The sequence below is a fragment of the Mirounga leonina genome, unplaced genomic scaffold (genome assembly GCF_011800145.1).
Source record: "Mirounga leonina isolate KUSES-001 unplaced genomic scaffold, KU_Mleo_1.0 Mir_82, whole genome shotgun sequence".
Lineage (NCBI taxonomy): Eukaryota > Metazoa > Chordata > Mammalia > Carnivora > Phocidae > Mirounga > Mirounga leonina.
The window spans coordinates 10,793,661-10,864,348 of record NW_023270825.1 but is presented as its reverse complement, the minus strand read 5'-3'; the positions used below and the strand labels follow the sequence as shown (position 1 = coordinate 10,864,348).

The 70,688-nt window shown below is 45.4% G+C and overlaps 3 protein-coding genes and 1 long non-coding RNA gene across 4 annotated transcripts in view; 2 read left to right on the top strand and 2 right to left on the bottom strand.

Moving 5' to 3' along the window:
• Positions 1-42,413: 42,413 nt before the first annotated feature.
• LOC118002241 lies at positions 42,414-44,591 on the bottom strand. The gene is made up of 2 exons (XR_004676997.1): positions 44,393-44,591; positions 42,414-44,277 (listed from the first exon to the last, which is right to left on the bottom strand). It is a non-coding gene; the product is annotated as an uncharacterized LOC118002241 (long non-coding RNA).
• Positions 44,592-44,890: 299 nt separating this feature from the next.
• On the top strand, positions 44,891-46,337 carry TMEM251 (transmembrane protein 251). Its single transcript, XM_034992567.1, has 2 exons — positions 44,891-45,187; positions 45,600-46,337. Exons 1-2 carry the CDS (start codon positions 45,090-45,092, stop codon positions 46,009-46,011), a joined length of 510 nt encoding a protein of 169 aa, XP_034848458.1. The 5' UTR covers positions 44,891-45,089; the 3' UTR covers positions 46,012-46,337.
• Positions 46,338-57,245: 10,908 nt separating this feature from the next.
• GON7 (GON7 subunit of KEOPS complex) lies at positions 57,246-60,434 on the bottom strand. The gene is made up of 2 exons (XM_034992575.1): positions 60,174-60,434; positions 57,246-57,458 (listed from the first exon to the last, which is right to left on the bottom strand). Exons 1-2 carry the CDS (start codon positions 60,379-60,381, stop codon positions 57,364-57,366), a joined length of 303 nt encoding a protein of 100 aa, XP_034848466.1. The 5' UTR covers positions 60,382-60,434; the 3' UTR covers positions 57,246-57,363.
• Positions 60,435-60,653: 219 nt separating this feature from the next.
• UBR7 (ubiquitin protein ligase E3 component n-recognin 7) overlaps positions 60,654-70,688 on the top strand; it is a 17,515-nt gene continuing 7,480 nt past the window's right edge. Inside the window, exons 1-8 of the mRNA XM_034992388.1 lie at positions 60,654-60,803; positions 63,078-63,211; positions 63,663-63,723; positions 65,222-65,317; positions 67,414-67,467; positions 67,686-67,791; positions 69,855-70,063; positions 70,241-70,390. Coding sequence (XP_034848279.1) covers positions 60,654-60,803; positions 63,078-63,211; positions 63,663-63,723; positions 65,222-65,317; positions 67,414-67,467; positions 67,686-67,791; positions 69,855-70,063; positions 70,241-70,390 — 960 coding nt within the window. The remainder of the gene's footprint in view (positions 60,804-63,077; positions 63,212-63,662; positions 63,724-65,221; positions 65,318-67,413; positions 67,468-67,685; positions 67,792-69,854; positions 70,064-70,240; positions 70,391-70,688) is intronic.

Below are 70,688 nucleotides of genomic sequence, written 5' to 3'. Positions count from 1 at the left end.
TGGACCTCTGGGCAGGCGCTGGCCTCAATCCTCCTCTCCATTAAGAATGGGAACTTCTGTGGTTTTTATCTGTTTTAAGTTCTTGGTCATCCCATGGAAGTGTGGGGCTCTAGGGCTAGAACCATCCTGCAGAGCTGTCCCACTTGGACCAAAGGAGTGAACCATTTCGCCTATCCCATTCCAGCCCAATCGATCAGTCTTTGGATGTGAGCTGACCCCAGGGAGGGGCATGACCTTGGGGCAAATATTTCTCAATTTACTACTTCCTCCACCCCTTTGAGTAACCACAAAGCCTATCAAACCTTCCCTCCTTGTCTGTCTCCTGTAGTCCCAGCTAGTCCGTTCTCCACTCTTCAGCCAGAGCAGGATTCAGAAAGCAAATCCACTGTACTTGGAATAAAGCCAAAAGTCCTTGACAAGACTACTGCCTCCCAGCCTCATCTCCCACCGAGTGCCCCTCACCCTGCCCCCACCAGCCTAGCCTCTGTGATGCCTGCTGTCCCTAGGGCCCATTTTCAGTCCATTTTTCTGGTATGTTCTTCCCTCTTTTTGCTTATTAACTCATCCACCAGCTCCCAGCCCAGGGGTCCCTTGCTGGCATCTCAACCATCTAGTTCCCTACACCTTCAATGACCAGGATGCTAATCACACTTGGACTCACTTGACTAATGTTTGTCCACCACTAACTGTGAGCCCCTCGAGGGCAGGAACTGTGTTTTTGTCTTCTCGCCACTGTATGCATCTGATAACACAATAGTATATCCTACTGGCTGAGAGTCTGGGTTCTGTTTGGATTCAGATGAAGACAAATTGCTTCTAACAGTGCCCTGCGCAGAAGTGCTCACAAAAGTGATCAGATAGGGGCGCCTGGGTGTCTCAGTCAGTTAAGCGGCTGATCCAAAGCTCCAGTCATGATCCCAGGGTCCTGGGATCGAACCCCACGTGGGGCTCCCCGCTCAGTGTCTGCTTCTCCCTCTGCCTCTCGCCCTGTTCATGTGCACACTCTTTCTCTCAGATTAAAAAAAAAAAAAAAAAGTGATAGGATAAATTAACATCAGGTTAGTCCCCCCAGGCGGTCCCTGACCTCTCTTGAGGTAAGAGGCAAAAGTGGGAAAACTCCAGAACCGGAACCTAGAGACATCTACATTCTCCCTGGTAGGCAGATGGACCATTAAGGGATTAAATGGTCTATTGTGTGTCCATGGCCTGCGGCCATCTGGGAGAGGATTATTCCAGAGCTCAAAGACGAGCTGCAGTAGAGGGAGGGCCTTGGGGAGGAAGGGCACTGCCAAGGGGTAGAAGTTGGCCATCTGAGAAGCCCCCCTCATCCCAGTCCTTTCTCCTGGGGGAGACGCAGGCTTTGGGAAGTGAGACAATGAAGTGATTTGAGACTTCAGATCTAGGATATGGCTGATGCATTGAGCAATCTTCTTAACCTCTCTGAGCCTGGTGTACCTCACCTGAGAACCATACGATGGTATCTATTAGTAGGAGAGTGGTTAAAGTCCTGCTCATACCCATTCTGCACCGGTTTGGCACAAGTAATTAAATACGCTAGTTCAAGACACAGCCAGCGTGGTGTGATCATTTATTATCTATGACTGTGGGCAAATTAATAAATCTGAGCCTCAGTTTTATAATCTATTAAATGGGAAACCAAAGATAAATAATTTAAAAATTAAAAAAAGGGTGCCTGGGTGGCTCAGTTGGTTAAGCGTTGACTGGGTTCAGGTCAGGATCTCAGTGTTGTGAGATCAAGCCCCCTCTCTGGCTCGGTGCTCAGCGGGGAGTCTGCTTGAGATTCTCTCCCTCTGCCCCTCCGCCCCATACATGCGTGCTGGAGCTCTCTCTTTCTCTCTCATAAATAAAATCTTTAAAAATAAAATAAATGGGAGTGACGAGTTCGACCCCCACCTTGGGTGTGGAGCCTACTTAATTAAAATCATCATCGTCATGAAATAGAATTATATCAGTTCATTCATTCATTCACTAAATATTTATTAAGCACCTACTGTGTGTCAGGTGCTATTCTAGACACTAGGGACACCAGAGTGATAAAAACTGCAAAATCTCTATCCTCACAGAGCTTATATTCTCCTGAGGTGGACAAAGAATATACAAAATAAGTAAATACATTGTGTAGTACATTGCGTAAGTGATGCATGCTACAGACAAACAATAAGGCATGCTCAGGGAGACAGGAAGTGGTGGGTTCTGATCTTAATTGAGTGGCCATGCCGCTGGAAGGCAATCCTTGAGCAAAAATGTGACAAAGGTGAGCAGCCACATGGTGCAGATGTCTGGGGTAAGGGCTCTCAGGTAGAGGAACAGCAAATGCCCTAACATAGGCTCAGGCCTGGGTGTTGACAAGGGACAGTCGGGAGGCCAGTCTGGCTGGAGCAAAATGAGCAAAGGAGGGGGTAAGAGGAAAACCCAGAGAGAGACCAGCCAGATCATGCAGGGCTCCCGGGCCATACCGTGTGGGCCATCTACTCCAAACAAGACAGGATTCCTTGAAGGAGCACAGGACCTTGTCTGGTTCCCCCAGGACGCTGCTGTGTGGGGCAGTAAGGATGGCAGGGAGAGAGACCAGTTAAGATTCATTTGCCGGGGGCGCCTGGGTGGCTCAGATGGTTAAGCGTCTGCCTTCGGCTCAGGTCATGATCCCAGGGTCCTGGGATCGAGTCCCACATCGGGCTCCCGGCTCAGCGGGGAGCCTGCTTCTCCCTCTGACCCTTGCCCCTCTCATGCTGTTTCTCTCTCGCTCTCTAAAAAATGAATAAAATCTTTAAAAAAAAAAAAAAAAGATTCATTTGCCGGGCGCTTGGGTGGCTCAGTCGTTAAGCGTCTGACTTCAGCTCAGGTCGTGATCCCAGGGTCCTGGGATCGAGTCCCACACTGGGCTCCCTGCTCAGCGAGGAGCCTGCTTCTCCCTCTCCCTCTGCTGCTCCCCCCTGCTTGTGCTCGCTCTCTGTCAAATAAATAAATAAAATCTTAAAAAAAAAAAAATTTCATTTGCAATACTCTGGGCAGGGAAGGATGGTGGCTCAGACCCGGGTGGTAGCAGTGGAGGTGGTAAGGAGTGGTCACTTTCCAGATATCGCTTGAAGGAAGAGTCAGTGGGATTTGCTGGGAAGTGGGATATGGGGTTGAGCACAAGAGAGAAATTAAGGATGTCTGCGGTTTCTGGCCTGGGCACCTGGAAAACAAATGGAGCTGCCAACAATTGAAATGGGGAAGACAGCAAGAGGCGAGGGTTTGGGGATTACGTCAGGAGTCCTGTTTTGAACAGCTTAGGTTTGAGACATCTGTCTGACATCTGAGGGACGTCAAGTAGGCCAGTTGATAAGGTTCAGGGGCATGACTCAAGCTAGAGATATAAAATCAGGAGTTGTCAGCACAGAAATGGTACTGAAAACCATGAGCCTGGGTGAGGTCAGCAAGGGTGTGAGTGTAGGTAGAGAAAAGTTCAAGGGTGGGCCTCAGGGGTATGACAGTGTTCGGAGGTCAGGGAGGAGCCAGCAAAAAAGCTGAAGAGACAGGAGGAAAACCAGGAGAGTCCTGGCCCCTGGGAGCCACGTGAGAGATGTGCCCCAGGAGGAAAGAGCATCAGCAGGTGGCACAATGGAAAGACGGTTGGTGGCCTTGGACCTGACAGTGGGAGATCACTGGTGGCCTTCATACAACTAAGTATGGAAGAGTCTCTCAGATATGTTAAGTCAAAAACAAAACGAAACAAGCATAATTCAGTATAGATGGTAGACCACCACCGAGTACAACACTATGGGACCATATGTTTGTTTGTGTGGACAGAGAATGTCTTGCTTCTGGAGGTGCACAAGAAACCATTAACGGTGGTTGCCTTTGGGGAGAGGGTTAGGGTTAGGAGAGGAACTGGGAGAACGAGGTCCCTGCCGTGAGAGAGGTCTCGTATGACATTGCATATTTGTTCGGCAGTCAAAGTATTTTTCATCAAACATGTATTACTTTTCCAATTAAAAAATAGTTACAGGGGCGCCTGGGTGGCTCAGTTGGTTAAGTGACTGCCTTCAGCTCAGGTCATGGTTCCAGGGTCCTCGGCAGGAAGCCTGCTTCTCCCTCTCCCACTCCCCCTGCTTGTGTTCCCTCTCTCACTGTCTCTCTCTCTCTCTCTCTCTCGCTGTTAAGTAAATAAATAAAATCTCTTAAAAAATAAATAAAAAATAGTTACAAAAAGGAAAATCACATGACTATGATGAAATGAGAAAATATATAAAGGGCTGGCACACAGCAGATTTCCAATAAATCTCCATTCCCTGTTGAAAATAAATGTCCTCCTGTGGGTTGGCTTGACCTTCACCAAGCTGAAAATGAATCAGAATTATCTTCCAGTATGCCTCTTTTTTAAAATAACATTTTATAATAGAACCACATTAGCATTAGCATACTTTAAAACATAAAATATGGGGCGCCTGGGTGGCTCAGTCAGTTAAGTGACTCGACCTCAGCTCAGGTCTTGATCTCAGGGTTGTGAGTTCAAGCCCCGCATTGGGCTCCACGCTGGGTGGGAAGCCTACTTTAAAAAAAATTGGAAAATAAATTAAAAATAAATAAATAAAATTTTACATTTTTAAAAATAAATAAAACATGAAAAACAATTCCTTACAGTCATCTAAAACTGGATCCATGTTTAAATGCCCCTAATTGTCTCTCAAAGTTTCCTTTACAACTGGTTTGTCCAAACCAGGATCCAAACTGAGACCTCACATCGCCTTTGGTTGTGATGTCTCCTGATCTCTTCTGACCTTGACCGGTTCACCTTGTGAGAGAGACTAGGTTGATTGTCCTGTGGGAAGGGCCAACCTTCTGGATTTGTCTGCATCTTCCCTCACGGTGTCCTATTCTCTGTGAGATGTATACATACTGTTGTGTGTATCAAGAATTTCCCCCGGGGCCCCTGGGTGGCTCAGTCAGTTAAGCGTCTGCCTTTGGCTCAGGTCATGAACCCAGGGTCCTGGGATCGAGCCCCGCATCAGGCTCCCTGCTCAGTGGGGAGTCTGCTTCTCCCTCTCCCTCTACCGGCAGCTCCCGGGCTTGTGTGCTCTCTCTCTCTCTGTCAAATAAATAAATAAAAATCTTAAAAAAAAAAAAAAGAATTTCCCCCCTTATTGTCTTATTTCGTTGGGTGAATATGCCACAATTTTGCTGTCCATTCCCTTGCTGACACACTTTTTTTTTTAGGGAGAGAGCGTGTGCGCGCACACCCACGGGGTGGTGGTGACAGGGCAGATGGAGAGGGTGAAGGAGAATCTCAAGCAGACTCCACACCTAGCACAGAACCCGACACGGGGCTCGAGCTCACGACCCTGAGATCAGGACCTGAGTCGAAATCAAGTCTTACCCTTAACTGACTGCGCCACCCAGGCACCCCAATGACACACCTCCTTTGATTTGAACACCAACTGATAATTTTGCCTGAATCCATGATTTCCTCAGAGGTTGCAAAACAGATCAAACTCTTCAGTCAGTTTGTCATCCCCCAGAAAAGTGGGGTAGGAGAGACGGAAAGTGGCATTGCAGGTCTAGTGGGAGGGAGCCGATGCAAGTCAAGAGATGGTCGTTGAGAGGAGACGCAGCAACTGAGCCCCTGAGCGTGGTCTGCAGAGAGCTCCTCGGTACTTTGCATGCAGGACTTCTGCACCCCTCCTGCAAGGAAGGGAGTGTGGGTTTCCCCTTACAGCGAAGGAGGGCGTCAAGGGCGAAATGCCCCGCTGAGGTCACACGATGATGGCGGAGGGGCGGCCTGAACCCCACGCTGGGCTTTTCCTGCCCTTCTCTGTTACTGTGGCAAGTGGCAAAAGAAGGGTGGAGGGCAGGAAACTTCTTTTCAAGACCTCCAGAGGAAAGAAGGAAGGAAATACAGAAACAAGGCTGTGTAATCCCATTTCGAAATGCAGCTAGCTGCGACCACGCGCCATTAATCCAGGCGCATACACCGAGGCCTCGGGAGAAAAGCTAGCAGGCGGCTCTGCAGGCCAAGCAAAGCCAAGCTCCGAGGACAGCCAGGCCAGAGCCTCCTTGGCCCATGCTAGCTCTCGGTGCAAACCATTAGATTCGGACCCAAAGCCAAAGTGGTAAAAAAAAAAAAAAAAAAAAAAAGCAGTGACCCCAGGCCTATGCGTGGGGATTTATCTCCATGAAAGCCCCCTAATATGATATCTGTTCTCCTTCCAAGGCCTGGGAAATGTCCCTCTGCAAACCATCAGTCCCGTCCACGCCAGGCGTTCAGTGACATTCCTTTAGTCCTCTGTGGCACTTAGAAAACATAGCTATTGACTAACTATATTAAGAAATGCCATCCACAGCCCACCCTTGGCAGCCCCGTGAGCCCCAGTGACGTCCACTCTCTGGGGTCATGGGGAAAGAGGCCCCTGGTGGCCTCTCGAGTCCTAAATTGCTTTTCCTGGCACAGTCCCGCGCTCTGGGCTCTGCCAGACAGGGAACTGCAGAGGGACCTTGCTTTACCAGAAACCTAAATTAAAAAAGAGAAAAAGGAAAAAAAGAGAGAGAGAGAAAAACAAGGTCACAGCCCATGTACCTCAACGGTTGGTGCTTTACCAGCACCCCATCCATCTGCATTAAAAATGGGATTCTATCTCCAGTGTTATTTCTCAAACATCACTTTCAAGCACACGTCAGTTGCAGAAAAGGAAGCATTACCCACACATGACACAAGAGCCGCATGCTTCTCCAGCTTGAATGAGCACAAGAATCCCTTGGAATCTCCTGGAAGCTCCAGTGGTCCTTGAAGATCCAGTGGGCCTGGGGGTGGGGGCTGGGACCCTGCCTTTCTAGCAAGCGCTCAGCTGCTGCTGCAGCTGATCCATGGGTAAACTTGACCAGTGAGATACTAGCAACTGCAATAGAACACGAATTCCGTGGTTCCCTGGCTGCACATTGGAATGACTGAGGAGCTTCCGAAAACACATACCTCTGTCTGCGCCCCACCCCAGACCAACGGGTCAGAATTCTTCTGCGGCAGGAGAGTTGGACTCAAAAAATAAACGAGAGCGGCCTCTTGCATGTACCAGTGATGATTATGTGCAATGAAATGAAGACTGCAATTCTCAAGATCGTCTGCTCCTGAGATCAACGTAAAGAAATACAAGAAACGAAACAGCTCACAGATACTTGGACGCATGTGGGGATTGAGAACTATTGCACTCTACCAGCACATGGGGAGAAATGAGTCATAAAACCATCATTGTCATCATCATTTATAATCAGCTACCCAGTATTCTTTACAGTTAAAAAAAAATAAGTGCACTTATCATGACGCATACTGAGTAATGTAGAGAATTGTTCAATCACTGTATTGTATACCTGAAACTGGTGTATTAAACGCTGGAATTAAAATAAAAAACTTGTTCTTAAAAGATTTTATTTACTTGAGAGATAGCTTGAGAAACGGAGAACACAAGAGGAGTGAGGGGCAGAGAGAGAAGCAGACTCCCCACGAACCAGGGAGCCCGATGCGGGGCTCAATCCTGGGACTCCGGGATCATGACCTGAGCCGAAGGCAGACACCTAACCGACTGAGCCACCCAGGCGCCCCAAAATAAAAAGCCTAATAAAAATTTTTTTTTTCTAATTTTAAATAGACAAAGTGCTGGAAGGAAAAAAATAAAAGTAAAAAAAAGAAATAGCTGCCAAGTATGAATTTATAAGGCTCTGACCGAATACAGGCAACGTCACGTTCAGTCCTCCTAAGGATCATTCTGTAGGAGCGTGGCTGAGGCCACAGCCAAGTCCTCCCATTTGACACCTGAGGACACAGGGGCTGAGAGGCTAAACGATAAGGACAGAATAAGTGGCTGGGGAGGCTAGAACTGACTCCTGAGTCCACACTATATACTGGGAGCCAGGAAGCTAGAGCCTGGCCAAACCCTTCTCACCGCTGGTCTTGGTATAGCCCAGCAGCTAAGAATGGTTCTCCCCCTACCTTTTTTTTTTAAGATTTTATTTACCGGGGCCCCTGAGTGGCTCAGTCATTAGGCGTCTGCCTTCGGCTCAGGTCGTGATCCCAGGGTCCTGGGATCGAGCCCCACGTCTGGCTCCCTGCTCCGCGGGAAGCCTGCTTCTCCCTCTCCCACTCCCCTTGCTTGTGTTCCCTCTCTCACTTTCTCTCTGTCAAAAAATAAATAAAATCTTTAAAAAAAAAAGATTTTATTTATTTATTTATTTGAGAGAGAAAGAGTGAGCAGGGGGAGGGGCAGAGGGTGAGAATCCCAAGCGGACTCCACGCTCAGCACTGAGCCTGATGTGGGGCTTGATCGCACGGCTCTGAGATGGTGACCTGAGCCAAAATCAAGAGCCGGATGTTTAACCGACTGAGCCACCCGGGCACCCCTGGTTCTCCCATTTTTAAACAGTTAGGGGAGGGAAAAATCCAAAGAAGAAGAATTCGTGACATGTGAAAACTATGCAAAATCGGGATTTCAGTGTCCACAAATCAAGTTTTCTTGGCACACAGCGCCCATTCTTTTCTGTCTTGTCTACGGCCGCGGTTCCTGCTGTAATTACAGAGCTGAGTCATTGCCACGGACCCGGACAGCCTGCAGCGCCGAAAATGTTTACATCTGCCCCTTGCCAGAAAAGGTTTGCCGACCCCTGCTCTAAATGGTCACGTTGTTTGTCAATTCTCCACTTTTCTTTTTTTTTACACTTAAATGACTCCTGTTTTTCCCCTCAAACTATGCGACATCGGACCGTGTATAAAGTCGCTTTTATAGAGTTGTTGAACAGTAAATCAGCCGGTTGCTTGTCCAAGATTTCTGGTGGCTCGACGCAAGTCCATGAATGAACACGAACGTGCTGACGGGAGAGGCAAAAGGAAGCCTCACCTTTCTCGTGTCTCTCTATGGGGCAAATGTGAGTCCTCCGGAGGCTACGTTAGGCCAGGTCTGAAGAAAGCAAGCTACTGACTAAGAAAAGTAAAATGACAAACTAAAGAGGGCGAGGAACCCTCCGCTAACTCCACGGGATATAGGAAACATTCATGTAGCAAACAAACATCTCTTGAGGCCAATCACACTCTCTGGAGAATCAGAGGGAAGAGACACAGCCTTTGGCCTCAAGAAGCTCATGATCTACTGTGAAAATCGGGTAAGGACGTAGGGAGCTTTATGGGCACATGAGGAGAGGGTATCCTGGAAAGCATCCTGAGGAGGTGAGTCTAGCTTGGCTAATTAGCAGGTGCTACATTGAAGCGCTGGGCTGTAACACCCCCCAGGGTAGGCTTTGTGTGTTTCTCAACTCCAGATTCCAACTGCTCTGTTGCAGGCCTGGGCCTGGTACCTAAGAGGCATTTATTAAATATTATTTTGAGTTTAGCAGAAAGGAGGGAGGATAGGTGAGAGAAAGACAGTGTAGGCCTCTGTGGGATGACCTTGGGTAGATTCTGGATTCCACGTGGCTACCTGGGAAGAAAGGAAGGACTGGAGAAGACTTTCCAGTGTGGTTTTGTTTGTTAATAATAAAATTAATACACACTCCCAGTAAAGGATTTTGAAAAAAAGAGACCATGGGAGCAAAACCAGTCACAGTTAGCATGGATTTCCCCTGCAGCATCTTCTCTAGAAACAAGTAACAAGTTTTATTTTAATGGTTTATCTCGTGTTCTCCCCATTCATTAAGCATCCTCTTTGTTGGGGGGCGCCTGGGTGGTGCAGTCGGTTAAGCTTTGGACTCTCGGTTTTGGCTCAGGTCCTGATCTCAGGGTCATGAGATCGAGCCCAGCATCAGCTCTGGGATGAGTGTGGATCCTGCTTGCGTTTCTCTCGCCCCCTCCCCCTGCTCGTGCTTGCTCTCCCTCTCTCTCTCAAATAAATAAATAAATCTTCCAAAAAACAATCCTTTTTGTTGGAACAGCCTTAATAATCACTAGTTTTAATGACCTACCATTCTGCCTAGTGATTAGGCCACCAACTCACTTAACTAGTCCCCTGATATTGGACACCAGAGTTATCCCCCAGTTTCCAGTCTTATTGCAGGGGCTAAGCAAGCAATTCGCTTAAGGACAGCACCACCACGAATGCGTTAGCAATGCTTAGAGATCATGCTGGGTGTCTCCATCCCTAAAGCGCTGTCCTTGGAAATGACTCCTCAGAGGGGAATAACGGGTCAAACTCCTTCAGCAGCAAAAAGTCAAAGGAATTTCCAAAGGCTAATGCTGACTTGGGCTTCCCGGGAAGCTTTTAAAATGGTGATTCTTGTTCAGAGCGGCCATTTCAGGGTCTGTTTTTTTCTAGTGCAAATGCGGCCGCGTCTTCATATGTAAATGAACCGTGTACAGAAGCCCTGAATTACCAGGAAGGTCCTTTTTGACAAGTGCTCACGTGCTTTAAAGACACTGGTTAGCCCCTGGTTGTTTACCGTATTTATTTACAGGCAGCCCCCAAGGTTATCAGATTGAACAAATTAAGATACAGGAAGCCCAGGAGCGCCTGGATGGCTCAATCGGTTAAGCATCTGCTTTCGGCTCAGGTCATGATCCCAGGGTTCTGGGATTGAGCCCCATATCGGGCTCCCTGCTCAGCAGGAAGCCTGCTTCTCCCTCTCCCATTCCCCCTCTTTGTGTTCCCTCTCTCGCCGTCTTTCTGTCAAAAAAATAAATAAAAATCACTAAAAGAAAAAAATACAGGAAGCCCAGTTACATTTGAATCTCCAATACACAGTGAATAAATTTTTTTAGTATAAGTATGTCCCAAATAGGTTGCAGGATATACTTATACTTTTATTTCATTTATTTATGTTTGAATGTATGCATGCATGTATGTGTGTATATAGGCTCCACGCCCAGCATGAAGCTCAGTGTGGGGCTTGAACTCATGACCCTAAGACCAAGATCTGAGCTGAAATCAAGAGTCAGATGCTTACCCGACTGAGCCACCCAGGCATCCCAGGATATACTTACACTTTTTTTAAATTTGGTTTTTGTAGAAGATTCCAATTTTCCTGGGCCTCCTGTAGTTTATCTAGCAACCCTACCCTGAAGCGCCCCCATTCAATCTTTGAAGGCACCTCAGTGTGAATGTGACCTTTATCTGCCACCTGTTGTTAGTCCCTCCTCTGCTCCTGGGAGTGGGACTGTCCGTGCAGATTGGATTCCAAGGGCATAATCCCTGCTGTCATATTCGCGAAGCTGGGCAAGCAAGGCCTAGAAGAGCTGGTTTGTTTGTTTTGTTGGGTAAAGATTTTGCCAGCTTACATTAGTGGGTAAAGATTTGTTTTCTCTCAGGAGAGTCAGAAATATCCAGACAGTGCTGGGTCCAGAGGGGTTGGTGGGAGAGGGTCAGAGCAGCTTCTTTCCTGTCATCCCTGAGGAAAAGCCCCTCAAGGATTTTCAAGGCCCAGCGGAGAGAGAGGAAAAGCACTTAGCCTTAAGACGCAGACCATGGGGCCCCTGGGGAGAGGTCGATCTGAGAGAGATGTCAGGGACCATCTCCCCAAAGTGTTGGAGTGGAAGGCCCCTAAGGACCTTCCCTGCTGGAAGCCCTCTGGACATGTCTCCTCCTCACCCAGAACGCTCTCCTCCAGCAGGGCAGCCCATTTTTACATCCACACCCTGGCTTCCAGAAAGCGCTTGTGTCTCTCATGCCCAACCTCCCGCTCCCTCGGGTGGACTCAGCAGTTTTTATCTTCTAACCTAAGACTGGGAACACTCTGAGGAGCCTCCTCTCTGCCTTCCGCAATGTGAACCTTGACCTTTCTCCCAGACTCTGACTGTTGGTCAGGAGCTCAAGGTATCTGTGGGACTCGTGGAAACCCAGCCCATCTCCACTGCCCTCTGAGCCACCGTAAAGAGAGAAGCCAGCCATCCCGCCCGCAGCCCACCTCCCCTCTGGTCTTCCATCTCGAGGCCAGAAGAGCCCCATTGCCTCCCACGGGGTGCTGCCTCCTGAGCCAGTTCCAGACCCCCTGAGCCCCGCTAGGCTCCCCTGGACGCCTCAGGGCAGAGTTGAATTCCCTTTTCTTCAAGTAGACAGCAACACGTCTGTGTATGTGGCCGCCGGTCCGTAGCTTCCATGATTGGCTCTACACTCACTACCCAGATAAGGAGGCTGAGGCCAAGTGGCCTGCCCAGCGTCACATGGCAAGTTGGTGGCAAGTTGACGCTTTGAACCCGGGTCTCTGGGTCCTGAGCCAGACTTTCTACTCTGCCGCCCCCAGTGTTTCAAGAGGGGCGGATATAGCCCTTTGACTCCACGTGTGGACAGGGAGTGCCTGGCATTCAAAGCCCAGGCCTCACGCTTGGTTGGGGGAGGGGCACTGAGAACATGTGCCAGCCTCTCTACTGAGTCTCAGTTTCCCCGTCTGTAAGATGGGGATAACTATAGCACCTCATTCAAGGGATTTCCTGGAAGATTAAAAGAGATGATCCTTACCTTGACCAATGCCAGGTATGTGATTAGCATCTACTGAATATCACTAACTGTTGTTATTATTCTAAGACTTGCTTAAAATACGATTTGAGCCAAGAAAGGGATGGTGGTGGTCACTTGGTTAAAAATCTCAATGTTGGGGTACCTGGGTGGCACAGCCAGTTAAGCGTCTGCCTCTTGGTTTCAGCTCAGGTCATGATCTCAGGGTCGTGAGATTGAGCCTCAAGGCAGGCTCCACGCTCAGCAGGGAGTCTGCTTAAGACTGTCTCTCCCTCTGCCCCTCCCCTACCGCTCTCTAAATTAATCAATTAGTTAAATCTTTAAAAACAAAAACAAAAAATCTCAATGTTGTACAAAGTTGGGGGTTGGATGTGAGTCAACTTTTAACTTTCAAATCTTGTATCCTCTTTTTTTTTTTTTTTTTTAAGATTTTATTTATGGGGCGCCTGGGTGGCTCAGTTGGTTAAGCGACTGCCTTCGGCTCAGGTCATGATCCTGGAGTCCCTGGATCGAGTCCCTGGATCGAGTCCCGCATCGGGCTCCCTGCTCGGCGGGGAGTCTGCTTCTCCCTCTGACCCTCCTCCCTCTCATGCTCTCTGTCTCATTGTCTCTCTCGCAAATAAATAAAATCTTAAAAAAAAAAAAAAAGATTTTATTTATTTATTTGACAGAGACAGAGACAGCGAGAGCAGGAACACAACACACACACACACACACACACACACACACAGTAGTCTACAAGATCAGGGAAGGGTGGATGCCAAGAAAAATAAAACGGAGGCCCAGCGACGGTTCTCTCTGGACAATAGCGACACCTAGTGGACATATTGAAATGTCCGGGGTTGTCCCATTGGGGAAACTCAATAGGCGTTTAGGGGCCTGTGTCGGGGACATCAGACGTTCTAGGATGCACAAGACAGATCAAAGGATGAAGCGTTGAAGACTAACCCCCTTCGTGCAACTCTAGAATGTCCCAACAGACATCCATGTAGGTGAAAAGCCTTCTTAAAATATACCTATAATATGAGCCTGGACCTAACTTGGTTTTATAATTAAGCACAAAGTATTTTGTACACAGAGTTATCACTCACTGCATCTTCAGGAATTCAAGAACTATGTATACAGAGGGAAAGTTATACTTTGTTTTGCTTGGGACTCCACCAAGAGTTGGTTACTGTTTTAGGAAATCACATCCCTGTGGAATTTGAGTCAACATATCACCTCTGTCACTGCCATATTTATAATACCTCTAGGTATAAAAGCAGACTGCTGCCAGAACATTTCTGTGTTAAAATACATATGAAATTATTAAATACTAACTTTCTTTTATTTCTCTTTTAAATTATGTATAAGTATAAATTAAATATATCTTATTGATTTTGTTTAAAAGTATGGTCTTTAAGGAGATTTCATTATCTGTGAATTTATTTCATGCTGTGAATGTTATAAAAGGAGCGTTTGGGGGGGTGCCTGGGTGGCTCAGTCGTTAAGCGTCTGCCTTCGGCTCAGGTCATGGTCCCAGGGTCCTGGGATCGAGCCCCGCATAGGGCTTCCTGCTCTGCGGGAAGCCTGCTTCTCCCTCTCCCACTCCCCCTGCTTGTGTTCCTGCTCTCGCTGTCTCTCTCTCTGTCAAATATATAAATAAAATCTTAAAAAAAAAAAAAAAGGAGCATTTGGGCAAATGAGCAAATGAGCAGAGGGCCTGCCGGAGGAAGAAAGGAACCACAAGCATATCTGGGGAACAGTGTTCCGGGCAGAAGGAATAGTAAGTGTGAAGACACCAGAGTTGAAGGAGAGAGGAACACCCATCGAAGGGTCCCTGGAAAGGGAACCTGGATGTCTCAGTTGGAAGAGTGTGCAACTCTTGATCTCAGGGTTGTGAGTTCAAGTCCCACACTGGGTATAGAGATGACTTAGAAATAAAATCTTGAAAAAAAAAAAAAGAAAAGAGAGGGAAAGAAGGTAAGTAAGGAGGCCTGGAAGACCTTGTCAACCATGGCAGAGACCAAAGAGTCTGGTCCTGCCCATTGGTCAGCACTGAGGATTCAGGATTGAGTTGGCACGACCGCATGTCCCAGGCGCCAGGACCACGCAGGGGAGAGATATAATCTGATTCCCACCCACCCTTCTTATTTAAGCTCACTGCAGTTGCCCAATGGGGAGAAGGTAGGAAGGTTCTGTTTGGTCCAGCCATGACAGTACTTTGGGTTAGAGGAGGAGGAGGTGAGAGGTGGTCAGAATTGTGATGTATTTTGACAGTAAAACCCACAGGATTTGCTGATGAAAGTGTGATTTAAGAAAACAAACAAGGGGCGCCTGGATGGCTCAGTCGGTGGAACGGCTGCCTTCGGCTCAGGGTCGTGATGCCGGGGTCCTGGGATGGGCCCTGTGTGGGGCTCCCTGTTCGGTGGGGAGTCTGCTTCTCCCTCTCCCTCTGCCCCTCCTCCCTGCTCATGCTCTCCCTCTCTCCCCCTCCCTCTCTCTCTCAAATAAATACACGAAATCTTTAAAAAAAATAATTAAAAATTTTAAAAAATAAAATAAAATAATTTTAAAAACACACAGTAGTCCAGGACTTTCCCTTCAAAGAAACTGGTTAGTGTTTTTTTTTTTTTTTAAGATTTTATTTATTTATGAGAGAGAGAGTGAGAGAGAGAAAGAGCACAAGAGGGGAGAGCGGGAGAGGGAGAAGCAGACTCCCCGCCGAGCAGGGAACCCGATGCGGGACTCGATCCCGGGACTCCAGGACCATGACCTGAGCTGAAGGCAGTCGCTTAACCAACTGAGCCACCCAGGCGCCCTGGTTAGTGTATTTTTAAGTAGCGACATAGGTTTAGGGGCATGGGAGGTGTTTTATTATTTTTTAATTATTATTTATAATAAATAAATATGTAAATATATAAATATAATATTTTATCTCCTAATTAATTATTAATTATATAATATTATATATTATTATTTTACTATAAATATTATATATATCATATGTATATAATATAACATATGAATATCCCTTGTGGGTTAACCAGCTGGTTATTATTATATTATTATATATGATAATATTATATATTATTATTATATTATTATTATGCTTTATAACTTTATAATATTACTTATAATATTATGCTTTATAACTTACATATGTATGATACTTTTTTCATGTGTTAAATATCACATAATAGCACTTTCTGTAATTTTTAAATTATTTTTTTACATTTTACATTTTTATATTTGTTTATTTATTTATAAATAAGGGCCGAAGCAGGACAGGAGAGCTGGTTGGGCAGGGTTCAAGCCTCAGTATTCTCATCTGTGAAATGGGGACCATACCAGTGCTTCCCCTAATATCGTTGTGAGGACTAAAAGACATAATATATGCATAATCCTTCAGCACAACGCTTGGTACAGAAACTTGTTTAGTTCTTGTAGTTGTAATTGAGAATGGAGTCAGAGGGTGAGAAGGGGGTTAGCTGGATACTCTCAAAGAACAGCTATTTGAGCATCAAGCTCCCTGGTAGGGAAAGAACCCCCAACCCAGGGCTAGCGCTGGAGAAGCATCCAGGTTTTGTGCCTCCAGCGTCCTCTTGCAAAGGTGCCCTTTAAAAAAAAATTATTTTATTATCTTAAAAAAATTTATTTATCTTAAAAAATAAGATTTTTATCTATTTGACAGAGAGAGAAAGAGCACACAAGCAGGGGAAGCGGCAGGCAGAGGGAGAGGGAGAAGCAGGCTCCCCCACTGAACAGGGAGCCCGATGTGGGGCTCGATCCCAGGACCTGGGGATCATGACCTGAGCTGAAGGCAGCCGCTTTACCGACTGAGCCACCCAGGCACCCAAAGGTGCCCTTTTAATTAGTGTTTTTCTCTCCAAACAGAAGGCAAATCCAATCCCAGCTTCCCATAGCGCAGGGATGAGGGGAAATGTTTTCTCCAGGAGGCCAGTTCGTTCTGTACCTGTAAGCAAACTAAATGGGAGGCCAAACTGTAACAAGGAGGCTATTTGATCAGCAGGGGGAAAGGAAAGGGAATGATATTAAAATATGCATCCAGGGGCGCCTGGGTGGCTCAGTTAGTTAAGCGACGGCCTTAGGCTCAGGTCATGATCCTGGAGTCCTGGGATCGAGTCCCGCATCGGGCTCCCTGCTCAGCTGTGCCTGCAGCTGCACCCCGATTTCATGATTAGAACTTGGGTGTCAGAACACACTTGTCATCCTCAGTCACCTGTGTAGGCATTCCTAAGACAACAGTAGGTGCTTCCTCGTGGAAACTCCTGGGATAGCAAAAGACTCAAAAATAAATAAACTGGAGAGGCGTTGAAGGTGAGGAAATCGAGCTGTGCTTGGTGGAAAGCGGGGGCACACAGGATGTGGGAGCCAGGAAGGGCCTCAGAGAAAAGGAGAGATTTGTCCATGCATCTCCTGAAACCAGATGCAAATGTATGTGTGTCTGCATGTTTGTTTCCTCTGGGGTGAAGGTTCTCGATCTTTATCAGATTCCCTGGGGCACTGACCACTCGTGGGGCAGAGACTCTGGGCTATAGGTTGAGGAGGCAGAGGGCTGGGGATGGGGTGGGGATGGGGCAGGGGTGGGGTGGGCAGGGGAGGAGAGGGCAGGAAAGAGCCTGGAGATTCAAGGAGGGCGGGGGGCCACCACTGGATGGCCAGCCTGCCATGCTAAGGAACTCGAAGGCAATAAGCACTTATCGCCTAGGTGGGGTGTCTGATCTACCCCTGGCCTGGGTCATGGAACTCTGAGTTCTGGATTGTCTCGTGATGTCTCCTAGGCACCCTGAGTATATAGAGAACTAGCTTCTCACAAACACCAGGGGAGGCTTCTCACAGGAGATGCACTGGGTCTCAGATCAGACTGGGAGCAGGAACTGGCATGCTTTTGCAACAGGGGCTAGCCTTCCTCTTGCTCTTCATTCTCCTTTCTCTGCATTCTTCTCTCCCCATGTGGCAGATTGGCTTTCTCTGCTCCCCAGTCCATGTGGCAAAGAATTGCTCTTTGCCAACAGTTTCCCGTTTTCAGGCCCCTCGTGACTGAAAGTAGCCAGACTGAAGCTTGACCTCTCCTGGTCCCAGTTTCAAAGTCCCTGGAGATGGAGTCCATTGGTCAACCTTGGGTCAGGTGCTCGGCCCTGGTCCAGTCAGCTGTGAGGAGGAGCCAGGCTGGCCTTATACCAACATGGCGACCAGCCCTCAGACGCTGCCACGGGGTGTTAGGGAAGGAGAAGTAACCAGAGAAAAAGGAAGTGAGCTCTGAGCAACCAGCTACTTAGGTGTCTTGACCAGTAGAAAATGGAGGAAATTCCTCATATAATGGTTCATGCTCTCTCCTCTGGTCTTTTGAACTAACCATCTGGATAGCCACTAATTCATTCATTTATTCATTCATTCATGCTTTCAGCATTAATTTGACATTTAAAAAACTATTTTATTTATTTATTTATTTGAGAGAGAGCATGAAGCAGAAGGAGAGGGACTCCCTGCTGAGCAAGGAGCCCCATGCAGGACTTGATCCCAGGACCCCAGGACCATGACCTGAGCTGAAAGCAGATGCTTAACCCACTGAGCCACCCAGGTGCCCTAATTTGACATTTATTGAATAAATATATCAGACCAGACCTGAGGCTAAAAATAAAAGGAAAAATGGATACAATTTAATCACTGCCCTCAAACAAACAAACAAAGTTTACAATCTGGGAGTGAGACAAAGCACCCATAACACAACATGGGAAAAGCTTGGCAAGAAGTATGTACAAAGTGTGGACCACCTGGGGACCGAGACCGGGAGCTGTGGCTGCCAGCCTGCAAGGTGGCTGAGCGGTCCTGCCTCCTGGTCCTCACACCCCTGCGTTGTTCCCTCTCTCGCCGCACCAGGCTTGGTCTGTGTGGCCAACAGAATAAAGTAGAGGTGGTGATAGGAAACATCTGAGATTAGGTTATGAAAGACCGTGCTTTCCACCCTGGGTATCCTGTGTCTTGCTCTCTTGGGTCACTTGCTCTGAAGGAAGCCACCTGCCCTGTCAGGAGCTGCCCTGCAGGAAAGGTCCACGCGGCCAAGAACTGAAGCCTACTGCCAAGAGCCATGTCGCTGAGCTTGGAAGAGGAGCCTCCTGCCCTAGTCAGTCCTTTAGAGGAGATCGCAGCCCTGGCCAACAGCTTGACCGCAGCCTCGTAAGAGACCCCGAGCCAGAACAAGCCAGCTGAGCTAATCTCAGATTCCTGACCCTCCCAAGCGAGGTGGCGGAGGCGGGGTGGAGATAACACATAGTTGTTGTCTTCAGTGCAAAATTTCAGGGTACTTTGTTGCAGAGAAATAAACCGCTGACACAGGAGGTGATATTTGAGACAGATCTTAAAGAATGAATTCACCAAGCAGAAACAAAGAAAGGCCAACAAAGCAAGTCATTCTGACAATGCCACTGGCAAAGTTATGGGCAAGACAGCGCAGGGCACCAATGGCAACTGGTGCGGCCAGAACTTGGGAAGACTGGGAGCAGCCAGTATGCAGCTGGAAGGATGGGCTGGGCGGGAGAAGGGCAGTGGCTGCCATCCTCAATGTGGGCAGTGCCTTCAAACCTTTCTTAGCGTCAGGAGCCCCTTCAAAGAAAATCTTGTGCAAGAGGCCAGCTGTAAGAAAAGATAAAACAGAGTTCCTCGGCTTGGAGGTAGGTAGGGCGGGAGGGGGAGAAGAGGGTCCTGCTCCTCCACCCCCTCCCTATTTGCTTCTGTACACGGGGGCCAGTTCTGGAAGGATATACAGGACCCTGGGTAGAGTAGCAGCCTCCAGGCAGAGGGACCAGGTGGCTGAATGGATGGGGAGGAGAATCTTTTTTTACTATCTTTTCTTTCGCATTTTTTGAATTCTCAGTTGCGCTATGACTTATTCAGAGAAGTAAAAGAGAAGTTAAATAAATAAATAAATAAATAAATAAATAAATAAATAAATAAATAAATAAATAAATAAATAAAAGCAACAACAACGGCAGCAACATGACCTTAGGTGGAAAATTCGGGAGTTTTAGGCAGGGCAGTTCCAGGGTCAGGATCACACTGCAGAAAGGTCCCTCTGGCTGCCCCGAGTGGAGACTAGGTAGGAGTGGGAGGTGCCCAGTTGATCCAGAAACCACATGAAAGGTGCTAGGGGTGTGAACCGGGGCCCAGGGGAGAGCATGCGCTCCAGGGACGCAGATGACGTGCGAACGGCCAAAACCCTTAGATCCACTGCGTCCGTGCAACAGACGCTTACTGAGCATGCGCTGGGTGTGGACCGGCAGGAGCGTGCGCAGTGGGGCTCCATCCCGGGTCCACCATTCAGGCTCTGTGACCTTGGGGAGGTAATGTGACCTCTCCAAGCCTCAGCTTTCTCATCTGTCAAACAGGATTACTAATACTACTTATATCTTATTAAGCATGTTTTGCCCTTTATTATAAAATGTTCAAATGTACAGAAAAGTAGAAAGAGCAATCTAGTGAACACCCATATACCATGACCTACATTTAACAATGTTTAACTTTTTGCCATATTTGCTTCATTTAGTTGTCATTGTTATTGAATTATCTAAAGCACAGACATTGTAGGGGCGCCTGGGTGGCTCAGTCGTTAAGCGTCTGCCTTCGGCTCAGGTCATGATCCCAGGGTCCTGGGATCGAGCCCCACATCGGGCTCCCTGCTCCGCAGGAAGCCTGCTTCTCCCTCTCCCACTCCCCCTGCTTGTGTTCCCTCTCTCGCTGTGTCTCTCTCTGTCAAATAAATAAATAAAATCTTTAAAAAATAAAATAAAATAAAGCACAGACATTGTAGAATTTCACCCCTAAATGATTCATTATGCTTAAAAAATGATATTTTCCCCCTACAGTAACCACATATTATTTTCATACCTCACAGAAGTAAAAAAATAATTCCTTTTTGCCAACTAATCCCCAGTTCACGTTCAGATTTGCCTAAAGGTCTCCAAAGTGTCTTTTACTATGACTTTTTCCAAACTGGGCTCCAGTCAAGGTCAATCCATTGTTCTCAGAGGGTGTTCGCTGTAAGGATGAAATGAATCAATAAAGCACTTAGACAGTTCCTTGGTATGGTGAGTGTTGTGTGCGCGGTAACTCCTCTTACTAGGTTATTGGGGGCTGAATGAGAACTAACCCCATTTAGGCCCAGGACTCATGGAGCTACAGATGCATGGTATCACAGTGGGATTGACGAGGCCGGCAAGAAAAGCCGGCCTGAGGCCCAGGACCCGATGGCCTAGGAGAGAGCCTCTGACCTGGGCCTCTGGGTAAGTCCTGACTGTCCTCTAGAAGGTGATTGGCTCAGGATAGTGTTTCCCCAGGGAAAGGGAGAGGGTCTACCTGGTGGAAAGCTTGTAATGAAGAAGGAACCTCCAGGCTGCTTCTACCTGGGGTCCCAGAATGCTGGGTAGACTGGGCACTTGGTGGACTCAGATGTGGAGGGTGTTTGGCCCCCTGGGAAGGCTCAGCATCCCAGAGCTATCAGGCAAACAGGCCTCCTGGTGCTGTGGAGTAGAGAGGGCCCTTCCTGCCTTGGACATTAGGGTGGGAGGGGCCTGAGCTTTGCTCCAGGGACAACCCATGACTGAAAAGGACTGGCTGGCCCCAGCTCTGGTCTCCCACACCAGTTTCCACAGAACTGGTTTTCCAAGCAGTTGGTGTGGCAGGCAAGATTTGGGGTCAGGTCTCCTCTTCTCCCCTCTGAGGGTCTGTCCTGGATGGAGGAGGGGGAGATCATAAACTCCCTGCCGTCTGTCGAAGTTTCACCTAATGGGGCCTTCACTCCCCTGCTGTCCCCCACCCCCACCCCAAGTTGCGTGGCTTATCCCATAGCGCGGGGAGTCTGGGGGGGCCTCTGGGGACGCTGAAACTTAGAATCTTTGCAGGGAAGACCGGAAGTGAACAAGTAACTGCAAGGTGGTGTTTTTGAAGAAATTGAGCAGGATATTCTGGAAGGGGATCAGGAAAGGCCATCTGAAGAGGTGGGGAATCCAGACGTAGAACCAGAACCGTAGAAGGAGGAGCAGGACTCAGCCAGGCCAAGGGGGTGCAGGTGCGAAAGGGCCGTGGGGAAAAGAGTGCGTGGGAAGCCCTGAAGCCAGAAAGAGCTCACTGTGCCTGGGGGACTAGAACAAGGCCCGCACCCTGCAGCATTTAGAGCCAGCCAGGTCACTAAGCATTTATGGAGCACCAAGTATATACCGGACATGCACTCCTATTGTTTGGGCTATTCTGCCCCTTCCCTTCTTTTCAGGCAATTGTGCCTCCTTCCTTCCTGCCCTTGCCAAGTGGTTACCATAGGAACAACCCTGTTGCCGCGATTGGACCACACCCCTCTGGCCACAGTTGATTGGACAAGAGGGGAGCACCTCATCGAGGCTGGGCCAATCAGAGTCTCCACCCCTGGAGTCAAGGGAGTGGGACGGGGTGAGTGTTGGGGCTCTGGGCTCCCTGCCGGCCAAGTTCCGGAGATGCTGGTAGCCAGGTTTTTAGCCAAGGGGTCCACGAAACCCCGAAAGACACTTTTGCACAGAGGAGGCGAGAATGAGGCAGCGGGAAGAGAGGAGGAACCGCGAGAGAGCCCGGTTCCTGTTCTTCCGAGACGTGGCCGCACCCCCCGCCCTGGGGCTCCTTGAAACAAAGCCCTCTTTTTGCTTAAATTGCATCCAGTGGGTTTCTAGCTTTCTCAAGAAAACAAGCCCTGGCCAGTGTCTTACCAAGTTCTAGGGCTTTCCAGATGCGTAAATACGGCAGGGTCTCAGCCCTGAAGGTCATAAAACAGTAGAAGAGACAGACATATACACTAAACATTAACTACAGGGCGGTAAGTGCTATAATAAAAATTTATTCGAGGCAGGGAGGTTGTGCAGAGATAAATTAAGATAACAGATGTAAAAGCATTTTGAAAACAAAAGCGTGGTGTGTACGTCCCCTATAATCATACTTAGGGAATTCAACTACATTTCAACTTTTAGTTTAATCAAGAACACAGCCAGAGCGTTGCTGTTGTACAAGGCAGATGCTGGTGTTATCTGGCAATGAGTAAGTTATCCAGGATCTCATGCTTTTACTTCCTCCTTCGTGTTTGGTTAGTGGATGGATAAATAACATTACAATGTCCCAAATTGGGACATTGGGAAGCATTTGTAGTTTCTGGCCTTCCTGCTATGTCACAGTTCTCCACCTTTTCTGTCCTGCCTACATCAACCTCTCCTTGACTTCATGAAATTACCAGGTTGCTGACTCAGCTAAAATAAAACCTTGCAAGTGAATCACCGATGGAGAAGTTTTGCTCATAGATATGCCATTGCTCTATTAACCACAGATGGTGACATTATGTCTGGAAGGAAGGTGTGACTTCTGCTTAAATAATCCTTAAAATCATCCTGTCCAAGGATGCTTCGAATGTTCTAACAGTTTATGAAAGGGCGATGACACTGTCTTGTGAAATGCCTTCCCTCCACCCTCATCACGGACAGAGACACCTCTTTATTCCTACTGAATTTCTGATGGCAGAGATAACAGCACTCGCGTAGCTTAATGGCACGGTGGTGGAGAGGAACAAAGCAGGCTTTGGTGTTAATTTGATCCAGGTTCAAATCCCACTTCCACAAACTGCCAGCTGTGGAGTCTTGGGCAAATTAATTAACCTCTCTGAGCCTCAGCTTCCTTGTCTGTTGCAGGAAGGAAAGACACTAATGAGATCAGCTCTGGGGTGTCCAGGTAGATAACCAACCCAGGTAGGACTCCTAAGGTTTACATGAGAGGCGGTTAAATATAACCCACTATGAAAGGGAACTAAAGGGGCACCTGGGTGGCTCAGTCTGTTAGGCGTCTGCCTTCGGCTCAGGTCATGGTCCCAGGGTCCTGGGATGGAGCCCCGCATTGGGCTCCCTGCTCTGCGGGAAGCTTCCTTTTCCCTCTCCCACTCCTCCTGCTTGTGTTCCCTCTCTCGCTGTGTCTTTCTTTGTCAAATAAATAAATAAAAATCTAAAAAAAAAAAAAGAAATGGAACTAAAAAACTGCTTGTTTAGAGACACCTGGCTGGCTCGGTTGGAAGAGCATGTAACTCTTGATCTCAGGATCGTGAGTTTGAGCCCCTCATTGGTGTAGATTACTTGAGTAAATAAATAAACTTAAAAAAAATGGCTTCTTTCTTTTAGGATATCCTGGAGTGAATTGGGTTTTCTGGGAGGGCAGGGCTTCCTTTCCAGCAGAGCTGATCTACTCCTAGGAATCAGAACCTGATCCATCACATTTAATGACAATGATGGGTTTTTTTTCTTTTCTTTCTTTTTTTTTTAAGATTTTATTTATTTGAGAGAGAGCGAGAGCACGTGCAACAGCATGAGGGGGAGGGTGGAGCAGAGGGTGAGGGAGAGAGAGGGACAAGTAAACTCTATGCTGAGCACAGAGCCCAAAGCAGGGCTGATCCCAGGACCCTGAGATCAGGACCTGAGCCCCTGAAATCAGAACCTGAGCCAAAACCAAGAGTCAGACGCTTAGCTGAGTGACCCACCCAGGCGCCCAGACAATGATGGGTCTCTAGAGACTTGTATCATTTGCAACTCAGTAAGTCAAGAATAATTTTCCCATGAGAGTAACTCTAAGTTGGGGGCTTGATCCTCAGAGCCCAAATTCTACAACCATTGTAGTGTCATCCTTCCACTGAACTTTTAAACAATTTTTGTCTTTTTATTTTTATTACTGAAGTATAATTGACATCATCCTTTAATTTTTTTTTTTTTAGATTTTATTTTTTTAAGTAATTTCTACACCCAAGGTGGAGCTCAAATTTACAACCCCAAGGTCAAGAGTCACACGCTCCACCCACTGAGCCCGCCAGGTGCCCAGAACATTTGCTCTCTGCACCGCCGCTATTATTTTGCAAAGCGCTCACACAGAAACGAATAGGTAGAGCTATGTCACAGTGACTGTCCTTCGTCGTAGCACTTCATCTCAACTGACCTTTCCATGAAGGTCATGACAACAATGATGTGTTTTTCAGCCTTGACACTGCCAAGAACACTTGAACTCAGAAGTTCCAGCACACCTAGGGCGCCTGGGTCGCTCAGTTGGTTAAGCGACTGCCTTCGGCTCAGGTCATGATGCTGGAGTCCCGGGATCGAGTCCCGCGTCGGGCTCCCTGCTCGGCAGGGAGTCTGCCTCTCTCTCTGACCCTCCCCCGTCTCATGGGCTCTCTCTCAAATAAATAAATAAAATCTTAAAAAAAAAAAAAAAAAAAGAAGTTCCAGCACACCTAACAACGCTGCTGCCTACTCAGGATACCTACGTATTTGGGTTTTTCTGCTAAAGCAGCACCACCCTGTGGCAACTTCATGAACGGCATACAAGCCCTGGTCCCACCAGTTCTGAAATTAAGGGATTCTTTTTTTGTTATTTATTTATTTATTTTTAAAAGATTTTATTTATTTATTTGAGAGAGAGAGAGCACATGAGAGGGGGGAGGGTCAGAGGGAGAAGCAGACTCCCTGCCGAGCAGGGAGCCGGATGCGGGACTCGATCCCGGGACTCCAGGATCATGACCTGAGCCGAAGGCAGCCGCTTAACCAACTGAGCCACCCAGGCGCCTTTTTTTTTTTTTTTAAGATTTTATTTATTTATTTGAGAGAGAGAGCACGAGAGAGGGGAGGGTCAGAGGGAGAAGCAGGGCCCCCCATCCCCCCCGCTGAGCAGGGAGCCCGATGCGGGACTTGTGTTCCTGCTCTCGCTATCTCTCTCTCTGTGTCAAATAAATAAATAAAATCTTAAAAAAAAATTGGGGTCTGTAGGTACATTCCTGGGGAGGAGGTCTATGAGTTTTACCAAAAGTTTTGAATGTTGTGTTTTCATTTTGGGGTCATCTGGATGACCACTCCAGAACCAAGGGCCACCTCACGATTTTATTTATTTTTTTATTTTTTAAAAATTTTATTTATTTATTTGACAGAGAGAGAGCACGAGGAGGGGTAGGGAGGAGGGGCAGAGGAAGAGGGAGAAGCAGACTCCTGCTGAGCAGGGATCCTTGGTTTTAACTCTGGGCTGGATCCTGGTTTAACTCTGGGCTGGATCCCAGGAGCCCGGGATCATGACCTGAACCAAAGGCAGACGCTTAACTGACTGAGCCACCCAGGTACCCCTCACCTCACAATTTTAAAACGTGATTTTCCATTCAGACAAGGTCATGTTCACGGCAGATGAATCAGTGTACAGCATCATTGAAGGCAAACATCTCACCAGAGTTCAAATAGAGAAAGATGGCAAGAGAAGCGTGTCGTTCTATGAAACAATGAATTATGCAGCTCTAATCTCCTCCCCATCCAATGTACTAGCAGTAAGGGTTATAAATAAACCATAAAGAAATTTCATTAAATATTATGAAATATTTTCTGTATTATATTTTGTGTTGGTTTGGTTTGATTTTGTTTTTAATAGTTTTTTTTAAAATATTTTATTTATTTGACAGAGAGGGAACACAAGCAGGGGGAGAGGGAGAGGGAGAAGCAGGCTTCCCGCCGAGCAGGGAGCCCAATGTGGGACTCGATCCTGGGACTCCGGGATCATGACCTGAGCCGAAGGCAGACGCTTAACGACTGAGCCACCCAGGCGCCTTGATTTTGTTTTTAAATAGGCTGTCTGCCCAACACAGGGCTAGAACTCAAAACCCTAAGATCAAGAGTTGCATGCTCTACCAACTGAGCCAGCCAGGTGCCCTCTGTATTATATTTTGGGGTTACACGATTAAATGGATTGGCTCGTTAAAATAATGACTAGGTGGTTAAAATGGAATTTATTACTTAAAACAAAACAAAAATCAACAGCGATAATGTCAGTGATTCAAATAATGGTCCATTATCCAAAACAAAACTCAAATTGAAATTACATCTTTCCGGGGCGCCTGGGTGGCTCAGTTGTTAAGCGTCTGCCTTCGGCTTGGGTCATGATCCCAAAGTCCTGGGATCGAGCCCCGCATCGGGCTCCCTGCTCAGCGGGAAGCCTGTTTCTCCCTCTCCCACTCCCCCTCCTTGTGTTCCTGCTCTTGCTATCTCTCTCTGTCAAATAAATAAATAAAATCTTTAAAAAGAAAAAAAAGAAAAAAGAAAATACATCTTTCCCCCGTTAAGCCCCGCATGGGTGATTCACAGTGATTCAGTTCTAGTAAATCAGCATCCATCACTTTGATTTAATGTTGTTCATTTAACGTTTATGACTTTTTGTTTGCAGTTTTAAGTTTATTTTAGTTTAAAGCGGAGGCAGCATATGAACGTTTTAAATATGGAAATATCAGTTTTGTTGAAAATGTCTTCATTTTCATCCCTGCCTTGGAAGGATTCAATACAATTTAAGAAGGGGGACTCCCCCTGACCTCTAAGCATATACCCCAGGGCAAATATTTCCAAATATTTCCCTCCTCTTTCCAGTGGTAGATAAAGAATGAGTTCTTCCAGCCCTCTGGGCAAGGGAAACCAGTTTTTCAATGGGTAATGATTTAGTGTCTAGTTTTATTGGCCCATCAGGGTCTACCAGGAAAGAAAAGAGAGCGGGGCTTTTGTACATAGGGATTAAGAGAGAAGGGCTGCATGTGAGGCGCTATCCAGAGCCCAGGGGCTCTGCTGGAATTTCCCCGCTTCTGCAGGAAAACTCTGGGTACAGATTCCTCTGTCATCTGCATGCAGGACAGAGTCAGGTTCTTACCAGGGACCGCCCAGCAGAGACAACACCCAGAGATGCCACAAGCTGGAGGTCCCTAACCTGGGACCGTGATCGGAGATGACCCAGGCACCAATCAGCCCCATCGGGAAAACACACCTGAAGAGGGGGCACCGCCCAGCCATTGCTGGTATATTGTGAGGACACCATAGAGCAGGTCCAGAGGGGCTGCAGGAATCCAGAGGCTGCTGCCAAGACAGCACAGACAAGAGCATCAGGCAGCAGCAAAGATGTCGCTTCTCCCTTCCTCCCTGACAGTCCTCTCGATGGGCTGGATCTGTCAGAAAGTCAGCCGGCCCAGGATACTGGAGTATGGTTTTCAGAGTCCCCGCGCCAGAGCAGGAAGATGGGGGTGGGGAGGTACTGAGAGACACGGGGCCAGTGATCACCAAGCCACACTTAAAGCCAGACAGGAGTTCATGTCCTGCATCTCATTCAAGACCCTTAGCTGCAAGCCACAGAAGCTGACTGACCAACTGAAGCTGCAGAGGAATTTACCAAAGGCTGTTGGGTATCTCAAAGAACTGGCCTGAGAAATGAGATTAGAAGTTGGCCCAGAACCAGACCAGAAAGGACACTGTTGTCATATGGCATCTGATGTTGCTGCCATAGTGTGATAGATTCTGTGATTTTTCCAGGAGGGATTCCTTCTCTCCTCTTCCATCTCAAGCCTCCCTGTCCCGATGACCACGGGCTTGGCACGTGACCTGCCCTGACCCATGGAATTTGGGGGAAATGACTGCGTGCCCTTTCTGAGCAGAGTTCCTGCCCTGCTCTCCTGCCATCTTGCATGAGGAAAGCATCCTCCAGGGGCCTGTGGCTCCTCCCGCCCCAGCTCTGCAAAGTTGTGAAGCACATTTGAACTCCACCTGTGGGAGTCCAATCGAAACCAGCCAAGCCGCAGTCTAGAACATCCTGCCCACGGAACTGTGAGGGACAAACACCTTTGCTGTTGTAAGTCACTGAGATTTTGGGGGTATTCTTTTTTACCATGGTAGAAGCTGACAAACGCACATGACCATCTAGAAGAATCTCTCCTCCCCTGCTTTTTTTTGGTAAAAAAGCTCTAGCTCTGGATAGATTCCTATGCAGGGGGGGTCCCACTGGCCAAGCCCAGGTCACACACCTGCACAGTACCTGACAGCGGGGGACAAGGACAATGCTTATGAGGAGTTTTCATTTCCTATAAAGTAGCTGGGGGGCACCTGGGTGGCTCAGTCGTTAAGCGTCTGCCTTCGGCTCAGGTCATGATCCGGCTCCCTGTTCTGTGGGAAGCCTGCTTCTCCCTCTTCCACTTCCCCTGCTTGTGTTCCCTCTCTCGCTGACTCGCTCTGTCAAATAAATAAAATATTAAAAAAAAAAAAAAAAGTAGGTGGGCTCTGTAACATCTGCATTTCTACCTGACTCAGGGTGGGCACACTGGGTTGAACAGGGTTTCCAAGAATTCATATCCCCCCCTGGACACCCAGAATGTGACCTTCTTTGGAATAGGACCTTTGCAACGTAATTGGCTAGGATAAGGTCATATTGGATTAGGGTGGGCCCTAACCCAGAGACAGGTGTTTCGATAAGAAGGGAAAACCGAGGGGCGCCTGGGCGGCTCAGTGGGTTGAACGCCCAACTCCTGGTTTCGGCTCAGGTCATGATCTCAGGGTCATGGGATTGAGTCCCGAGTTGGGCTCTGAGCTTAGTTCAGAGTCTGCTTCAGATTCTCTCTCCCTCTCCCTCTGCTTCTCCTCCCGCTTGTGCTCTCTCTATAAATAAGTATATAAATAAAATCTTAAAAAAAAAAAAAAAGGAAGAAAAATAGAAAACTGAGACCCAGAGACACACACGGGGCAGGCCGCGTGATGATGGAGGCAGAGGTTGGAGCGATACATCGATAAGCCCAGGAACACCAAGGAGCTGGAATATCTTGCTAACACCAGAAACTGGAAGAGAGGCGTGACACAGATCCTTCCCTGGAGACTTCCGAGAGGGCACGGCCCTGCTGACACCTTGATTTTGCACTTTGAGCCTACAGAATTGTGAGAGAACGCATTTCTGTTGTGTGGCACTTTGTAACAAGGGCTCCAGAAACTAATACAGTGAGCAGACCCTCAAATATCAGAAGGAGGTATGGGAGCCCCCTCTCCTACTCCAACAAAAAAAGAAACATTTCCTTTCCCCATACATGTTTCAGTCATATTCTGAAACAATCATTCAAGGGGAGGATCCCTGGATGTTTCTTCCATAGAAGCGGTTTGTATGGGAACGTAAGGAAGCACAGGGACGCCGTCCCCTGGGCACTGGAGCCCCTGCAGAAGGAATTTGGTATTTTGCGTCTCTGCCTTCTCTTGGATTGCATTTGATCCAAAAATAACTTTGCCTGGATAGGGCTACTCAAGATCCTTGGGTGAAAAACAGACGCCTCTTCAAGAAGTCTGCATGTCAGAGTAAAAGGGCTATGTGGGGACAGAAATGTCTGGGGCTGGAATTTGATATCTGAGCAAGACCTAGCTGATTATGTTAGACCCGTGAGTCACCCCCACACATCTTTCTATCAGAGAATAGTGCGCTCTACTTGATTCTCTCAAAGCTATTTTGGAACAATGTAGGGAATATAAATATGTTTCTTATGTGTCTTCTCAAAACGGAGATTGAACAAGGCAATGGCATGAGGAAAAGGGAGGGGCCACGTCAGCTAAGAGACTCCAGAGACACCAAGAGTCATGTGTGGTCCTTGTTGGGATCCGATTCCCATATATCAACTGTGAGAAAAAAATTTTTTTAAAGATTTTATTTATTTATTTATTTGAGAGAGAGTGGGGGAGGGGAGAGAGGGGGAAAGAATCTCAGGCAGACTCTATGCTAAGTGTGGAGCCCAACACAGGGCTCGATCTCATGACCCTGAGATCATGGACCTGAGCTGAAACCAAGAGTCGGACGCTCAACAGACTGAGCCACCCAGGTGCCCCTGTGAGAAGATGTATTTGAGATAATCAGGGAAATTTGAAAATGAACTGGATATTAGATGATCGAATCATTATTGACAACTTTATCAGATGTGATATTGGCATTATAAGAAAACAGCTATTTTATTTAAAAAAAATTTTTTTAATGTTTTATTTATTCATGAGAGTCAGAGAGAGAGAGGCAGAGGTAGAGGGAGAAGCAGGCTCCCCGCCTAGCAGGGAGCCCGATGCGGGACTCGATCCCAGGACCCCGGGATCATGACCTGAGCCGAAGGCAGACGCCTAACCATCTGAGCCACCCAGGCGCCCCTATTTTTAAAAATTTTTTTAAAGCTTTTATTTACCTACTTGAGAGAGAGAGAGCACAGAGGGAGAGGGAGAAGCAGACTCCCTGCTGAGCAGGGAGCCCAACGCGGGGCTGGATCCCAGGACCCTGGGATCATGACCTGAGCCGAAGGCAGACGCTTAACAACTGAGCCACCCAGGCGCCCCAGAAAATAGCTGTTTTAAAAGAGGTACAAAGTGGCAAAATGGCTTAATGTTTGGGATATGCTTAAAAAGCATGAAAATGGGTAGACTCGAATTTTGACCATCAAATTTAAGTAAGAGGTGTGATTTCTAGCGTTCTGTCATCTCACCCGTAGTATGAGTCTATTTGGAAAACAAGCAAATAAATATTGTAACAAACAGAAGAAGTAATAAAGCTATCTGTAAAAATATTTAAAAACCAGTGGAGAGACATTTGGCTAAACACTGTATATTAAGCACACATGTTTATATCTATTTCCACTTGAAACCCACCCAAAATGACAGTCAAGGACTAAAACAAGTGTAAGCCTTCCAGAACAAGGAGGAGGGGGGTGCATCCACTGCCAAGAAGTGTGCCTCAGTCCACTCATGCAGTGGAGCAAAGTATCGCAGACCGGGTGCTTATAAAGAGCAGACCTTTATTTCTCACGGTCTGGAGGCTGGAAGTCCGAGGTCAGAGTTCCAGCATGGTCGGGTGAGGGCTTTCTTCCACATCGCAAACTTCTAGCTGTGTCCTCACCTGGCAGAAGGGGCCAGGGAGCTCTCTGGGGCCTCTCCTATAAGGGCCCTCATCCCATTCATGACGCTCCACCCTCCAGACCTAAATCACCTCCGCAAAGTCCCACCTCCTAACGCCATCACCCTTGGGCCTTAGCATATCAACATTCAGACCACAGCAAGATGCCAACACATTTTTGGACCATGGACAAGTTCAAGCATACCTCGCTTTTTTTTTTTTTTTATTTATTTGAGAGAGCGAGAATGAGAGAGAGAGAGAGTACATGAGAGGGGGGAGGGTTAGAGGGAGAAGCAAGCTCCCCGCCGAGCCGGGGGCCCGATGCGGGACTCGATCCCGAGACTCCAGGATCATGACCTGAGCCGAAGGCAGTCGCTTAACCAACTGAGCCACCCAGGCGCCCCAAGCATACCTCACTTTATTGCGCTTATACTTTGTCGTACTTTGCAGATACTGCCTTTTTTAATTTTAATTTTAATTTTTTTACCGACTGAAGGTCTGTGGCAACCCCGTGTCAAGCAAGTCTATTGGCGCCCTTTTCCCAACAGTATTGTCCCACTTCAGGTCTCTGTCACATCTTGGTAGTTCTTGCAGTATTTCAAACTTTCACTTATATTTTTTTGGGCAGTTGTGATGACTTGCTGAAAACTCAGATGGTGGTTAGCATTTTTTAGCAATGAAGTCTTTTTAAATTATGTGCTTTTTTTAGGCATCGTGCTTTTGCACACTTCATAGACTACAGTCTCGTGTAAACGTAACTTACATGCACTGGGAAACCAAAAATGGCACTTGGCGCGCTTGATTGCGGTACTCCCTCTATTGCAATGGTCCAGAACTGAACGTACAATGTCAATGCCGGTATTGAAGGAGTAGTACTGACCTGGGAGAGCAGTGGAAGCCTACACCATAAGGCCCTGCAGAGGGGGGCCAACTGAAAGCAAATCTTTACCCCGCATGGACCTTCCAAAAGGTATTAAACAGAAGCACACAAGGTCAGGACAGAGGACTGGAAACAAAGGGCATACTGGTTGAATAATGGCCCACAGACATGTCAAGTCCTCGTTTCCTGCACCTGTGAATGTTACCCATGAAAGGATCTTTGCAGATGCGATAAAGCTAAGGATCTTGTGATGGGGAGACTATCCTGGCTTATCCAGGTGGGCCCTAAATGCTCTGACAAGTGTCCCTTATAAAAGGAAGGGGGGCGCCTGGGTGGCTCAGTTGGTTAAGCGACTGCCTTCGGCTCATGATCCTGGAGTCCCGGGATCGAGTCCCACATCGGGCTCCCTGCTCGGCAGGGAGTCTGCTTCTCCCTCTGACCCTCCCCCCTCTCATGTGCTCTCTCTCTCAAATAAATCAATAAAATCTTTTAAAAAAATAAATAAATAAATAAAAGGAAGGGGAGGGGGTTTGACACTGACATGGAGGAAAAGACCACGTGAAGAGGGGGGCAGAGAGAGATTTAAAGATGGTGGCCTTAAAGATCGGCCCGATGTGACCACAAGCCAAGATACAAGCCGAGGAGGCAAAGTGAGGATTCTTCCTGAGATCCTGCTGACACTTTGATTTGGGAACTGTGTAACTGACTGTGGACTCCTGGCTTCCAGATTTGTGGGAGAATACATTTCTGTTGTTTTAAGTCACCATGTTTGTGGTAATTTGTTATCGGGGCACAGGAAGCTACTCAGAGTTTGCCAGATGAAAGGAATAAGACACCTGGGGCCCCATCCCACCCTGTGCTGCTCACCTTGGCAGGAGATGGGGGGTTTATTCTCTGGACGAGTTTAATTTGAACCACAGATGCTCCTGATTCAGGGATGCCAGACCCAGTGTGGGGTGCAGGTGAAGCTCCTGACTGAAAACCAGGAGAGTGACAAGGGTCTGCATTCCAAACAGGGAGACCCAGGGCCTCTGTGTCCCACCTCGTTCCTGGAAAGCAAGGAGATAAAGGATTGTTCCCCTTGAGCAGGAGGTAAAGGATGATTCCCTGGAGAAAACGAATAGCCTGAGAGAGGAGACCTCCAGGTCCTGACATTTGGGGATCCCCCAACCAAAAAGCTACCTGCTGTCCCACCACCAGCCCCAGCCATGAACACAGCACTTGCAGTTGGCTGTTTAGTGCCCTGCTCTAAGAAGAGAATTGACAGCCGAGGAGCATCACGCACTTGAGAACCCACCACACCATTTTCTCAGACTCATTTGAAAAAAGCTTTCAACATGAAAGACGGAAGAAAAAAGAAAAGGGAAATTTGGGTGCAGGGCTACCCATAGATGGGACATAAAGGTATGAAATACAGCCCTCTGTGGGCTGCCACCCAGTGAGGGCTCAGGACAGCTGGCCCAGTTGCCTCACTCAAGGGGTGGATCTCTTTGGAGGAAACAATAACATGGCAGGGAAGACTAGAAAACTAAAAAATAAACTAAAAATTGAACAACGGCAACAACAAAACTGGAATAAATATCCCAAGAGCAGTAATAAAGGACAATCAGCCATTGAAACAGAATGCATTTTCCAATTCTTTTTTTTTTAAGATTTTTTTATTTATTTGAGAGAGAGAGAGCAAGAGAGAGAGCACGAGAGGGGGGAGGGTCCGAGGGAGAAGCAGACTCCCTGCTGAGCAGGGAGCCTGATGCGGGACTCCAGGATCATGACCTGAGCTGAAGGCAGTCGCTTAACCAACTGAGCCACCCAGGTGCCCTGCATTTTCTAATTCTATATCTATCCCATTGCATGTGCACTTTGCACAGCGGGCCTGAACAGGGATTGCTGCTCTTTTATTAAATCTGGGTCGGGGAGGGGCCGTGTGCCTGCCCAACCGGTAACCGGAGAATACGGCACAAATGATGCTCTAGGACTTCTGGGGCCAGGTCATAAAAAGGATACAGCCTCTGCCTGACTCTTGGGATCCTTGCCCTTGGAACCCAGCCACAATCGTTGTGAGGAAGCCCAGGCTACATGGAAAATCCTGCGTTCTGGCAGACAGCGTCCCCCAGCTAGGTCCTGGGCTGACCCTGCCGTCTGCAGCCAGGCAAATGAAAGCCCAGACTTCAGACGATGGTAGCCCCTGCCTTTGGGGGTCTTCAAACTGAGGCTCCAGACACCATGCAATAGGGACCAGAGATCCCCACCAAGCCCTGTCTGAATTCCTGACCCGAAGAAACCGGGAGAAACAATAAGTGATTAAATGAATAGACATGAAATAATCACGCAGTATGAACGAGCTGGAGGAAAGTAAGGCTCCAACCACAAAGGCTGGAAGAGGGAGCTGAGGCCACCGGCTTCATGCTCCGGCCCTGATTCCTTCTCATGCTCTCCTGGTGCAAATGTGCCTGCACGGTTCGTTTGCATCTCGGCCATTGATGGATCTGCGCCCTAAACTGGGGCGGAGCCATGGGGAAGAGAATCCACAGTGAAACCGGGGCTAGTGCTGGAAGAAGACAGAATGGGCCCTGGAGAGAAAAGCAAGTGTCTAATTCAGACATTCTGGGGAATGTGCACATTTCTTAAAACGTTTTTTTTTAAGTTATTTATTTTAAATAACGTCTCCACCCAACATGGGGCTTGAACTCACAACCCCAAGATCAGGAGTCAGTTGCTCTTCTGACTGAGCTAGCTAGGTGCCCCGAATGTGCATGTTTCTTTAGTTGTGCTGGTCTCAGTTAAACTCAAATGGGAATCAGTCCCTTGGAGACAAAACTTGTCTTCTGAGTGTCCCAAGCTGGGCCATTCTCCTGGAGTAAGATGAATCCCCTCCAGCTGGCTAGGACTGGCGTATCTGCTCCCTGCCGAGAAGCTGCCTCACCCCTGCTTTGCCTAATGCATTATAAATTACTAATTAAAAAAGATAAGAGAATAATGTTTGCCTCTTGGAATTTATCCCATGATTTTTTTTTTTAAGATTAATTATTTATTTGACAGAGAGAGACACAGCGAGAGAGGGAACACAAGCAGAGGGAGTGGGAGAGGGAGAAGCAGGCTTCCTGCGGGGCAGGGAGCCCGATGCGGAGCTCGATGCGGAGCTCGATCCCAGGATCCCGGGATCATGACCTGAGCGGAAGGCAGACGCTTAATGACTGAGCCACCCAGGCGCCCCAAAGGAATGCACATTTAAAAGCTTTCGTTGCATCTTGAAGGCATAGTGTCTGAGAAGTCAGAAACTGGTGGGTACAAGGGAAATCTCCCCACTCCCGGGTGGATGGGAGTGTCAGGGCCCCTGTGGGTTATTGCTTCTGCTAAAAGGCCACTCAAATGGAGGGAGCCAAGATCAGAAGGGAATTGGAAACTGAGAAGCAGCTGGGCATTTACTGCTTGGAGTAGAGAGTTTGCAGAGGCAGTTACGCCTGTGCTCCAGAAAGGCCGAATGTATGCTGGTTCTAAAACCCGAGAGGGCCTGTGGCAGCCCATAGAATGGACAGGGAAGAATCCCGTGTTTATTACTCTGATTCATGACCAAGTTAAGTTAGGGACAAGGAAGGTAACGGAGGATTTTTTTCTTCTTTTAGCCTGGATCTCATAGAGGAATTTTACCATTTAAAGGTAAAATATAAAGTAGAAGTAACAAACGTATTGGGCGTTTGGGGTGGCTCAATCAGTTAAGTGTCTGCCTTAGACTCAGGTCCTAATCTTGGGAGCGTGGGATGGAGCCCCGCCTCAGGCTCCCTGCTGGGTGGGGAGTCTGCTTCTCCCTCTGCCTCTGCCTCTGCCTCTGTCTCTGCCCTGCCCCGCCCCTACCCCACGCTTACCCTCACCCCTGCTTCCCCCCACCCCAGCTCATGCTCGCTCTCTCAAAATAAAAATAAATAAATAAAATCTTTAAAAAAAAAAAAGTATAAACTTGTTCTGTGTGTCTGTAAAGAAAAATAACAAGAGCTGTTGCAGGCGCCTCCTGGAATTCACACCCTTGTGTTACCTCCTGCCCTCGAGTACCAGCTGGGATTGGGAGCTTGTTTCTAATGGACAGAATACTACGGAAGGGATGCGGTGTCCCTTTTGAGATAAGATTATAAAAAGACTGTGGCTTCCATCTTGGGGTCTTCTCTCACTCCCTTTTGGGCGGCTTGCTTCCAGTAGAAATCAGCTGCTGTGTCATGAGACGCCCCGTGGAGAGGCCCCCCTCCCCGTGAGCTTGGAAGGTCTCCCAGGAGCCAGCACAGCCCTGGCCAAGGCCAACACCTCTGCTGCAGTCAGTGAGGGGGCCAGAACCTCCCAGTGAAGTTGTTCCCGGACTCTTGATCCACAGAAACTTGGGGACAGCAACTGAGCTTTGGGGGTAGCTTTTGTGTGGAAGCAGGGAACACATACAATATAGCTGCTTATCGAGGACCTGCCCCGCAGCAGATATGGTTGCCGGCATGTTGCGTTAATAATTCATTTGGTCTTCACTGTGACCCTGTGAGTAAGTGCCATGCTTACTCTCACTTTCATCTGAAGACACTGAAGCCCCCCGCTCCCCTCCACCGGCCGAAGGATTAAGAAACTCGCCCAAAGTCACAGAGTTAGGAGATGGTGAAGCTGGTATGGGAGCCTTGTTCACATCAATAAAGTTTGAAAAACAGCTGCTCACATTTCACAGGATAGAATTGCATTATCTGGGGGCACCTGGGTGGCTCAGTCGGTTAAGTGTCTGCCTTCAGCTCAGGTCATGATCTTGGGTCCCGGGATCGAGTCCCGTGTTGGGCTCCCTGCTTCTCCCTCTTTCTCTGCCCTGCCCCCCGCACTCATGCTCTCTCTCTCTCTCAAATAAATAAAATCTTTAATAAAAAAAGTAAGGCACATCAGAGCATTGCTAATTAGTTATGAAATATTACCTTCCAAGTGTGAAACACCATGTTGGGCTTATGTGGGATATAATATACCTTGATATCAAGGGGAACATAGAATCTAGTTGGGGAGCTAGAAAGCACATTCATCAAAAGATATTCTGACAATATTTGGGAACACATGTTAAGTGACATATATTAGGGTATATTAAGAATTTAGGGTCAGTTTTTAAATTAAGGATATTCAAACACAGATAACTAGAGGACCTTTTGAGTCACACAGTTTTAGAGCTAAAGAGGACCATAGATTTTATAGGTAAGTAAACTGAAATCCAAGAGGAATTTAATGCTTATACTAGCCGGTCATAGAGAAGCCAGAAGTAGGCTCAGGTTTGGGTCCAAGTTTGGGCCCTGCCACTAACTAGCTGTGTGTGTGTTTTAATTTTAAAAAATTTTTAAAAATGTATTTATTTATTTGAGCGGGGCATGGGGGGAGGGAGAGCATGAGTGGGGGGAGGGGTAGAGGGAGAGGGAAAGAGAGAGAAGCAGACTCCCTGGACACAAAGCTCAATCCCAGCTAGGACTCTGAGATCATGACCTGAGCCAAAGTCAGACATTTAACCAACTGAGCCACCTAGGCGCCCCAGCTGTGTGTTCTTGAGCAAGTCACTTACCCCTGAGCCTCGCTTGCCTCATCTGTGATATTCTATCATCTCAGACCCCAGCTTTCTGACCCCCAACCTATCTCTCAGAATGATGCCTTACAACCCTACTTTACACTGAATTATTTAATATATTGGTCCAGTTTCTATGGTAACCGAAAATTAACATCTCTAAAAGCAGAGTTAGCTTTGCTAGCAGCAGGGGCAGGATAGTATATGGGAAACCCTCTGAAGCTAAAGAGTACTTTCGACCCACATGTCATTCTCTTTAAAATAAGTTGAATTCTAGGGGCGCCTGGGTGGCTCAGTCGGTTAAGCATCTGCCTTCGGCTCAGGTCATGATCCCAGGGTCCTGGGATGGAGCCCCGCATCAGGCTCCCTGCTCAGTGGGGAGCCTGTTTCTCCCTCTCCTTCTGCCTGCCTGTCTGCCTACTTGTGATCTCTCTCTCTCTCTCTCTCTCTGTCAAATAAATAAATAAAATCTTTAAAAAAAAAAGTTGAATTATAAAACCACCTAGTTTCCAATTTTATGAAATGTTCTGGCTGGAAGTGAAATGGAATCATTAAGGATGTTCTCAGTTACATAGACAGATCAGTCCATTTGCCTAGGCCAGGACTCTCAGGCTAATTAGAAGATTCTAGAAGTGTCATGGACTAGAGAGGAGGTCACTTCCCAGATGGGTACTTAAATATTTTTTCCACATAAAGGCTTGAGAAATTTTCCAGTCTTTGAGGGGGGCAAATGTGACGCCACTTATGTAAGAAATAATCCCTTTCTGTTTGGGCCTGTCCATAGGCTACTCTGAGTGCTTACTGCCACCTGGTGGTGTTTAAATGAATAACCATTTCTAGGAAGGGTGGGCACTCCAGTTATTCACTCCCTAGTGATTTATTTCACTGGTTGGCATGCCAGGTCATTTGTTATTTGCTTGTGCATGTATATATATATGTGTGCGTATGTAAGTATCTGTGTATGTATTTAAATCAACATTTTATTTATTTTTTAAGATTATTTAAGTAATCACTATATCAAGCGTCACATACTCTTCCAACTGAGCCAGCCAGGCGCCTCTTGATGAACACTTTATTTTAGAATAGTTGAGACTTACAGAAAAGTTACAAAGATAGTACAGAGAGCTCCTACAGAGTCACCTAGTTTCCCCTTATCGTTAACATCTTCCATTACCACGGTACATTTGTCACCTCCAAGAAACCAACATTGATAGATTACTATTAACTAAACTCCAGACTATTTTTGGATTTTACTTTTCCACTAAAGTCCTTTATCTGTTCCAAAAGCCCCTCCTGGATACCACATTCCATTTTGCTACCATGATTCCTTAGTCTCCTCTGGTCTGTGACAGTTTCTCTGTCTTTCCTTATCCTTCATGATCTTGACAGCTTTGAGGAGTGTTGGTCAGGTATTTTGTAGAATGTCCTTCAATTTGGGTTTATCTGGTATTTTTTTTTAAGATTATTTATTTATTTGACAGAGAGAGTGAGAGAGCTCAAGCAGGGGGAGTGGCAGAGGGAGGGGGGAAACAGACTCCTCACCAAGCAGAGAGCCCGATGCGGGACCCGAACCCAGGACCCTGAGGTCATGACCTGAGCTGAAGGCAGATGCTTAACCGACTGAGCCACCCAGGCGCCCCTATCTGGTATTTTTCTCATTAGACAGGGCTATGCATTCTCTGACATTAACCTTGATGTTAACTAGCCAAGCTAGTACTTGCCAGGTTTCTCTGTGGAAAAGTTATTATTTCTCCCTTTTGTTACTCTGTTCCTAAATTCAGCCCACACTTGAGGGGGAGGAAGGAATAAACTCCACCTCCAGAGGGCGAAGCACACACATGGATGATTTGAAATTCTTGCATAAGGAAAACCTGACTCTCCTCCCACATTTATTTATTCACTCATGTGTTTATATCAGCATGAACTTGTGGGTATTTATTTGATACTTTGGGTTACAAACCAATGCTATGCTATTTGTTTTGTTCAAATTGCAGCTTTCACCAGTGGGAGCTCTTTCAGGCTGGATCCTGTTTTCCCTTTGACATTTCACCTCCTTCTGTTTTTTTGAGCACTTCCTCTGTATATTTTTCATTTATTTTTTTAAAAAGATTTTATATATTTTGACAGAGACACAGCAAGAGAGGGAACACAAGCAGGGGGAGTGGAAGAGGGAGAAGCAAGCTTCCTGCAGAGCGGGGAGCCAGATGCGGGGCTTGATCCCAGGACCCCGGGATCATGACCTGAGCCGAAGGCAGATGCTTAACGGCTGAGCCACCCAGGCGCCCTATTTTTCATTTAAAGAACACTTTTAGGGGCATCTGGCGGGCTCAGTCAGCAGATCATGCGACTCTTGATCTCAGGGTCGTGAGTTCAAGCCTCACATTGGGCGTAGGGCTTACTTAAAAAAAAAGAAAAAGAAAGAAAATACTTGTAGGAAGCAAAAGAAAACGAAATACCTTTTTTTTTTTTTTTTAAGATTTTTATTTATTTGACAGAGAGAGAGTGAGTGAGAGAGAGAGAGCACAAGCAGGGGGAGAGGGAGAAGCAGGCTTCCCGCCAAGCAGGGAGCCCACATGGGGCTCGATCCCAGGACCCCTGGATCAGAACCTGAGCCGAAGGCAGACGATTAACCGACTGAGCCACCCAGGCACCCCCAAAATGAAAATATCTTTACAATCCCATTATCCTGACACAACTAGTGAGCATTTTCATGTTTTGTTGTTCACGTTTTTGAAACACAGCTTTTAAAGGACATGTTTTTACTACTTCCCATGGTTTCATAAACATAACTGCCATTTTTGACAATTATGTAGTGTTTACCGGATGTGTAAGTCAGAGCACCTTAAGAAAAGCTCTCTGAAGCCAGACTATGTGCCCTTGGCCCGGCACGGAATCTGAGCCTGAAGCTTCTCCTCTGTAAAATGGGGAAATGATGGTGTGTCTTACAGGTTTCTGTGAGACTTTAACCAGGTGGCCTAGACAAGGACTCTGGAAATAGATGGCCTGAGTATAAATCCTGACCGTGCCACTTCTTGGCTGGGAAAGTCCGGGCATGTTGCTTAACTTCTCCGTGCCTCAGTTTGATCCAGGAAATGGGGAAGCAAATGGGGGAAACAGAAGGCCTTACCTCTCAGTATTGTTTGACTAAATGTGTTCAGTGGTGCCCATGGCAAGTGTTTGGTATCAGCTGTTATTATGAACTCTGGACAGACCTCCATGGCAGGCATTATAACCTAAATGTGTGTGTGTGTGTGTGTGTGTGTGTGTACCCTCCAGCTCAGTGCTTCACACACAGGAGAGGTTCGATGTGCATGTGCACACACAGTGTCTGCTCACTAGCAAGATGCAGGTAAACCACTTCCCACTACTAAGGTAACAAAGTACCTTGTACATACCAACAAGATCAGAGTTACACCTTTGAATGTATCTATGCCATCTAGTATTTAGCTTCTTTTTCCTTGCCGTATTGAGGTATAACTGACAAGGAAAAATTACATGTATTTAAGGTGTATAATGTGATGGCTTGATCTGTATTTAGCTTCCCATGGTGGGAGGACTTCATAAAGAATGAAACCATGACATTTAGTCTTAACAGAAACACTTTACTATGCCTCTGAATCTAAACCAATGATGTATATCTTGAATTTGGTCCTTTGGGATGTTTTTATCAAAGAGGAAGACTTTATCCTACTTTTCAGCAATTTTCAAACTTTCTTCATGCTGAGTTTTTTTAGGGACCAAGTCACTAACCCATGCCCACCGTCCTGGCTGCCCCTGGGTCTTATAGGTTCTCATACTCCCCACTTCTCATGTCTAGTTGGCAGTAATGATTCAGAATAAAGTACTCTACACTAATGCATACAAGACATATATGAAATGTGGTTAACATCTGCCGTGTTTCCCTTGTGAGGCTGTTGGGTGCACATGCCCTTATGATTGTTTCTCTTTCTTGGCAATATTAAGAATATGGGCCTTGCAGTAGGGCAGAGGACAGAATTCTGGACCCGCCACTTACTAGTTGTTTTGCCTTGGGCAAGTTTTTTTATTTTTTTAAGATTTTATTTATTTATTTGCCAGAGAGAGAGCGAACTTGCACAAGCAGGGGGAGCTGCAGGCAGAGGGAGGAGCAGGCTCCCTGCTGAGCAAGGAGCCCAAAGTGGGACTCGATCCCAGGACCCTGGGGTCATGACCTGAGCGGAAGGCAGACGTTTAACTGACTGAGCCACCCAGGCGCCTGTTGGACAAGTACTTTTTAACCTTTCTGTGCCCATTTCTACAATGAGAAACTGGGTTTTCCTATATTGCAGGATTTTTATGAGGATTCAATGAGAAAATACATGGGGAAACTTTAATTTAGTCCAGTCTGTCATGGAGAAGCATACAACCTTTATTTCTTCCCTTTCACTCTCCAAATTCGACACACTGATGCATTTGGACCTACTCTTTGCACTAATTTGTGCTCCATCTTGTTTCCTTCCCTCCTACATCAGTCAAAGGTCCCTCCAGCAATCTCACTTAGAAAACTACTCCCTAGGGGCACCTGGATGGCTCAGTCAGTTGAGCATCTGACTCTTGGTTTCGGCTCAGGTCATGATTTCAGGGTTGTGGGGTCTAGCCCCACATCGGGCTCTGTGCTCAGTGCAGTGACTGCTTAAGATTCTCTTCTCTCCCTCTGCCTCTCCCCCTGCTCATGCTTGCTCTTTCTCTCAAATAAATAAATCTTAAAAAAAATAAAAAAGAAAAGAAAAGAAAAAGGAAACTACTCTCTATCCCCTGGGCACTAAGAGGAAAATATCCAAGGGACTAAGATTGTGTAACCTCAGTGTTTTTCAGATTTATGCTTTTGGAACCCTTTGTTCAAATGAAACCTTTCTTGGAATCTTGATATAAATAAAACAGATTTTAAAAAGGTCATTGTATTAGCATTCCTTTACTTTATAAGTTCACATAGATCATTTTATAACACCTATTAAAATGTGTTCTGATGGCACATATCAGAAACCCCGGGTTAGAGGTGATAGCTGCAAACTTACCAACCTCAGCATTTGATCCTGCCTCATTTTGACTGCGCAGAATCAGTAAAATTGTGATTCAGACAGAAAAAAAATAACTTAGTATCTTAACCACCGCTCCTATCTTCATAATAAATGTAGGGCAATACACACCTAAGAACTATGTATGACACATCATCACGTCCGACCTGCTACCCTTGCACCTGTTATCACATAAGCTGACATTTCTCAGAGCACCATATGTATGTAGCGATAGACCCTCTGTACAATTTTGTATGATAAGTTCACAGTAGTAAATCTAAATACATAAATACTAGTGCAGAAGAACTACATCCTTCCTAGTCTAGGACACATTTGGAAGACATTAAATAGCACAGAAATGATGACGGATTTAGACAGAAAACTGTACAGAATGAGCTCCTCGGCAGCACAAGGAAGGGACTGATTAATGTCTATCACGAGTACACTGACTGTTCTACCTTCATGCTCTGCTTCCTGGTTGCCTAAGATTCAGGAGAAATGCCCTTCTAATCCTGCCTGGAGAAGGGCCTCCTCCTCCTCCTCCGCTGCCTCTTCGTCCTTTATCAGCGCCAGTAGCTGCAATAAGCCAGGGGCTGGGCCATCCTGTGGCACAGCAAGCTTCCTGCGAAGGGTTCTGTGGACTGCTCCAGCCAAGATTTGGTCTAGGCGGGCCTGATTCACAACATCTTTCTCAACTGCTCCTCTCTCTACCAGTTTCTGTAATAAAGGCTCCAACCTCAGCACGTAAGCAGACAATTTCTCTCCATCCTTCTGATAAGTGGTCAGATACTTGATCTGCAATTCCCTAGGATTATCAATAACCCCAAATACCTGCTCAAGAGCCTGCAGGCATTCAGCGACTGTAATGAAGGGATTGTTTCTCTTGAGGACACGAATAACATCAAATGCTGGGCCTCTAAGGCTCTCTAGCAAGCGTCTTCTTTTCTCTGCATCTGGCACCTGCCATGTCTTCATCATCTGAGTAGTATGAAACAGCCAGGATTCAAATTCTTCTTCTCCTGGTTCTGGAGGGTCACTGCCTGAGAACACTCTCAGTTTTTGTATCTCAGGTACCGCAGGGCGGGCCGAAGAGCCTCCTCTAATGCCTGCGCCAACACAGGGGCCTGTATTTCTGGGATCGTGTCCTGTCCTAGGTCAAAAGGGTCGTTTCCGTATCCAAGAGCTCTGGTCAACTCCCCCAACGTTGTGCCCTCTCCCTCTAAGAATTCATTTAATCTGCTTAAAAATTCATTATTCAGGTCTGGGGGCTTAAAGATCACTCTCCGGACACCCCTTTTCCGGGTATCTCCTTAGGGACTAGAGCACGAGTCGTCTCCTCCGTCAGCCCTACTAAGGCTACATTCCTGCTCTCATCCCGCCGGCACATCCTCCCGAGCAGTCTGTACCCGCCCATCGGCGCCAAACCAGCCCGCAGAGCCTCCTCGGTTCCTGCCACAGTGCAGGTCGGGGGGATGCCGGCAACCAACAGCGCTTTCCGAGGGCTCACATCCATCCCCCCGCACCAGGCTTCTAAGAGCCTCGGCGTCATGGTGCCCCAAACAACAGATTTAAATTCTAATGCGGCCGGGGCACCGATGCCGCCGCAGTGCACGGCGTTTCTCCGCGGCACCCCGGGTGAGTGCCGTCAGCGTCCCGACCGGAGGCCTGCAGGGACAAAGCAGTCGGGTTAGCGGCAGGTGTCTGTGACCCCGGCCCCGAGAGGCCCCGCGGCGCCGGGCGACCTTCCGGCCGGCCCCACTGCGACAAGCGGCCGTCTCACCCTCTCCGCGGCCCCGCGCGCCCCTCGCCGCTATCCAGTCGTCCGCGCCCGCGTCCCTCTCCTGCACCCGGAGCCACCAGGGGATGGCGGCCCGCGCCGTCCCCGCGCTGCTGTCCGCGGCGAGGCACCGGGGCCCAGGCCGAGGGGCTCCGAGGATGCCCGGACCGCCACCCACGTGAAGGGACGCGCCGGGCCCCGCGCCGCCGCAGCCCCCGCCCCCGCCGGAGCGGTGCCGGGCGCGCGCCGGGAGACGGCCTGCCGTCACGACGGGGCGGAGCGCGCGCGCTTCCGGCTCGAGCCGGAAGTCCCGACTGTGGCAGCTTCCGGGACGGCGGGCGGGCGGGCCAAACGGGACAGGAAGGTGAGATCCGGGAGCTGCCCGTCTCTGCAGGCTCGGCCGGTGGCCGCTGCCCGGCACTGGGCTCCCGGCGCTGCGAGGCGGAGAGGCCCGGGCCCGGCGCCGCCCGCGCAGCCCTGGTCGGGCCGCCGGCGCTGCAGCGCGGCGGGGGGCGGGGCCGGCTGCCGGGGAGCCTCCCGGCCCCGCCGGGTGACACTGGCTGGGGCTCCGGCCGCAGCCACAGGGCCCGGGCCGTCGCGTGACTGGCCGCAGTCACGCTGTGCTTAATCACAATTAGCTTGTGCTCCAGGCTGGCCGCGCTCCCATTTCTCCCAGCCGGTGACCCCGGGGATTTCTCTTATGGTGGCTTTCTCTGAAATGCCCAAACCACCCGAGTATTCAGAACTGAGTGACTCTTTAACGCTTGCCGTGGGAACAGGAAGATTTTCGGGACCACTGTAAGTGTTTAAGAGTTACTGTCTTAACGTGGGGGCTCCGACATTGCTTTGACTTGTAGAATCGAGTGTTCACGTCCGAAACAGTAGTGTTAAGTCAGAAACTATTTGAACTATAAAGGTGAAGTGTTTCTTAGGAAACCAGTTTAATTCCAGTTTCTCAAGGGAAGGTGTGCTGGACCTACTTAAGCCGGATATAGTGATTTATTTATTCTGTGGGATTCACATAAAAAGCACTCTCAATATATACTGAAACTTTACTTTCTCATAACTATTACAGAAAACAAGCTGTGCGTTGTTTACATTTCTTAGTAAATGCAAATTTAATTATTTCAAGCCTGAGATGCATTAATGGGGAATCATTGCCATGACAGCATTACTAGACCCTAACTTTTTTTTTTTCCTTAATTTGAAGGCACAGAGCATGGAGAATGATGAACTTCCGTCAGAGGATGGGATGGATTGGAGTGGGATTGTATTTGTTAGCAAGTGCAGGAGCATTTTACTATGTTTTTGAAATCAATGAGACTTACAACAGGCTGGCCTTGGAACACATTCAGCAGCACCCGGAAGAGCCCCTTGAAGGAACCACATGGACACACTCCTTGAAAGCTCGTTTACTCTCCCTGCCTTTTTGGTTTTGGACAGTTATTTTTCTGATACCTTATTTACAGATGTTTTTGTTCCTTTATTCTTGTACAAGAGCTGACCCCAAAACGGTGGGCTACTGTATTATCCCCATATGCTTGGCAGTTATTTGCAATCGCCACCAGGCATTTGTCAAGGCTTCTAATCAGATCAGCAGACTACAACTGATTGACACCTAAAATCAGTCACCATTTTTTCCTTACAGTTACAAAACTGCCAGTACTATATGGAGCCTGATCACAAGACTGCAGTTTGTTCACAGATCTCAGGAAGTTGTGGTGGGGCAGAGGCTTTCTAAAAAGTGTGACTAGGGGGCTATCTTTATCTGAATAATAATGAATTTTTAAGTGAAGCCTGAGATACAGTACTACAAAATCATGTTGATGACTTCAGATTTTGGAAGTAAAATCGTGTCTGTTATTTGCATTCTTTAGAAACTTGAATAAGTACCTGAACTATTTTTATTCTACTGTGCAACATAGTGATGATTCAGAAATTTTTCCTTTGGGGAAAAAAATGAATATGAACATTTCCATTGTGCTTAATGTAAAAAGGTCCAAACATGGTCATAAAATTTAAATTTTATACAATTACTTGGCTTGCTTTAAAATTCTTCAAACTAAAACACCAGTTCAACCTGTTGTAACTAAGCCAACTATGCTTGCTTGCTTGCTATCAGTTCGTGAGAAATTGGTATAAAATTCCTGAGGTGATGGCTATCTTGATAAGCAAAGTCTGTGCTTCCTTTTGGTGATGCTGCTGGGATTATCAGCGTTATTACCGCTACTAGTTTTTAAAAAATTACTTGGGAAGAAACTAAATGTTTGAAAGTTGAGAAATCTTACACACAGACGATGGAAACGAGGTGTTCAGTGAAAATATTTAGTCTGGTCCCTGTCAGATGTGTGACACCCCTCTAAAATACTACCAAGTCGTCATCCTGATTTTCTTTTCTGGCCTAAGGTCCAGCCTTCAGGTCTTCAGGCAACAGGCGAATTGCATGAAGATGTGATCTTTGTACTTCCTCCTTTGCATTTGTACTTACTACCTCATGTCTGGTACCAATACAAATAACTAAAACATGGAAATACCAGATTTTAGGATTTTTTTTCCTTTTTTTCTGGGTGGGATCAAGATGTATTTTTATACAGTTGTGCCATTAATACCAAGGACATTACACTGATAGATTTTAATAATAACCATAACCTTTTTTGGTGCTTATTCTGTTGGGCTCTGTTCTAAGAGGTTTACATGAATTAACTCATTTAATCCTCAACAACCCTAAGAAAACAATTATCCAGATTTTACAGATAAAGCCCCTGAGATAGAGAAGTTAAATAACTTGGGGTGCCTGGGTGGCTCAGTTGGTTAAGCGACTGCCTTCGGCTCAGGTCATGATCCTGGAGTCCAGGATCGAGTCCCGCATCGGGCTCCCTGCTCGGCCGGGAGTCTGCTTCTCCCTCTGACCCTCCTCCCTCTTGGGCTCTCTGTCTCTCATTCTCTCTCGCAAATAAATAAATAAAATCTTTAAAAAAAAAAAAAAGTTAAAAAACTTGCCTGTTAAGGTCACACAGCTGGTAAGCAGCAGAGCGAGAGGTATGACCAGGCATCGGATGCCTTTGTTCCTAACCACTGACCTGTAGTGCTTCTCCCAAATGATGTGTTTCCCGGGATTGTCTGCCTAGCCATGCCACAGAATGGAAAGGGCATTATTGAAAGGTTGTTCTCAATTCGTATGAGCTATTGAAAATCTAAAAGTGTTCTAACAACCTCAGCGTTCAAGTCTGATCTGACCGGAATGGAAGGCTGAACATTCCACAGCAAGCGTTGCTTGAAAGATAGAGCTGGTACCTTTGTAACTCACAAGCAGCATGATCGGATCCTTGTCCAGGTAATCAATCTCACTTTCCCTTTGCTTCTTCCAGAGGTCTGGTGACTGAAATGATAGAGCTTTTGCTACAATACACTGACTCTCCAAAGTAGGCAGCAGTCTGAAATACCCGTTTCTGTGAGGGTCAGATAACCAAATCACTTGGCATCTCTTGAGTACTTGACTAATAGTATGCACGCTACAGTCACTGTTCTCTGAGTGATTTCCGTCTTTCTTCACAGCAGGCCTAGGAGGCAGGTACGTGTTGGTAGTAGTGCCATTTTACAGAAGAGGAAGCACAGGAATTCATAACTGGCCCGTGGTCACACAGCAAGGACGTGGAAAAGTCAGGATTTGAACTCAGGATGTCTGGCTTCAGATCTCCAGCTCTATCACCTCGTTACACTGCTTTTCAGAAGAAAGGATAATAGGAGGAAAATCATTGAGCAGTTTGATTTGATTTCGTCTTGAGGCAGTGGTAGTTTGAAAATGATTTAAGAAAAGTACTTCAATTTTCTTCATTTTATAAATGCTTGAGATAATGCAAGGTTTGTGAGTTTATCACTTGTCTTATAAAGTAGTAATTCCTTTTTATTGAAGTAGACTATCTTTTATATTTCAAATTCTAGTATTTGGGGATTTGGTAAGTATTTGGTCCATCTCTATCTTTCAAGACTAGATTGCCTTGGTAGTAGAAATACTAAAATAGAGTGGGAGTAATTCAGTACTTCCAAATGTAATTACTAAGTTTCAGATTGTAGGGTTAATGTTTTTTGATTATTTAGGAATTAATTACCCAAGTTGTGAATTATTCCTATTTGTCTATGGCTATTTAATAGTTCAAAGCACTCTTTGTAGAGGGAAAGGTGAAATTAATCTAGATCTGTTAGATTGAGGGGGAGGTTAAGCTGATGGAGAGGAAACCTGTGTATTATATCAAGTTATTTCATATTTACATCACAGTACAGTAAGCAGTGAGTACAGGATTAGATAAATGGCAAATATAGGAAGTGCTTCAGGGATTGTAGGGAAGGGACAAGTATCGTAGTATTCATAACTCGTCAATAATACCTGCTTCCAGAAATGAGAAAGACAGAGTTAATATCTCCTAATTGCTTTATTCCCCCCCCCCCCCGTTGCTTAATAAGGCACCTTATTTGCAACCACATCTGAAAGGAAGTAAAACCTGTTGTGTGTTTTTCATGGAAATATGCCAGATATTTTATTTTTTTGAAAGTGCCAGGATAGAGAATAGATAATTAAATCCGAGAAACATCTAATTCATGGAGCTTTAGTCACCATGTAACTTTTCTAGTTTTAAAGATGCTACCAGTTTTTTTTTGATGGGCCCAATCTCACCACCCTGAGATCAGGACCTGAGCTAAAATCAAGAGTCAGATGCTCCCCTGACTGAGCCCCCCACGTGCCTCTAGATGCTATCAGTTTTAAAGTAAAAAATGTGATTTCCTAAGTTTAGAATTTGAATCTATTTCAAAGCTTTTATAATTAATTAAAAAAAACCTTTTCGTTGGGGAGGTGGAATCATCAGAACATTTCTATGGCAGTAACCACACCCATAAACTAATTAGACTGGGGATGTCTGTTCACCACGGGTAGTGTTACAGTTTTTATTAAGATTATCTAGTGTTGATTTCCTTCTTGATGGATTTAACAATCTCAATCTCCAAAATAGAAAGCTTTACTACAATACTGCATGACTCATTTTGTATCAAGTGTGTGCCATCACTTAATCTTAATTCTCTAACCTACTTATAAAGTTCCAGAAAATTCTAGACCATGATTGGGAATCCTGCATTAGTATTTTTGTTTTGGTCTAAGACAGTGAATAGGTTTTGTATATTAGAGCTGTATATTAGAATCATCCAAAGAAATAAACAAGAAACAAAGCAAAACTCCTCACATAAACAATGCCGAGGTCCCTGCCCAGTTTTGTCACTCTCGGGGAGAGGAGAAGAGGCAGCTGTGTTTTTAGAGCTCTTCACATGATTGTATTGGAATCATTCGTGGAGAATCACTGGACCATGGGTTTGTACGCACCATAAAGACTCAACTGTCCGTCATCTTAGTTGTATCTGTCTTTGGAGCAGTTTCAACAAATACTTTGCAGCAAGTTCACCCCAGCTATTTGAATTGTAAATCTTTAAAGAGCTGTCTCTATTGTCTTTAAAAATTTCAAGGCTCAGATAGACTCTATTGCTACAAGTTGGGGCTATACAGAGCTGGGCCTTATAAACTGATACATGTGGTCCCGGGATGTCACCATGGAGAAATCAAGAAGTCATGATTGTAGAAGAGGTCACTGTAACTGAAGGCCATGATCCAAGGGAGGCCAGCTAGGAATTCAGCAGACATGATCAGGACAAACAGAGCATGGTCAGGTCACAAGGTGAGGGAGAGGACAGTGCCTTCACTCCTGCTTCCTGTAGCTCTCCAAATGTGACAAGACCCAGCCCCATGGCTGGAAAAACAAAGCAGGAGGTGAGTCCAAAGGTGATGTCCATGGTCCTGAGCTATTCCTATGGTAGCTTGAGATGATCTGGGCAAGCAGCACCGGGAGCCCTACACTGGGCCTATCAGGCCCTCCACTCCAGGGGCAGTGTCAGCATGGACATGACCATACAGAGTAGACTGTAGGCGGCTGCCTGCCGGAGCCCAAGTTCAGGAACAAGGTGTATTTTCTGGTCCTAGTTCCTCTCCTCCAGATTATTCTGAACACACTTGTATCAGGGTTTTTTCTCCCACTCTACCAAAACTGCTCTCTTGTCAAGAGGTCACTGGTCACTTACACATAACTAAACCCAATGGTCAAGACTCAGCCCTTAAATTACTCATTAGCAGTTTTTGACACACCCCTTGTCCTTGAGATACTTTCTTCAGCTGGTTTCTGGATCAGTACTGCCCAATAGAGCTTTAGTGATGATGGAAATATTTTGTATCTATCTTTACTGTCCAAATCAGTAGCCATTAGCCACATGAAATGAGCCCTTGAGATGTGGCTAGTGTGACAGGAACTGAATTTTAAATTTTAATTAGTTCAAATAGCCACATGTGGCTAGCAGCTACCAGATTTTACCCCAGTTCTAGACACTTCCCTGGTTTGCCTTCTTCCTCATCAACTTCTGTTTCCATTGCTGGTTCCTCCCTGGGGCTCTGCCCAGTTTCTGAATGTTGACATCCCCCAGTTCTCATTTCTATACTTTCTCCCCTTGGTCATCCTATCCTGGTTCATGGCTTTAAGTGCCCAAATTTATATTACTACCCTGCATATCTCCTGAGCTCCAGACTTGGATATTCAACTGCCTATTTGGCATTTACTAAGATGTCTTACCAGGCATCTGAGATTTAACTTGTCCAAAACCAAGTTCCTCATCTCTCTACCCACCAAAATCTGCTCAAGGCCCCTGTAAGTCTATCAAAAAGTGCCAAGAGATTGTTTTAAAATGTTACTTCTCTCAAAAACCCTCCTATAGCTTCCCTACTGAGAATAAAACTCAAAGTTCTTAACATGGCTTACAAAGTCCTAAATAAGTGCCCTTGACCATTTTCTTCATTTTCTACTATTCTCTCCACCTCTCATTCCACTCTAGCCACACTGATTTTCCTGCTGATTCTAGAATATGCCAGAAAAACCTGTTTCAGGGCTTATGCACTCAGTGTACCTTCTGTCTGGATGCTCAGACCTGGCCGGCTCTTATCACCATCTTCAGACCTTTGCTCAATTTTCAGCTTTGTAAGGCTGCCTCTGACCAGCCTATTTAAAATTTAGCATCCTCCTTCCCTGTTTTTCTCCACAGCACTCAACATCACACGACATGTTACACATTTTGTCAGAATCTAAACTCCATTGTGAGGGCAGGGATTTTGTCTGTTCACTGTTGTATACCCTGTGCCTAGAACAGTAGGTGCCTGGGCACACAGTAGGTGCTCATAATTTTTTATTGCATGAGTGATTTTTACTGCCACTGATTTTTACTACCTCCTTCATTAGACTGCAAAACAATCTAGTTTGCTCTCCAGAGAAAATAAAGGTTAAAGTTAACATTTTCTACTAAGTGCAAAGTCTAATCTGTCACATGTTCGAGATAAGTTTAGTGGTTAAGCTTTCTCAGGTTTCAGCATGTAGTGATATATTCTTTCTGAGGCCAAGATTTAAAATGAGTCCATTCATTTTTGCCAACGGTTGTGATGTTGGTTGTCTTGGGATGTTCCTTATTCATGCAGAAAAAAACATAAACCACACTCACAAACAAGGTGTGAAGGGGTGATTAGAGCCTTGAGCAATTCTCAAGTTACAGTCATTAAGATAACAGTTTCCTAAACCACCTAACATATGCATCAAGTGTCATGCCAATCTCTTAGAGCTACAGCACATAATTGCAGTACTCTGGAGTTTATTGGTCCTGTAAATCGCTCATTTAAAGTGGTAATATGGGGGCGCCTGGGCGGCTCAGTCGTTAAGCGTTTGCCTTTGGCTCAGGTCATGATCCCAGGGTCCTGGGATCGAGTCCCACATCGGGCTCCCTGCTCAGCGGGGAGCCTGCTTCTCCCTCTCCCACTCCCCCTACTTGTGTTCCCTCTCTCGCTGTCTCTCTCTTTGTTAAATAAATAAATAAATAAATAAATAAATAAATAAATAAATAAATAAATAATCTTAAAAAAAAAAAGTCGTAATGTGTTTTTAGAAGTTAGTTCTATCTTCAGCAGAATTTTTGGCACTGGAGTAAATTTCTGTTTTTCTTTTTGCATTGGAGTAAATTTCTATTTAAAACTGTACCCCAATGGCCTTGTTGCTGCCCCAATGTGAGCTGCTACTTTTTAAAAGATTTAAATAGAAGCTTACATTCTAGCATTCATTGTTCCCTGGGCCATGTCTTTAAATAGAGCAATTCTGATCCCAAAGGTCACCTGAGAACTGAATACTTACGGCAACACTGTGAAATTCATATTATGCTTTGCGAATGATGCACTGGCTAGAGGGCATCTTTTTCAAGGTTAAAGCTAGGCACGCACATCGGTTTTAGAAACACCTCCCCCTCCACTTTTTTTTTTTTTTTTTACAGCGTCCTACCTCACGTTAGCACAGTTTCCTAACCTCTTTAGAGGTCATGTTCTGCTCCCTTTTCTGACAAAGTAGTAGTCAGATGGGAAATGCGGATTTTTTAAAAAAGATTATTTATTTATTTGAGAGAGTGAGAGAGCATGTGCACAAGTGGGGGGAGGGGCAGAGGGAGTGGGAGAATCTCAAGCAGACTCTGCACTGAGCATGAAGCCCTATGCAGGGCTCATCCCACAATCCTGAGATCATGACCTGAGCCGAAATCAAGAGTCAGGTGTTCAACCGACTGAGCTACCCAGGCACCCTGATTCTTGTTTTTTTTTTAAAGATTTTATTTATTCATTTGAGGGAGAGAATGGGAGAGAGAGCACGAGAGGGGGGAGGGTCAGAGGGAGAAGCAGACTCCCTGCTCAGCAGGGAGCCCTGTGTGGGGCTTGATCCCGGGACTCCAGGATCATGACCTGAGCCGAAGGCAGTCGCTTAACCAACTGGGCCACCCAGGCGCCCCTGATTCTTGTTTTTTAAGATGGGGAGAAGAAGAGAGAAAATCTTAAGCAGGCTCCATGCCCAGCCCAGAGCCCGACTTGGGGCTCAATCTTAACGATTCTGAGATCATGACCTGAGCCAGAATCAAGAGTCAGACACTTAACTGACTGAGCCACCTAGGCACTCCCCCCCCCTTTTTTTTTTTTTTTTTAAGATTTTTATTTATTTTTTGACAGAGATAGAGACAGCAAGAGAGGGAACACAAGCAGGGGGGAGTGGGAGAGGGAGAAGCTGACTCCCGGCTGAGCAGGGAGCCTGATGTGGGACCTAGGATCATGACCCGAGCCTAAGACAGACGCTTAACAACTGAACCACCCAGGTGCCCCTAAAGCATAACTTTTTAAAATTAAAAATTGAGGCGCCTGCCTGGATCAGTCAGAGCATGTGACTCTTGATCTCCGGGTCATGAGTTTAAGCCCCATGTTGGGTATAAAGCTTACTTTATTTATTTTTAAAGATTTTATTTGACACAGAGAGACAGAGAGAGAGAGGGAACACAAGCAGGGGGAGTGGGAGAGGGAGAAGCAGGCTTCCCGCAGAGCAGGGAGCCCGATGCAGGGCTCGATACCAGGATCCTGGGATCATGACCTGAGCTGAAGGCAGATGCTTAACGACTGAGCCACCCAAGCGCCCCTAAAGCTTACTTTAAAAAAAAAAATTGAGTTTCAATAACTTTTGAGGAACAGTAACTTTGTCTGTATTTGTGTAGAAAAATATACGTTTTGGGCGCCTGGGTGGCTCAGTTGGTTAAGCGACTGCTTTCGGCTCAGGTCATGATCCTGGAGTACCGGGATCGAGTCCCGCATCGGGCTACCTGTTCAGCAGGGAGTCTGCTTCTCCCTCTCCCGCTCCCCCTTCTTGTGCTCTCTCTCTCTCACTCTCAAATAAATAAATAAAATCTTAAAAAAAAAAAGAAAAATATACGTTTTTTAAAAATGCAAAGGAGAATAAGAGTGTACAGTGAAAAATCTTATTCCCAACCCAACTCCTGCTCAGCAGCGTTCTATCCTTTTAGATACCACGTGTATCTAGCCAATATTCTCCAACAGTAGCATTCTACACACTGTTCTGTATCTTGCTAGTTTTCATTTAACAATATATCCTAGAGATTGGTCTTTAACATATAGAACTACACTTTGGTCTTTTTAAATGACTGCGTAAAATCAGTGTATTAATATTCTATTTTTATTTAATTGACTAGGGTCTTAAGAATGGACATTTAGGTTCTATTTTTATTTAATTAACTAGGGTCTGCAAATGAACATTTATGAAGGAGACAGTATTAGAGTTAGAATCAGTATTAAAATTAAGGAAAAGATCAATCAAACCTATATAACCCAGACCTCAAAACACTGGACCACAAAGCGCAAATATCTTGAAATTTCTTCTTTATAAATACATTTACTAAACAAAGAAGGAAACAAAATATTCAGGAGCAAAGCTCAGTTATTGCTTTAAAAATATGAACTATTTTAGGGGCACCTGGATGACTTAGAAGATCATGTGACTACTGAATTCAGGGTCATGAGTTTGAGCCCCCTGTTGTATGTGGAGGTTACTAAAAAAATAATAAGCTTTTTAAAAAAAAGATTTTATTTATTTTTTAAAAAGATTTATTTATTTGACAGAGAGAGACAGTGAGAGAGGGAACACAAGCAGGGGGAGGGGAGAGGGAGAAGCAGGCTTCCCGCGGAGCAGGGAGCCTGATGCAAGGCTCAATCCCAGGACTCTGGGATTATGACCTGAGCCGAGGGCAGACACTTAACGACTGAGCCACCCAGGCGCCCCTTAAGATTTTATTTATTTATTTGACAGAGTACAAGCAGGGGGCAGAGGAAAGGGAGAAGCAGGCTCCCCGCTGAGCAGGGACCCCCGACATCGGGCTCAATCCCAGGACCCTGGGATTATGACCTGAGCCGAAGGCAGACACTTAACTGACTGAGCCACCCAGGCGCCCCCAAATAATAAACTTTAAAAAAGAAAAATATTAAAAAAATATGAACTATTTTAACTATGCTGGTAAGTTGTTTTTTAAAAGACTGAAGAAAAAGATTACTATAAGTCAATAACTGAGTCGAGGTGCCAACATTAGAGACATTATCACAAACTAAACAAGGAAATTTCTGACTATTTATAAAACATTTTCTAGGGGCGCCTGGGTGGCTCAGTCGATTAAGCGTCTGCCTTCAGCTCAGGTCATGATCCTGGAGTCCCGGGATCAAGCCCCACACAGGGCTCCCTGCTGAGCAGGGAGTCTGCTTCTCCCTCTGCCCCTTACCCCCCTCGTGCTCTCTCTTGCCCTGTCTGTCTCTCAAATAAATAAAATCTTTAAAAAAACCCAAAACAACAACACCAAAAAACCAAAACATTTTCTAGTTGCTATTTTTTTTTCTATTTGGTATTGCTTTGATTACAAAAATGCACTTAAGTGGAAGGCTGATGTTCCAAGTAAAACAATACTTTAAAGATACAAAAAGGTATCTAAACTCAGTTTCCTTAATAGCACGTGCTTTGTAAGCTATAGATTTCAGGATGTAACTGGGGAAGTATTATGATAATCTTTTTTTTTTTTTGTAATTTTTTAAAGCGTATGTGTACAACCCAGCTCTGCCAATTGTTAGCTCAAATTCAGGGCAAACACCCATTTTAAGATTCATCTCAGAAATAAATCATATAATCTGTAAGGTTACTTCTAACTCTAAAATTCCGTAACTATTTGTATTTCCTTAGATGCATGCAACTTGATTTCTTTGCATTTTAGCTATGTAAATCAATCAGGAAACATGCATAGTAAATAAATGTCTTGGTCCCACTGACAAGCAGAAAGGAACACACACACATTTTAGGAATATATATGTATTTTAAAGGATTCAATAGTACTTCAGTAAGCAAAATCAAAGCATGGATACAGGATGAGAAGAAATACCTTAAGTTATAGTCAACACAGATTAAGTTACTTAAAGACTTAAGTTTGGGTTTATATACATAACATGTTACAGCATAAAAGCACACCCAACTTGTTCTCTTAAGGTACAAGTTAAATATATATTTGTTGAGTGGTATCATCTCTGGGGGTCTATATATTGGTTGTGAGTGGAGATTCCAGGTTTCCTTGGGTCTCTCTCAAGGGCTCATCTCCCTCCTTCAGTACTTCTCTTCCCGTTTTCCTTCTTACACAGAACTGCCATTCTTAAATTTAATATCCAGTTTTCACCACTTGCTCATGTCACATGGTTCCTTGAAATGTTATTGTCCAAGAACTGACATGTATTTTTTATAACAAGCAGAAGCCAAAAGATGTAGACATCACACAATTTATTTATTTATTTTATTTTAAAGATTTTACTTATTTGACAGAGAGAGACACAGCAAGAGAGGGAACACAAGCAGAGGGAGTGCGAGAGGGAGAAGCAGGCTTCCCACAGAACAGGGAGCCCAACACGGGGCTCGATCCCAGGACCCTGGGATCATGACCCGAGCCGAAGGCAGACGCTTAACCACTGAGCCACCCAGGCGCCCCGACATCACACAATTCAATGGTTATTTAAAAAGTAGAAAACAATAAAACTGAAAAAACTGAGGGTTAGCCTCAGTGGGGGGATGGGTTAGCCTGGTGATGCGTATTAAAGAGGGCACGTTCTGCATGGAGCACTGGGTGTTATGCACAAACAATTAATCATGGAACACTACATCTAAAACTAATGATGTAATGTATGGTGGTTAACATAACAATAAAAAAATTTTAAAAAAAGAAAACAATAAAAATTCAGTTGCCAACTTAGAGGATTTTATACATCAAGTGTTCTATTTTATTTCTATGGTCTGAAATTTATTTCTCACTCAAGAAAACAGATTCATTTCTAAACATTTATTTTATCTTTCTTTGCTGGAAACAGAAGAAACATCTTTTTCTTTGACAAAATTGTCCTAGAAGAACAAAACAAATACTTTTCCAAATAGAGCACAAGTCTTTCCTAAATGTCACTGTGTGATAATTCAGATATAGTAGCAGTCTTTAAAGTTTCATAAAAGCGACTGTTAAGATGGCGATTTGGGCTGTTTTGCAGATGATCCATCTGAGTTAGTTCTATCATCAGTGTTATTTTCATCTTCTGCATCATCTTCATCATCACCTTTTAAAATAAATATTTGTTGTATGACAATATGTTCAGTGGTTCAAAGAAATAAGATTGCTAAAATGGTTGATAATGAGATCATTTCAATTTTAAGGATTAATAAAATCATGCATACAACAGATTCAAAGTATGTATGGTTAAAAAGATTTCAAGAATTTTGGTGTTTAAAATCTTTTTTTTTTTTTTTAAAGATTTTATTTATTTATTTGACAGAGAGAAACACAGCGAGAGAGGGAACACAAGCAGGGGGAGTGGGAGAGGGAGAAGCAGGCTCCCCGCTGAGCAGAGAGCCCGATGTGGGGCTCGATCCCAGGACCCTGGGATCATGACCTGAGCCGAAGGCAGACGCTTAACGACTGAGCCACCCAGGCGCCCCTTGGTGTTTAAAATCTTATCACTTTTTTTGAGATATAATTCATAGACCATAAAATTCACTCTACAATTTATTGATTTGTAGTATACTCCCTAGGTTGAGCAACTGTCACTACTATTTAATTCTAGAACATTTTCATCATCCCAGAAAGAAATCTCGCACCCATTAACAATCACTTTCCATTCCCCTTAGCCCTTGGCCACCTCTAATCCACTTTCCATCTCCATAGATTCGTCTATTCTCGACATTTCATATAACTGGAATCATAATATATGTGGCCTTTTTGTCTGCCTTCCTTCACTCAACATGTTTTTAAGGTTCATTCATGTTGTAGTGTTTATTGGTACTTCATTCCTTTTTATTGTTGAATAATATTCCATTGATGGATACACCATATTTTATTTATCCACTCATCAGGTGATGGACTTCTGTGCTGTTTCCACTTTTTAGCGATTATAAAATAGTGCTGCTATGAACATTCACGAATAAGTTTTTATGTGAACATATGTTTCCAGTTCTCTTTGGAGAACTAGGAATGGAATGAGGAGATCCTAGGAGTGGAATTCCTGGGTCATACGATAACTTTATGTTTAACTTTTTGAGGAGCTGCCGAACCGTTTTCCAAAGAAGGTATATCATTTCATATTTCCACCAGCAATGTATGAGGGCTCAATTTCTTCACATTCTAGCTAACACTTGTTATTGTTCTTTCTGATTATAGTCATCCTAGTGAGCATGAAGTGGTATTTTATTGTGGTTTTCACTAGCATTTTTCTTTCTTTTTTTTTTAAAGATTTTTTTTAAAATTTATTTATTTGACAGAGAGAGACATAGCGAGAGCAGGAACACAAGCAGGGGGAGTGGGAGAGGGAGAAGCAGGCTTCCCGCTGAGCAGGGAGCCCGATGTGGGGCTCGATCCCAGGACCCTGGGATCATGACCTGAGCCGAAGGCAGACGCTTAACGACTGAGACACCCAGGCGCCCCATTAGCATTTTTCTGATGGCCAATGATGCTGAATATTTTTTCATGAGCTTACTGACCATTTCATGAGCTTACTGAGTATCTCTTCATGAGCTTACTGGAGAAATGTCTATTCAAATCCTTTGCACATTTGATAACTGGATTATTTGTAATCCAATTTCAGCACTTAGTACTTTTTAGAGTTCTATCACTTTTCTTTAGTAATTGTTGTAATTTTTAAATTTTGTACATTTGTTGAGATAGAACTCATATAACACAAAATGCACCATTTCAATCTCATTACTTTTAACAAAGGAAATTCAAACCTAAGCTTTATGGGGTCGTCATTTAATATACACAAAGATGTCCTCCAATACAAAGATACTACTGACCTGCCATTCAGAGAATAGGTGTCCGTTATTTTTCCAAAAAGTAATGATATTTTAAGAAATGGCTCTAGCTATACTCATCCTTATTCCAATGATAACACTTTCAACAGATTAGAGAAGTATTTCTGGAGCCAAGAAACAGGACTTCACTTTGAACGTATGTGGCAACACCCAATTAACATATTCATGGAACCAATCTATTGTCTGAGCTCAGAGTAATGGTCTGAGTTTACATTTTCTGGAACTATCAAGATGTAAACAAGACGGGGGGGAAAAAAAAAGGTACAGTACCATTTAAGCCCCTCTTCAAAGGAGTTAAGTCCTGACTCCAATATTTAATTCTTAGGTTCTTCAGCTCAGGGCAGAAAATGTACCTACCTCTTTTTGTATTCACTTAAGTTTCATATTTCTCCTTTCAAACTGTACCTTCTAAAATGGGATATGGGAAAGGAGTCCCTGGGAGTTAGGACTCCTTAAACTGAAATCTTCAGAACCTATTCGGCGATAGATGGCAATCTTCCTAACATGTCTGTAATGTCAACCCTGGTAATACTCCATTTTCATCCTTCAACCCCCCCAGCTCAAAAGTCATGCCCCCTCTCTGAAGCCTTCCCGGGTCCTCTGAGTTTGCAATAATTACAGAGGGCCCTGAGGTCGTACTTCCAGTTGTAATAAGTGTTGGCTTGTCTAACCCCCAACAGCCTGAGAGTTCCACAAGGCCAGGACCTGAGCGGCATTCACCTCATTCTTTCTCAAGAGCACAGCCCAGTGCCTGGCACAGAGTACTAGGCATTCAGCACGTTTTTTGTGATATAAATGGAAAGAGTCGTGAAAACGCTTAAGTAGAAGTAGCCCAGATAATACGGCGGTAAGTGCCAACAATTTTTAGCTGGATTCTTCTTCCCCCCGAGGCTTTCTCCAAGTCGGCCCCCCTACCCGGGCTCCCCTGCCCCGCCCTCCTGTCGCTCCAGCACTTTCTCAGGGCTCACCGTCCATGGCCTCTTCTGGAGTCGCCACGTCCCAGTCTTGCGCTTCCTGCTGTACCAGGGGGTCGAAGAGCTCGGTCACCAACTCTCTCATCTGGGCCACACCAGACAACAGGCCCTCGAAAGGGTCCGCGTCGCTCGGCGCCTCACAGGGCGCCCGCAGCTGCTGCTGCTGCCCATCCACCCCGAAGTACTCGGCAAACAACTCCATGACGACCGCTGAGCTTCAACGGCGAGCGACAGGGAAGGGCCACCCGGAAGCGGAAGTCAGCACGCGGCGGGCGCAGGCGCGTGCAGGCCGGCGCAGGCGGGAGGAGGGAGAGGAGTGACTTCCGTTTGTCGGAAGTCGCTCCTCCTCCTTCCTTCTTTTCCCTTCTTTGGGATTGGTTCTTAGCACTGGGCCCCGCCTCCTCCGGCCACGCCTCTCGCAGCCGCTTTTCCCGCCTCCGCCGGGCCGAGCCGCGGTCCCGCTGACAGTTGAGGATGGCTGGGGCGGAGGGGTCCGCTGGACGGCAGTCGGAGCTGGAGCCCGTGGTATCGTTGGTCGACGTTCTAGAGGAGGACGAGGAGCTGGAGAACGAGGCGTGCGCCGTACTGGGCGGCAGCGACTCCGAGAAGTGCTCCTACTCGCAGGTGGGCGCGCGGCCCGGGCCTCGCCTGCCCCGGGCTCCCGCCGAACCTCGGGTTCCCGACCTGACTTGCCCTATTCCCGCCTGCGCGGCCCGGCTCCCCCGTGGTGGTCCGGGGCCGCCGTTCGTGGTAGGCTTCCCCGTCCCAGGCCCAGCTGCCCTTAAACCTCAGCCTCCTGGGTCCTCCTTCTTAGCCTGTAGCCAGCAGGGCCCCCCTCCTTCCTCGGTCTTCCTTCGTCCGGTCTCTCAGGATTCTCCAGGCTTTGGCCCTGGGGCCCCTGCTCTTTCCTTCCTCTCCCGTCTCTCCTCGGAGCCTCGGCTGCTTTTGAGAAACTGTCCCCGTGACCTCTCAGATACCGACATCTTTGTCCTTACTTTTCCCATCCTAAGAGTGTTTATTAGGAACCTAATGGGAGAGTCAAAGCAGAGTTAAAGGAGAGAGATCTGGGTTTGAAAATCTCCCCCTGGGCTGGGTTCCTTGACAGCTAATCCTCTACAATGTAGTCTGACAAGTGCTAGCTTGTAGTTTTTTTGGCGAGACGAAGCAAGTACAGTGTCTATCTGCAGTCGTTCCCCCCCCCCGCCCCGCCCCCCGTGGGAATAGACCGGAACCACGACAGCAGGTGGCACTGGCAAAGGAAGGGAGGAGAAGAGAGGATTTGCTTGAAGGGTAAATTTGGCATTTGGAAGACGTTATGAATCAGGATTTGAGGGGGGCGTTGTAGTGTTTGGTGACTCATCCTGTATTTCTAGATACAAAAATGGAGCAAGTTGGGTAGAAGGAATACAGGATGAGAATTGGTAGGAAGAAGAAGGTCACCTAGACTCTGGGGGATGCGCGGAACACTGGGGGATGAGGCGAGAGACTTGGGGCCATTATGTGGTGCGGACTGAGCTCATAATACCAGTTGTCATCGTTGACCGGTTGAGTTTACCCTGCACAGTGGTTAGACTGTTGAATTAACCTGGTATCTGCAGATAGTCCCAGATGTTGGCCGGTATTTTAAAACCTTTGGTCACCACTAAAACAACTTTTTCTCTGCTTTCCTTTTTTAAAAAAAAAAAAGTGTGTGTAAGCTTTTCTTGAAATGTAGTTAGCTTTATAAAACGGACTTCCTAAAAATTTTCTTTTTACTGTAGTTAACTGCGTGGAAAATCACACAAGTCATGTCTATGGCTTGGCGAAAAAAGTGAACATATGTATGTACCTACTACCTGCCCCCCCATCAAGAAATTGAACATTATGGGGCGCCTGAGTGGCTCAGTTGGTTAAGCGACTGCCTTCAGCTCAGGTCATGATCCTGGAGTCCCGGGATCGAGTCCCGCATCGGGCTCCCCGCTCAGCGGGAAGTCTGCTTCTCCCTCTGACGCTCCCCCATCTCATGCTCTCTCTGTCTCTATCTCATTCTCTCTCTCAAATAAATAAATAAAATCTTAAAAAAAAAAAAAAGAAATTGAACATTATGGCATCCCAGAAGCTTCTCTGTCTCCCTCCTTTCTAGAGGAGGGTAACCACTGTCAAGATTTCTAAGTTTTGCCTGTTTTTCCTTCAACTTTTAATTTTGAAAAATTTTAAATCTACAGATAAGTTGAAAGAATAATATTGTGAACACCTGTGTACCTCTTGCAGGTATTCATTTTTTGCCACATTTGTTTTATCTCTCTTCTCTATATAATACACTTTACTCCCCTGAATCATTTGAAAATAAGTTGCAGACATCATGAAGCTCTAAATATTTCAGCATGCATCTCCTAAAATCAAAAGGATTCTTTTTTTTTTTTTTAAGATTTTATTTATTTATTTGAGAGAGACAATGAGATAGAGAGAGCATGAGAGGGGGGAAGGTCAGAGGGCGAAGCAGACCCCCCGCTGAGCAGGGAGCCCGATGCGGGACTCGATCCCGGGACTCCAGGATCATGACCTGAGCTGAAGGCAGTCGCTTAACCAACTGAGCCACCCAGGTGCCCCAAAAGGATTCTTTTAATGCATTGATTTATCTCTTTGGTGGAGTCACAAATATTTTCCAAAATTGTAAGTGTGATATTGCTAACGTAAACCTATACCCATTCTCCTATATTTTCATGTGTTAAAATGTTGATGCAGCCCAGCTTATTCTTATTTTCAGCTGACTGGGAATTTAAAACTATCATTTTAAGAAAAAATTGTATGAAAATGAGCACTACTATAGGACATATATAGTGATTTGAAGCATGCAGTGGTGTTATGGTACTCTCCTGTGTAATTATTCTCTCTTTCCCTTTTGGGGCTGTCTTTTAGGGCTCAGTAAAGAGACAAGCACTATACGCCTGTAGTACTTGCACCCCAGAGGGAGAAGAACCAGCAGGAATTTGCCTAGCTTGCAGTTATGAATGTCATGGAAGTCATAAACTATTTGAGCTATACACAAAAAGGTAAAGACAGTCAGGGATTGGCACTGAATGCTTTTTAAATGTTTGGATTCTTGCCCACCTGCACCGTTTTTCTATTTAAAGTAGTTGTGCACTGGTAAAATGTAATTGTTTTCTATAATATAATTGGAGAGAACAGTTTTTCCAGGGGCCTTTTAAAATAAAATTATTGTATAAACTCAAACTAGTCATCCTTCTCTGCCATTACTTACTTGTGTGTTTGTGTATGTGTGATATAAATATTTGTCTCTGTGCATGTTAATTTTCAGAATTAGTAAATATTTTATTGTTATGTGCTTGGAGAAATTTCAGATTGGTTACATGAATAGCAACCAAGGCCACTTTTTACATCCTAGAAACCAATTGAAAGGGAAGGGGCTGTGATACTAATTTAAAGAGTAACTCATTAGATTTAAAAGAAAAATTAAAATCGGCTCTTCCTCATTTTTTCCAGAAACTTTCGTTGTGATTGTGGAAACAGCAAGTTTAAAAATTTGGAATGCAAATTATTTCCTGTAAGTAGGCACTGTAACTAAAAATGCATTGAAAATAGCTGAGATTGATATTTGCCAGAGTGGATAAATACTATACATGTTCCAAAAAAGAAGTTCTTATGCTTATTCTTTGCAAGTAGGCAAATCAGTATTAGACTGTATTCTTTTTTTTTTTTTTAAGATTTTATTTATTTATTTGATAGAGAGAGACTCAGCGAGAGAGGGAACACAAGCAGGGGAATGGGAGAGGGAGAAGCAGGCTTGCCGCTGAGCAGGGAGCCTGATGTGGGGCTCGATCCTAAGACCCTAGGATCGTGACCTGAGCTGAAGGCAGACACTTAACAACTGAGCCACCCAGGCGCCCCTGGACTGTATTCTATTTTTTATTTTGTTGGAAAATTAACCTGTTCAGAGCCTACATTACAGATTGTAATTAATCTGAAAGATTTTGGTGGGAATGTTCTTTAAAGTAATTCAGGTTTGATTATGTTGGTTGTACTCATGGTTTAAGGCTTTTAAAGCAAATGGTATGACTTTAAAAACAATAAAAAACTTGTTAGGGGTGCCTGGGTGGCTCAGTCGTTAAGCGTCTGCCTTCGGCTCAGGGCATGATCTCAGGGTCCTGGGTTCGAGCCCTGCATCAGGCTCCCTGCTCAGCGGGAAGCCTGCTTCTCCCTCTCCCACTCCCCCTGCTTGTGTTCTCTCTCTCGCTGTGTCTTTCTCTGTCAAATAAATAAATAAAATCTTAAAAAAAATAAAAATAAAAATAAAAACAATAAAAAACTTGGTAGTGAATGTGAGCTAGATGAACACAGGAGTTTTTCACTGCTTTTTGGCTAATAACTGTACTTACACAGTAACACAGTGAAGTAACTGAAATTAAGTAGAAAGTAGGGGATTTTACATTGTTCAGTCATAATTGCTATTTCCCTCCTTTGAAGGTTATTTTTAGACAATTTCCTTGCCTGCTTTTTACCTTCTTGTAACCTGGGAGCTTTGGCAATCACAGCTGGGCATTAAGAAGTACTTCGAAATTCTAGGCCAATGTTCATTTACATAGGTCGATCATTAATATTTATAATTAACTTTTATCAGCATTTTGGTTATGGACATATTTGGTTTCCCCCAATTACTACAGAGAAGGTACAAAAAAATTAATTTTACTTATTCTCTGTATCCTAAAAAAAGTATCCTTTTAATAGGAGTGAATTCTTTTTCTTTGAACTTTGAAAGTTAAAGACCAACTTTTGGGGAGGAAGATATTTAATGTAGAAATTGAATGCATTGACTTCATGTAGAAATTGAATGCATTGACTTCATGCAACAGGAAATTTATGATATTTATATTTCATTATATTCATGTTATTTATTATATCTTACTATATTACACTGATGATGTATTATGAATATGTCATATATATGATATTTGTATGAAATTTATGATAATTTATACTTTCATGATGCCTGAGATTATAGTTAAAATTAGACCATATTATATATTGAAATTAATCTCTTTCAGGACAAAGCAAAGATAAATTCTGGCAATAAATACAATGACAACTTTTTTGGATTGTACTGCATTTGTAAGAGACCTTATCCTGATCCTGATGATGAGGTAAGAGAATTGGAGGTTGATTGGAGGTTAATACCTCTAGCCTTCACTCCTTGGCCTGTTGTCCAGTCTGGATCTCTGTAGCTGTTCAGAGGGGATTTGGGGATTATGAGAGGATTCTAGGTTTATCCTTTCTTAGGAGTCTGGGCTGGAGCTGTAACTGGTACAGATCTCGACTATTCTCAGTCTACACCATGAGAGTGAAATATTGGACAGGACTTTCTCCAGGCCAGCACCTTCTTCCTTCCTCTCTCTCGTTGCCTGCCTGCTCCACTCCTCCAAACACTGTCCAAAAAGTGACCTTCAACTTCTTGCTTCCCTGAAAGAAAAGAAATGGGGTGTACAGACTGAATCCTCTTAAAGATTTCAATATTTACAAAATTTTTAAACATTTAAAAAATTTTTTTAAAGTATACACAATTTAAAAAGAGCTTTTCTTCTTCCTCACTTCATCTTCTTCCTAGATATAACCACTGTTAACACTTTTGGGGGATATGTTTTCAGACCTCTTTCTGTGCGCATGTAAGTGGATGTGTGCTTCAGTTTGTAGTTTCCTTTTAACGAAAGTGAAAATTCAGTACTTTCACTTCTGCAGCTCTTCTCACTTATCACAGACGTCTTTGCATGCAAAACAGCACAAATCCAAATCCACCTGGTTCCGACAGCAGCCCAGTATTCATAATGTGACATGCTGTAAGTTAGTTACCTAAATGTTCTGTCGCAGATCGGTGGTGTCTCATTTTTCAGTATTGTAAAGAAAGCTGCAGTGAACATCCTTATACAGTAATATGACCGAGTATAGTCCTGCAGGTATTTATGGATACCCAGAGGTAGAACCAGTGAGACATAGGATATTTACATTTACAGTTGCGATCATGTCTGCCAAAAGAGTTCAGTCACAGACAGTAGGAGATAGTGTGTTTTTCCCCATATTCTTGTCAGGCCTGCATATTAGCTGCCTTTTTAAATTTTGCCATCTTGATAGATGAAGAGCAGTATCTTTTAAAAATTTCCTTTCCCTGATCATGAGTAAGATTATGCATCTTTCATGAGTTTATTGGACATATTTAATAACCTATCTGAATTGACCTTTCATATTCTTGGCTCATATTTTGACTGGCTTTTGTTTGTGTATTTACTGATAGGAAGGAGTGCTTTTATGTTTAGAAAAATTAGGCTTTTGCCTTCTTCCTTGCTTTCTAGTTGTCTTGGAACTGTAATTATTGAACCAAATTATGTAGAGGAACAAGTTGAAAATATCTTTGCGTTAACAAAGATAAAACCTTAAAACTGGATATTTTAAGGTATGGGCTAAGGTGTTATAACACTGTTAAAAGACAAAAATGAGATGCTGAATAAATTGATCAAGGCAGAGAAAGAATAAAACTGCTACATATATATATTTTATATGTGTGTGTGTATAGGTCTATATGTGGGCATATATAAAGATATATATGCTTTTTTCCCCTTTAAGAAGTTATAATAGGGAAAATACAGAACAATATTGGGATATTAATCAGTAGATATGAAAGCCTGGGAATGAAAGGAAAACCATGCCAAAAACAGTCTATGCCCTTTGGTATATCGTTTTCCTGGGGCCAGAATTTAAGTACTTAATTATTTAACTAATTCAAGTTAGGGAAGTTTTGCTGTCCATATTATCAAAAGGCTGTTTATGGTACTTACTTTTCAGTTTAAGTAAAACGAAGGGGTTGAAGAATGTGGGCTTGCCACATTCTACATTGGTCAATTCATCTTAACCTCCCTGGGCCTTAGTTTATGGATAAAATGAGAAGCTGTTACTTACAAAGTTTTGTGAGAGTCAGATGCCAAGTAACAGAAGTGAATGAGCTTTGATGGTTGCTTCCAAAGTGCTCACCTCAGTGTAAGCCTTCTGCAGACGGGTTCCTGGAGAGTGAGCTTCTCTGGCCCTGTGACCCGCTATTTCTCCCTGTCCCCTTGACTATTGGCACGTGGATAGCAGTCTCACAGAATTGGTAGATAATTATTTAGTATCTGGTTCTACTGTTTGCCAGATTTACTTCTGTGTCCCAGAATTCGCTGTAATCATTAACATGCCAACTGCTTTTCCGTGTTAGATTCCGGATGAGATGATCCAGTGTGTAGTCTGTGAAGACTGGTTCCACGGGAGGGTAAGGAAAGCTTTTACCTTTTAAAGCCACTGTCTTCACAAAAAGAGAAAAGATCTTTTCTTTTTGAATTGTGTTATATTTTACCTTATAATTACTCTTCCAAAAAGAAACCATAAAGATACGATCAGTGTTCTTTTGCAATATTTGTTGATTACATAATGAGCATCTTGGACAGCTTGGAGACCACAAGAAAGATACTCGGTTTCCTGTATTTGCAGCATCTTGGTGCCATTCCCCCCGAGAGTGGCGACTTCCAGGAGATGGTGTGCCAGGCGTGTATGAAGCGCTGCTCCTTCCTGTGGGCTTATGCTGCGCGGCTGGCAGGTACGGGTCCCTCGTGGTGGGGTGCTAAGACCTGGGCTCCTGACATTTCTGTGTTCAGTCCAGAATTTTTGGCAGCTGTTTTTCTTTTTAAGTTAAATTCAGTTAATTAACTTATAGTGTATTATTAGTTTCAGAGGTGGAGGTCAGTGATTCATCAGTCTTATATAACACCCAGTGCTCATTCCATCACGTGCCCTCCTTAATGCCCATCACCCGGTTACCCATCCTCCCAACCCCCTCCCCTCCAGCAACCCTCAGTTTGTTTCCTATGGTTAAGAGTCTTTTAGCGAGGGCGCCTGGGTGGCTCAGTTGGTTAAGCGACTGCCTTTGGCTCAGGTCATGATCCCAGGGTCCTGGGATCGAGCCCCGCATTGGGCTCGCTGCTCAGTGGGGAGCCTACTTCTCCCTCTGCCTGCCGCTGCCCCCTGCTTGTGCTCTCTGACAAATAAATAAAATCTTTAATTAAAAAAAGAAAAAAAAAGGGCGCCTGGGTGGCTCAGTTGGTTAAGTGACTGCCTTCGGCTCAGGTCATGATCCTGGAGTCCTGGGATCGAGTCCCGCATCGGGCTCCCTGCTCGGTGGGGAGTCTGCTTCTCCCTCTGACCCTCCTCCCTCTCGTGCTCTCTGTCTCTCATTCTCTCTCTCGCAAATAAATAAAAAAAAAATCTTAAAAAAGAAAAAGTCTTTTAGCGACTGTTTTTAACGGGACTCAGGTATAGAAAAAGTGTGAGATACCTTCCTTCTCCACAAGGTGCTTATAGATCGGTTGGGAGACAAACAAGAACAAATTTGTACTTAAATAGCATGACACAGAGCCTGGATGAGACCAGAATTAGGGAAAATGGAGGAGGAAGTTTTTGAATCGGACTTTGAAAGATAAATAGAACCAAAATAAGTTGTTCTTAAATAGTAAAATGTTCCCTAAAGGTGAGAAGGGCAAGACATTATGAGGTCAGAGCAGCAGACACTATGAGTAACTGCCACTCAAAAAATAAATTAAGTAACACATTTACATTACCAGTAAAATTTAGTTCATGACCTGAACTGAAACCAAGAGTCAGAAGCTTACCCGACTGAGCCACCCAGGCACCCCTCTTCTCTTTTTAACATTATTTCTGCCTCTATATCCATTCTTTTTCATTTCTTCCTCTCGTAAAGAAAAGCTGGTTGTTTTTTTCAAAACTACCCTACCACCTGTGTTTGCAGTTAAACCTCTTCCCACTGCTTCTTGCTTCCTGAGGTGTCCCACCTCTTTTTACCATCTGCAATGTTTTTCTTTTTCCTTTATATATAAAGTGCTTAAGTAGTGATTGACATTTTAATTTGTTATTTTAATTTATTTATTTTTAAAGATTTTATTTATTTGGGAGAGAGGGACAGAGATCGCGAGAGAGAGCACGAGTGGGAAGGAGAGGGAGAAGTAGGCTCCCCGCTGAGCAGGGAGCCAGATGAGGGGCTCAATCCCAGAACCCTGGGATCATGACCTGAGCCAAAGGTAGACAGTTAACTGACTGAGCCACCCAGGTGCCCCAAAGATGTATTTATATAAGTAATCTCTATGCCTAGTGCGGGGCTTGAACTCATGACCATAAGATCTAGTTGCATGCTCTTCCAACTGAGCCAGTCAGGTCGCCTGTGATTGACATTTTTAAATGAACTGTTCAGGGGTGCCTGGGTGGCTCAGTCATTAAGCGTCTGCCTTCGGCTCAGGTCATGATCCCGGGGTCCTGGGATCGAGCCCCACATCAGGCTCCCTGATCAGCGGGGAGCCTACTTCTCCCTCTCCCACTCCCCCTGCTTGTGTTCCCTCTCTCGCTGTGTCTCTCTGTCGAATAAATAAATAAAATCTTAAAAAAAAAAAACAAAACTGTTCAATTACTTTGAACTCGGGATTAGGCAGGCATAACCTAAAAAAGAGTTGATAATTCCCTTCTGTTTATTCCAGAGGTTAAGGTTGACTTTCTCTTTTTCCAGATTCTGAAATATTTTTTAATCAGACTAAGTGATTTCACTGTTTAATAGACCTCTGGATATGTGTGTGTTTCTGTTCATTGAACCCACAGTAACCAAAGTATCTGCAGAGGATGACGGGTTGGTGCTGAATGTTGATGGAATAGGTGATCAGGAAGTCATCAAACCTGAAAATGGAGATCATCAAGATAGTACCCTCAAAGAGGATGTTCCAGAACCTGGACAGGATGCTGTCAAGGAAGTTAAAGTGGAGCAGACTAATGAACCATGTACCAGCTCTAGTTCTGAATCTGATCTCCAGGTAACATACGAAGTATGAGCCATAAAAGAAAGCAAGCTTAAGTAAAATTAATGCTGGAAGCTCCGTAGCTTTGGATTTCAGCTGTACCCTTTGCATAAAGAAATTCCTTTCTACAGTCTGAGCTCTGAAAACTGTGATAGTGTAAAAAACACACTTCAAAATTTAATTTTATTTCAGACAGCGTTTAAAAATCAACATCTCAACCCGGAATCACAGGCTGGCTGCAGACTTCAAGAGCTTAATGCTCAGCAGTTTCTAAAGAAAGACACTGCCACCTATTGGCCCGTGAACTGGCGCAGCAAGTTATGTGCCTGCAGAGATTGTATGGTGAGTTCTTGGTCAGGGTCACCGTTACTGTGTTTATTCTGGACCGATGCCTCAGATGGGGCTGTCTGGAAAATATATTGGGGAAAGTGAGGCTAGGACTGTAGAGAACTCTCAAATATTTTATATTAAGGAAATTTATGAAATGCTACTTGCAGTCTGACTGCTTGCAGAAGAAATTCAGAATTATGTAGTACTTCTATTTACTTATCTTCATTTTGGTGGAAAATAGAAATGTCATAGAATTTGCTTGGAAATAAAAATTGCCTGAAGGTTACAGTGAGTCCGTGGTTTTTAAACA

Bases quoted from the DNA above. Each gene is read 5' to 3' on its own strand.
- TMEM251 (XM_034992567.1), top strand. From the start codon at position 45,090: ATGGTGGCTTTCTCTGAAATGCCCAAACCACCCGAGTATTCAGAACTG. The intron at 45,188-45,599 runs GTAAGTGTTTAA...CTTAATTTGAAG, and splicing joins GGAAGATTTTCGGGACCACT to GCACAGAGCATGGAGAATGA.
- GON7 (XM_034992575.1), bottom strand. From the start codon at position 60,381: ATGGAGTTGTTTGCCGAGTACTTCGGGGTGGATGGGCAGCAGCAGCAG. The intron at 57,459-60,173 runs GTGAGCCCTGAG...TTATTTTAAAAG, and splicing joins TCCAGAAGAGGCCATGGACG to GTGATGATGAAGATGATGCA.